Source organism: Helobdella robusta (genome assembly GCF_000326865.2).
Source record: "Helobdella robusta unplaced genomic scaffold HELROscaffold_1, whole genome shotgun sequence".
Classification (NCBI taxonomy): Eukaryota; Metazoa; Annelida; class Clitellata; order Rhynchobdellida; family Glossiphoniidae; genus Helobdella; species Helobdella robusta.
In genome coordinates this window covers 7,182,862-7,254,950 of record NW_008703570.1, presented here as the reverse complement: position 1 = coordinate 7,254,950, position 72,089 = coordinate 7,182,862, and the positions used below count along the sequence as shown (strand labels likewise).

General features: G+C 31.6%; 10 protein-coding genes across 10 annotated transcripts in view; 5 read left to right on the top strand and 5 right to left on the bottom strand.

Moving 5' to 3' along the window:
• HELRODRAFT_159158 (hypothetical protein) overlaps positions 1–1,088 on the bottom strand; it is a gene marked incomplete at both ends in the record, with an annotated part of 2,503 nt that extends 1,415 nt beyond the window's left edge. The window contains 2 exons of the mRNA XM_009011069.1: positions 1–528; positions 857–1,088. The exon at positions 1–528 is cut by the window's left edge and continues 1,415 nt beyond it. Coding sequence (XP_009009317.1) covers positions 1–528; positions 857–1,088 — 760 coding nt within the window. The remainder of the gene's footprint in view (positions 529–856) is intronic.
• A 25,052-nt stretch (positions 1,089–26,140) lies between these two features.
• On the top strand, positions 26,141–31,876 carry HELRODRAFT_105422 (hypothetical protein). Its single transcript, XM_009011068.1, has 19 exons — positions 26,141–26,319; positions 26,587–26,654; positions 26,826–26,908; positions 26,975–27,047; positions 27,159–27,241; positions 27,353–27,462; positions 27,546–27,580; positions 27,799–27,891; positions 28,418–28,486; positions 29,085–29,255; positions 29,343–29,426; positions 29,491–29,624; positions 29,837–30,014; positions 30,083–30,178; positions 30,248–30,379; positions 30,800–30,984; positions 31,046–31,232; positions 31,330–31,410; positions 31,500–31,876. Exons 1-19 carry the CDS (start codon positions 26,256–26,258, stop codon positions 31,722–31,724), a joined length of 2,151 nt encoding a protein of 716 aa, XP_009009316.1. The 5' UTR covers positions 26,141–26,255; the 3' UTR covers positions 31,725–31,876.
• Positions 31,877–32,742: 866 nt separating this feature from the next.
• HELRODRAFT_159156 (hypothetical protein) lies at positions 32,743–33,289 on the bottom strand (the record flags this gene model as incomplete). The annotated part of the gene is made up of 2 exons (XM_009011067.1): positions 32,743–33,008; positions 33,145–33,289. The coding sequence occupies 2 exons, from the start codon at positions 33,287–33,289 to the stop codon at positions 32,743–32,745; spliced, it is 411 nt and encodes a 136-aa protein (XP_009009315.1).
• Positions 33,290–34,441: 1,152 nt separating this feature from the next.
• HELRODRAFT_159155 (hypothetical protein) lies at positions 34,442–35,759 on the bottom strand (the record flags this gene model as incomplete). The annotated part of the gene is made up of 4 exons (XM_009011066.1): positions 34,442–34,461; positions 34,570–34,695; positions 34,774–35,018; positions 35,743–35,759. The coding sequence occupies 4 exons, from the start codon at positions 35,757–35,759 to the stop codon at positions 34,442–34,444; spliced, it is 408 nt and encodes a 135-aa protein (XP_009009314.1).
• Positions 35,760–36,590: 831 nt separating this feature from the next.
• HELRODRAFT_187919 (hypothetical protein) lies at positions 36,591–41,287 on the top strand (the record flags this gene model as incomplete). The annotated part of the gene is made up of 3 exons (XM_009011065.1): positions 36,591–36,602; positions 36,974–39,957; positions 40,090–41,287. The coding sequence occupies 3 exons, from the start codon at positions 36,591–36,593 to the stop codon at positions 40,430–40,432; spliced, it is 3,339 nt and encodes a 1,112-aa protein (XP_009009313.1). The 3' UTR covers positions 40,433–41,287.
• A 1,910-nt stretch (positions 41,288–43,197) lies between these two features.
• Positions 43,198–44,100, top strand: HELRODRAFT_159153 (hypothetical protein; the record flags this gene model as incomplete). The annotated part of the gene is made up of 4 exons (XM_009011064.1): positions 43,198–43,258; positions 43,481–43,602; positions 43,657–43,743; positions 43,972–44,100. 4 exons carry the CDS (start codon positions 43,198–43,200, stop codon positions 44,098–44,100), a joined length of 399 nt encoding a protein of 132 aa, XP_009009312.1.
• A 5,052-nt stretch (positions 44,101–49,152) lies between these two features.
• On the bottom strand, positions 49,153–50,132 carry HELRODRAFT_62994 (hypothetical protein; the record flags this gene model as incomplete). Its single annotated transcript, XM_009011063.1, has 3 exons — positions 49,153–49,337; positions 49,587–49,721; positions 50,036–50,132. The coding sequence occupies 3 exons, from the start codon at positions 50,130–50,132 to the stop codon at positions 49,153–49,155; spliced, it is 417 nt and encodes a 138-aa protein (XP_009009311.1).
• Positions 50,133–53,028: 2,896 nt separating this feature from the next.
• HELRODRAFT_159151 (hypothetical protein) lies at positions 53,029–58,487 on the bottom strand (the record flags this gene model as incomplete). The annotated part of the gene is made up of 7 exons (XM_009011062.1): positions 53,029–53,139; positions 53,926–54,034; positions 54,464–54,528; positions 54,755–54,813; positions 55,064–55,133; positions 55,649–55,695; positions 56,924–58,487. 7 exons carry the CDS (start codon positions 58,485–58,487, stop codon positions 53,029–53,031), a joined length of 2,025 nt encoding a protein of 674 aa, XP_009009310.1.
• Positions 58,488–60,894: 2,407 nt separating this feature from the next.
• Positions 60,895–64,386, top strand: HELRODRAFT_184835 (hypothetical protein). Its single transcript, XM_009011061.1, has 8 exons — positions 60,895–61,022; positions 61,966–62,087; positions 62,291–62,426; positions 62,534–62,688; positions 62,840–62,936; positions 63,284–63,421; positions 63,588–63,724; positions 63,936–64,386. Exons 2-8 carry the CDS (start codon positions 61,973–61,975, stop codon positions 64,139–64,141), a joined length of 984 nt encoding a protein of 327 aa, XP_009009309.1. The 5' UTR covers positions 60,895–61,022; positions 61,966–61,972; the 3' UTR covers positions 64,142–64,386.
• Positions 64,387–66,175: 1,789 nt separating this feature from the next.
• On the top strand, positions 66,176–68,775 carry HELRODRAFT_62339 (hypothetical protein; the record flags this gene model as incomplete). Its single annotated transcript, XM_009011060.1, has 3 exons — positions 66,176–66,443; positions 66,804–66,957; positions 68,619–68,775. 3 exons carry the CDS (start codon positions 66,176–66,178, stop codon positions 68,773–68,775), a joined length of 579 nt encoding a protein of 192 aa, XP_009009308.1.
• Positions 68,776–72,089: the final 3,314 nt, after the last annotated feature.

Genomic DNA, 72,089 nt, shown 5'->3' with positions numbered 1-72,089 from the left:
GCTGTTCAGGTATTGATGAATGTTTAGGTATGCTGCCCAAGACTGGACTCTCGTTTGGTGACTCAACGTGAACAAACACGTTCGTACCCCATCCAGGAAACATGGGGCTCGATGTTATGGACTGAGGTGAAGATGATTTCTGAGGAGGACAACCTTCGTGAAAGGTCCAACCACCAGATGGTGCTCTCTGCAAACCTCTACCTCCAATGTCAGAGTTCGTTGCATCTGGATGAGTTCTGCCTCCTCTGTTGTCCTGGATGTTTTTGTTGGCTGTTTGTTTTTGTTTCTTGTGAGTTGATGTCCCTTCCATCTTTTTCTTCCTACCAAGTGATTTGGACGGATCGTCGTTGTTGTTATTGTTGCTGTCGACGTTTGAGGAGGACAATCCAGTTGGGCGGATGTTGTTTCCAGAGGTCGATTTAGCGTGTTTTAATTTTGTTCTGAGAAGGAAAATAACTACAAACATCAAGCTGATCAAGCCAACCAATAATCCTATTACTCCGTAGAGGTAAGCCTTCTCGCTGTTTCCTGTTTTATGCAAAGTACAAAAAAAATTAACATAAAAAATTAAAAGTATTTAGTATTAATTTTTAAAATTTTTGAACGAAATGCAGAGGTAAAAATTTTTAATAAATATTTATTGAGAATATTTAAAAACAAACTTTTGCCAAAAAGATTTGAATGTATTTATAACACAACAAATTAATGTCAAATATAAAACAACATGTCACTCTTATCAATTTGTCACAAGAAAGCCAAACAAACCACATAAATTATCAGAACTTTCAAAATCAGATCCGTAAAATATAAAATAGAGTCCGTTAAAGTAGAAAGTATTAAATGATGATAAACAAACCTCTGAGAAAGGATAACATTTTTGATAAACTGATAAGAGAGTGAGTGAACACGTGGAAACGATTCGGATCGTCATGATTTGTAGTCAGGTTCTCATCGTGGTAAGATGTCAGGGGGTCCTTAAACTGAATAAGTGACGATGACAACGACAAAGATTTTGTTGATGTGGCAGGGAAAGATGTCGGAAGAAAAGATGACAGCGATGTCGCTATATAAAGAAGTGATGAGTTCATTTTTTGTGAAGACCCTGATATGGTGTTGATGCTCTGATTGACTCACCAGGCCGATGATGATAAATAAGGCATGTTGTTATGATGTGAAACTGTCAGGTACGCTCTCTCGATTGTTAATCATCAGGTCATCATCAAATCTTTAAAATTTTGCCAGATGATTTCTAAATGGCATACGATCATCTTTGGCAAAGCAACGCAAATATTGCAAGCTAAAAAGAATTTAAAATAAAAGTTTAAGTTATTTAACATGCCGATAGTTATTTAAAGCATATAATTATCTTTTTAAAAATGAAAAATTACTCATACAGCAGACATAATGCATAAAAGTAGAAAACAGTTGGTTAATGAGTTTGAAATATCGACACGTGATTAACATATATTTGCATTCAAACAGCTGATAGACATGATTATACGATTTCGCAAGAAACCGCATAAACATGCATTTACACACACACACACGCGCGCGCACACACGCACACGCACACATGTACATGTGCACACATATGTTCACGTACAAACGTACATACACACACATACATATATACAAGCACATATAACACATAACTTGCATAAACACATACACACACAACACCTGGCCTGCATGACCAATCCACCACCTTCCATCCAACGTTGGAGTAAAAAAAAACAACACGCACTTATTTATGCTAATGAGGATGAGTCTACTGGCTGTTGTTACGAGCTGGTTAGCGTTTTACACACACAAGCACGCACACACACATACGCACACACAAACACACCACGCACACACACATACGCACATAATTCTTTATTTATATGTTTATATATATATATATATATATATATATATATATTTACACACACACAAATACATATGATGAGTAATGTACACATAAATAAAAACACACCTAGCTTCTTGTATGTTTTTCACACAAAGTTCGACTGCTTGTTGAGAGGATTGAAACACAAATGCAAATTAATGCAAATAAATGCTTGCTACGGGTGCGCCTGTACTTACATGGAGATGAATTTATAAAACTAGAAAAAAGTGATATTTGAAATTTAAATATTTGTGAAAAAAATTTATTTTTGTGCGGTCCGTGAACGTTTTGATTTTGATGAAGTGTAACAAGTGAGGGGAATGATAGTAAATGATAAGTACTAAATTAAAACAGATTAAATTATTTTTAAAATTTTTAAAAACTGCAACCAGTAAATATGAATTAAGTATCAAATTATCATATGAAGTAATCATTTTGAAAATCGATATTAATCGATCACGTATTTTATAAACGCCAGAACCTGGACGAAGCACGTATAAACGTGATCATAATTCATATCGGTCCATTTGAACTATGGAGCCATAAATACTCAACACGCCACTGTAAGATTTTGCTGAAACATAAGAAGCAAGGACACTGAATTGCTGAAGCCATCATTGCACAATATATCTCTCAGCAACACATCTCACATAATTCACTCCAAAAATAAACAGATAAATAATTTTTAATAATTATATGTAATCTCTATGAAATTTGCGCCATCAGGTGATGCATAATGATAAGTAGAGCTGTCATTGCGATAATAATTGTTATAAAAACACACTGGGGGAAGAGAAACAAAGAGAAATTAATGACGAAAAAATAACTTTTTCCCAACTGAAAACTTGAACTAACTACTTTAAAACATGGCAGATGCATTCATTCGCTCTTTTTGAGTTATAAACGTTGTTATCAAAAATATAGTATAAAAAATACAGTAATTTTGTGGCTGTTGTTGTCAAGTAATTAAAAAATGAAGAGATCGAACTATTGTTCGTTTTTTCTTCTTCATTGTTAAGAAAAATTCAAAACAAATGTTTGTTCTGTCAATAGAATGGTTTAAGATTTGCAATCTGTTAGCAAGCTTGTGCTGGTCGAGAGATTTATTGATCTGTATTATTAATAACTAAGCAACATTAAAAACGGTAAATCATCTCTGCTTTATGCATCAACCGCTCAGATCTCAATTGTTTATTCGTTTAAAAACATTTGCGAAATTACCGATAGCGAGATTTTAAAAAATTACGATTAACAAATTAATAACACACACGTAGTAACGATACATGGTACGTAATGTAACACGCACATTTTAATACACACGTTCATTTCAACGGCTGCTACAGAAGAAATAATAAATTACTTTAATTATTTGAACCCGACCATAATAAATCATCGTCCTGTCCACCATTGAAAATATGAATGTATGTAATGTAATGTACTACTGCTACTGAATGGATGCATTTTTTTTATTCACGTTAACATTTTTTTAAATTTTAGGAATGTGAAACCTTTTTTATGACAAATACGTGATGGAAAAACAATTTTAAAATAAGATAACTTAAATTTTCTATTATATTTTGTGATCATTTATTGTTGTCGTTGTTATTATCACTATCATCATTTATTCTACTTACACTCTGTTGAACCTATACAGCAATGTTTAAGCAATAAATTAATTCAGAGAGCTACGTATTAAGTTGTCAGTACATGCGGTGCTCTGTGTGTGTTTGTGTGTGTATGGTGTGTGTGTAAGTATGTGTGTGTGTGTGTGTGTTTGCGAGTGTGTGTGATATTATATTCTATTTTAAATAACAAATTCTCGGATCAAACCAGTTATAGATTTCAAAGAACAATAGTTTATATACAATATGCATATTCTATTAATTATAGTTTATTCAATTTATTCTAAATGTTGGTATAAAAAATACCACAAAGTGATGAATGCTTGATTAAAAACAAAAGATTTTTGCATTTCTTACTTGCATTGCGTGTCTGTGTGGCATTGTTCTTATGAAGCCATGTCATGAGATTTCAAGGCTGTTTGTTTGTTTCTTTCTTTCTTTGCTCCTTTCTTGGTTTACTTGTTTGTTCGTTTGTTTGTCTGTCTGTTTTTGTTTTTATTTGTATGTATGCATGTATTCATAATTTTCTGTTTTTAGTTTTTTGTCTGTGTGTTTATGTGGTTTTACACTTGCTAGTAAAGCAGATATGTTTGGCTTTTTTGATGGTTAGCAAAAATAGAGAGAAGGAAAAATATGGAGAGAGATGGTGAAGAAAGTAAGAGAGAAAGGCGAGAGAGTCCATAAGTGATAATTGAATCCTGCAAGATGTTAAGAAGAAATGATGAGAGAAAATGAAGTTTTTTTTGCTGCGTTTGTGGGGATAATAACGTTGACGGTGATGATGATAATGATAGCAAGATGATGATAATGATGGTAATATGATGATGATATGATAAAAAGTTAGATAATTTGTGGTGATGATGATAATAAAAATGTTATTGTAAAAGGATGATAATGATGACGACGATTTTGAAATGACATTGTTGAAGACGACGGTAATGATGTTTTAATCATCAGCATTATTGGAGCTCACTTCGTAACTTTGCATATGCATATACACTACATAGCATGATGTTGTTCTAAACTCTAACGCACATATGATGATAATATGAATATCCTTTTGAAAAATACGGAAAATGATAATATCTGAAATGATCTTGATGATACTAATGGTAATGACAGTGGTGGTTTAGTTTGTAAATTATGATGCTTACAAACTCCATAAGATCTTTCAAACGTGTACTAGAAGAAGATATTTCGAACATCAGCAACAACATGGTTAACAACGATGCGAGAGATTACAACAACACGTCAAAACAGTTGCAGTAGAGATAGGAAAGAAATGAAAAATCACTTTTTTGAAAAAATAAACCATTGATTACGAGCTGTCAATCAATCTCCGTCCGACTCGTTACGAGCATCAGCCCTGTTGAGAAAGTGTAATTTTTATTGTAACTCTGACGGTTGAGCCGATGATATTTTACTTGCAAAAATTATTTTACATTCACTTTAATTTTTACTTGCATGTGAATCTTTTTACTTTACTTTTATTTATAGTATCGTAATTTATAATACTTTTGCTATTCTTACTTTCGGTGAAGTTCTTTCTACTTTTGCTTCCATTTTACTGTTACTTTTCAACTCGCCATCAGTGTACAACAATCGACAAAACTGTTCAAAATCATTTTACTTCAATTTTGCTTGTAAAGAAAATATTTTACTTTACTCTTATTTCTACTTTTCATGATCAATTTATTTGAAACTTTTATTTTTACTCAAGCAAATCAAATCATTTTACTTTTACTTACATTTGAGTGAACGTCAGATATGCTCTAGAATTTCAAAACATATTTCGAATTTGAATAAGTTAAAAATCATTTTCGTCTGAATTTTGCATTTAAAAACATAAATATCAGCAAAAATAATACATTTATATGGTAAATGGTGGTCTAAAGTAAATCACATTACTTCAAACAAATTGGTAAGAGAGGGAAACAATTTCAAATAGATAATTATGAAAAGGAGATGGAAAGATGAAAGGGTTAGGTGAGGTCAGGCTGTGGTGGAGCTGCAGCTGTTATGAAACTTTATCATTCAACTCATTAGATGGAGAAATCTGTAAAAGATTGGAGAGATGAATGGATGGAAAATGGTTATGAATGGAAGAGTGAACTTTTGAACTTTATGCTCATTAGAGGATATTTCACAATTTAATTTTTACATAATTTTATAGTAATTTCAAATGGTATTTTAAAATAAGTTTAAAAAATGTATTGTTAAAATATTTTATAATAAATTAATTTTCCTTGGGCTTTCCATGATAAAAAGCGAACATATGCAGCAAATATTCTGAAACAACTCCGCAATTGAAATTCATCGCGAATAATTTAACATAAAAATTGTTTAACGTCAATTAACATTGAAATAATAAATACAAAAAGATAATTGTTGAAAATATATAACCCAATGAAAATTACAAAGAAATCTGAAAAACATTTTTTTTTATTTTAAATGATATAATTGTTTCATTTAAGTATTCCATTTCATCAAACTTTCTCGCATTAGGCAGCCAACAGTTAACAAAATGTTTATAAAGAAGCTACACAAACTTCACAATCATCAAAAATTTATGTTTGCTCTGAACTAAGGCCCAAATAAACTGACATCTTGTAGTTATTATGGTACTGTTGCTAATTCAAGCATTTCGTCATTAGACTTTGTTTTTATAAAAATTTAATTTTTAGTTACTGCAGTTGATTAAAAACAATTTTTAGAAGCCCACCACATTTTTGTAGAATGCTAACAAAACAGATACGGAGAGGTCTGGTTACAGAATAATAATAATAATACCAATAATAATAATAATATCAATAATAATGAGAAGAACAATAGAAAAAATGTTTGTTGTCTTTACTTCCCTTACCAGGTAGGTAGGTAGGTAGCTAGGTAGGTAGGTAGGTAGGTAGGTAGGTAGGTTGGTTATTCATTCATTCTTCTGTTGAGTGATACGTTCGAGTAAAATAAGCTCTCAGCCCATTAATAAGTAATTTGATTGGTGAAATAGTACGCGATGGCGTAACATTTGAACGTGTAAATTGCCTGAATAATTAGCTTCTTATCACGTTTTCATTAACTTTTCATTATATCAGTATAGCGAGTGTTGTGATGTGGTGTAATTGCTTTAACTGCAAACAAACAAGAGTGACGTTATTATTGCGTGCATCCACACATAATGACTCAAATAATAAACATAATAATAATAAGTTAAAATAATTTCAAAATCAAATTGAAAAAGTATCCAGGGAGATTTGAAATTTTTTTTAGAACAGATTTAAACAAACAATTGGGAAGCTTTAACGATAGCACAAGGGAACAACGCAGGTAAACGGGCGATTATTTCAATAACAAAGAAGCTCTCAGTTGTGTGTATGTGCGTGTGTGCGTGTGTGTGTGTGTGTGCGTGTGTTCTTTTATGAAAATAAGATTAATGTGAAGAGTTCGAGAAGAAATAATGAATCATAATGAGTGCCATTAATTAAATTTGTAACTTGCCGTGCACTTTCCGAACACTGCTGGCAAGTTTGTAATTAAGGAATTTCCACGAAGACCAAGAAATAAACTGACGCCAATTTTGCAAAACAGATATAAATGCAAGCAGTTAAAATAACATGAACGGCTAACACAAAAAATATAAATTCATCATCTAGCATTGACGAAATTAACGTATGAACATTAAAATAAACAGAATAAACAATAAAAATTGAAATAAACATCAAAAATAACATCACCGTAAACAAAATGAATACCAGACTTATTATATTCAATAATATAATAGTGTATTGACGACGAGACCGTAAACAGTTTTAGCTTTACAAACTTTAAATACTGTGACGTTCCACGCTGATTTGCAAAGTGGTGATGTCATAAAAATCATTAATAAGAAGGAGTCCTGCAGAAATATTTCCAATCAACACAAACATTAAATCAAAACGTTAACAATAAAGAGACAAATAAATTAATAAATGAGCAGAAAATGTACAAATAAATCGATAAAAAAACAAATTAATTAATTAATTAACAAACAAATGAATGAATAAACAACTTAATGAATGTAATTTGAAACTAGCCGGGCACTTTCAGAGCACTGCTAACATGTTTGTTATTGATGATATTACATCTGATACGAGAAATGAAAAAAACTTTTATATTCAGTGTGATGGTGGAATCACGTCATCCAATTTACAAGCCTCCATTTACTCGTTAACTGTGTTTAATAATTCTCGCTTTTCCTGTTGCTATTGAACTACAGAATGTTTAAAATTGAAGTAACAGCTTATTTCTGTGCAACAGTTTTGTCACAATGTTTGAAAACATTATTTTATAGCCTATTTTTTTATAAATTCATCACAGAAATATAAAAACATCCAAATTCGTGTGAATAATCATCAAAAGCCACGCATACACGTGACGACATCTCGGCCAATAGCATTTCTAATGAATAATATTTATGTTAAGATAGTTGTGTGTAGACATTTTGCGCGTTTACTTTAAAAAGGCAAGGCGAATACAAATTTATACAAGCGTTAAAACATACTCTAAAAAACAAACCGTAACAAAACTGCAATAAGACATCCAGAATTACACAATTTGAAATTGTGAAGATGTTAGCATGAAAAGCACACTAAAACAATATAGCACGAACGGTCCACAAACAAACAACATTAATTTGAAGTGCTGTATCGGTTGTGTGTTGTTGTGCTGTGTGTGTGTGTGTGAATTAGTGTGTGGTGTGTGTGTGTGTGTGTGTGTGTGTGTGTGTGTGTGTGTGTGTGTGTGTGTGTGTATGTGTGTAGTAGAAGAGCTCTCCACATTATCATCTAGAATGTTGGCCTACCACCATAAAACTGTCCAACATGTACTCGAACGCAGTGCTGCCTGTCTGCCGGGCAACATAAAATAGATTCTGCACGTTATCATGACACTTACAATTTTACATCCCAACACTTGTACGCACGCACGCAAATATACAAATAGATGTTAGTACGAAAGTGTACCTCTACAACAGACTAGTGAACATCATGAAACTACTCATTCACACCCACACACACACGCACACGCACGCACACACACACACACATCAGTTTTCTGCATTGCCCCATCTAATTTAAAAAATATTCAAATAAAAATAGTCCCAGGTCAAAAGTCATATTTGTGAGAAAATGTAATGATACGAGAACCATGTTAAATAGATGAAAATTAAATAAAAATTGTATTTAATTTAAAATCTCAAACATGTTGTATAGAAATTAAAGTGAATTTATTTTTGAAAGTCACAATATTAACTCGACAAACAAACATGACCAGAAATAAACAAAATGTTTAACTAAAATGTTTTCTAACTTGCTCCCCAAAGTACGAACAATAAAGAAACGTGCTTATTTATCATGCACACTCATTAACATATACATTAGCGTTCCATCCATATTCATAATCATACACGTACACGCATGTGCATACAAATCGTTTCAATATATGCAATTAAATATTTGAACTACCATTTTTTTAAATAAAAGTCTCTGAGTAACGACTGCACCATATGCCTTGAATGATTTAAAAAAATTGTTTGTGATAACCATTTGAAAAAATGTTAAAAGTATATCAGCGTCCGAATGTCAACAGAAATTTCACTGAAAGAACTAGATTTTTTTGCAGTTTCGAACTTTTTCACTGATGTTTTTTGATAAAAACATGATTTTCGTGCTAAACTTACACATTTTGGTTTTATTTTTTATTGAGAAATATTAATAATATTATTATTAATTTAAATTTGTGATGTTCAAGGCCTCAGATGTAACTGTAAAGTAAATAATGGAAAGTCTTCCTTAACATGAGACACGCTTCGGCATAACGCAACAAAAACGTTCGTTCGCCAACCACAGCCAGCTGCATCTTCCTCCCTAATATAAACCTATCATCAATTCTCATCCACAATGAAACACGCACCCATGTCTAAGAAGTGCAGGCATGCATATATTAAGCGAATGAGTGAATAAATGGATGAATGAATGAATGAATAGATGAATGAATGAATGGATTAATATATGAATATATGAATAATGATAGTGAATAGTAATAATAAATGAACGACAAACAACTGTTTAGCTTGTTTAAATTAAATTAATTAATAATATTTATAAAAACGTCTAAACAAATAAACATGATTAAATTCATGTCAGGTCTCAACACTCAGACACACACACACACACACACACCCACACACACACACACACACACACACACACACACACACACACACAAGGGCGTTGAAACTTAAAACAATTGAAAGTCAGAAAAAAATATAGAAAGTGAGAGGAAAGTAGAAAGCAATTTGTGGCAACGCGTGATTTGATATCACTAATGGAAGTTTCGCCTGACGTTCAGTGAAGGTGGCAGCAGAAGAAACGCTCTCCCGATAAAATGACAAGCAACATTTCAAACGTCCTCCTAAATAATATGTCACTTCTGACGGCAATTCCTATTGAAATAATATATATGTATATTATATGTTTCAATATATTTATGACTTTCCATAGTTTCAGACAATCTTATATTATTGCTAACTTGACTAACTTGCACGTGTATGCTTTTCACTTTTTGTCGACTAACGTGTCTTCTAATATTTCAATTAACGTTTCTTTAATAAACAATTATATTAAAAACAAACAAAGAGGTTTTTTATTTTAAACAGGTTATGTGCCCAGAACGCTTAATAAACTGTTTAGAGAAAAAGTTATTTTGAAAAAAAAGAAAGAGATTGCAATTCGTGACTAAAATAACTTTTCCAACTATCGTTGAAGCAAGAACATCAATTTTTGTTTTCCTTCAAAATGGACTCAGAGCTTCAAATAAAACAGTTAAGTTGCGCAGCCGATTGGACCATTTGGAAACGTCGTGTTCGAGATTTCATGGACTACCATGAGGGCGCACTTGATGTGATTGATGGGAAGTTGTCGAAACCAGAATTACTAAAAAATCAAACAGAGCAACAGACAAAAGATTTTAAAAATAAATCAGATCTGTTTAGAAAGGCAAACAGTTATGCCAAATCAGTAATTGCGAATGCAGTCACAGAAGATACATACCAAAAGATAATGGACAAGAACACAGCGTTTGAAGTTTGGGAGGAATTAAAAAGAAATTTTGAAGCGTCAACTAAGGACCAACTGTTCCAAGTTTGTAGCAATTTTTTCAATTTCAATTGGATAGCGGATGTAGATGTATCCGGCCAAATTGCAAGATTGAAGACTTTATGGAACGAATTAAACAGTGGGCTTCAGGCATCGGGAGAAAATAAACTACCAGAGCTGCTATTAGTATGCAAAGCGATGCAGATTCTCCCAAATAGTTTCCAAAACTTCAAATCAAGTTGGCTAATGCTAGGTGAAAAAAAACAGTCGATAGATGATTTAATCACTCATCTCTGTGCTTTCGAAAGAGAGATAAAGACTTTCGACACAATCGATAAATCATCAAGGCAGAACGCCTTAGTTGTAAATGTTGAAAAGCCAAGTTTCAACAAATCAAGAAATTTCACTAAAAGGACAAAACCAGTTGGTAACTGCAACTATTGCCATAAACCTGGACACTGGGTTAAGCAATGTAGAAAGTGGGTCAGTGATGGAAGACCTTCTAAAAATTCCAAAAATGTTTCAGCGACACCAAGAAAAGCATATGATGAAACATCAAATGTAGTTTTGTGCACGTCAGCCAGTAATCAAACACTGAGAGACAACACTAAGTGGTATATTGACAATGGAGCAACAAAGCACCTAACGAACAATCCAGATAATTTAGTTACTTTTGAGAAGTTTGTCGCACCATGTACTGTTCAAGCTGCAGGAAAAGAAGTTCTTGCTGCTGTGGGTAGAGGCGAAATAAATATGCTGTCAACAGTAAATAACAAACAACAGTATATAAAACTCTCAGATGTCTGGTATCTTCCAAATATAGGTAGAAACCTGTTTTCCATATTAGCCGCACAAGATAAAAATTCAAAAAACAGCAAGTTTGAATCTTATGCAACCAAATGTCAACTCAGTATAAAGAACCGAGTGGTAGTACAAGGGACAAACTTGATTTCATTAACTCCAGATACACCGGCTGAAGTGAATATAGTCAGTGAAAATTCAATAGTGCAGCTCTACCATGAACATTTTGGTCATCAAGATAAACGTCACATAAAGAATGTTATAGAAAAGGAGTTAAACATTAAAGTTCATCTTGACAAGGATTTGTGTGAACCATGTCTCTATGGTAAAGCACATCGGTTAAAATTTGGCAAGAGAAATGCAACCAATAAACCAGGTGAACTACTATCGGCAGATGTTTGTGGTCCTTTCAGTACAGAATCATTTAATAGTAAACGATATTTTGTTGTTTTCAAAGATCATTACAGCAAAATGAGGTTCATTTCTTTTCTTAGACACAAAAATGAAGTGAAACAGGCACTACAAAATATTTTGTCTCAAGCAGCGACTCAAGGTCATAAAGTAAAAGAATTTTTGAGTGACAATGGGGGTGAGTTTGACAACGAAGAAGTTCGAAACATCCTGCGCAGCCATGGAATCACGCAAAGACTAACAGCACCATATACACCTCAACAAAATGGTGGTAGTGAACGTGAAAACAGGTCAATAGTAGAAATGGCACGCACATTGAAGTACTCAAATCCAGATTTTAGAGTTCCAGTCGCTATGTGGGCTGAGTTATGTTCAACTGCAGTATATTTACTTAATCGAACAGGCAAGTCGGCGATTGAAGATAAAAGCCCATTTGAAATTTGGACAGGTAAAAAGCCGAGAATTAACCATTTGAGAATAATTGGCTTTACATGTTTTGTTCACATACCTGATCAAAAACGTCAAAAAATGGATAAGAAAGCCATAAAAGATTACCTTGTTGGTTACGATGGTGACGAACGCTATCGTATATGGCTCAAAAATCAATATAAAATGATATTCTCAAGAGATGTAGTTTTCCAAGAAAAACCTATGAAATGTACAACATCATTTGAACATCAAACTCAAAAAGATTTTATAACAGATCCTCAAATCAATTACAAATCAGAAAATGACTCGAGTAGTAGAAATGATGATTCAAAAGAAGAAATTACAGATGACACTGAGAAGATTATAGATAATTCAGTTAAAGTTCAACTCAGAGATAGGTCAAGCTTCCAGAAACCTAAGAAGTTAGATGATTATGTGATGCAGGCTGAGACATATTTATTAGATGTACATGAACCAGATACATACGAAGAAGCCATTCAAAGCAGAGTCAGACTGAAACTCCTGTGTGGACATATGGGACTAATGTCATAAAATGTTTTGAAACAAGGGAAAGTATTGAAATAATATATATGTATATTATATATGTTTCAATATATTTATGACTTACCATAGTTTCAGACAATCGTATATTATTGCTAACTTGATTAACTTGCACGTGTACGCTTTTCGCTTTTTGTCGACTAACGTGTCTTCTAATATTTCGATTAACGTTTCTTTAATAAACAATTATATTAAAAAACAAACAAAGAAGTTTTTTATTTTAAACAATTCCTTCGCTAATTTATCGATTTATCCGCAACTATTCAAAATTTAATAACTTTTATTAACAAATTTACGAGGAAATGTTTTTTCAAAAAAGTACATTTTAAATTATTTAACTATTAATGAATTTTAAGTAATGAAAAATGTCCAAAACTCGTGGAACAAAATCATGAACTATTGTAAAAACAGAATGGAAGAGATATGCACAGCTGTTAATGAATTAACGATGTTGCTAGTTCAAAGGCGTTATAGCCGGCAGCTATTGTCTGAGTTCATGTCAAGTTATCCTTAAAGAGATGTGCAACCATAAATGCAAAACAGACATGAGATAACAATTTTTGAATTTTCACAGAATAAATTTTATTCGTCCTGATTGTTAAATGTTTGAATAATTTAGAATGTAATGATTATAATTGAGTTTAAGCACCTTGCAAAGTTTATGCACAGGAAGGCTGCTAGAACGTAGCAGAACATGATGCATGCATGTATTTGAGCACCTAAATCAACTTTATGTACGGTTAGACATTGGTTAACAACTCTTAAAGTGGTTTTTAAATTTCAGTTAGGTTACAAACTGATAACTATAAATACGTACGTTTGAACATTTTATGTTAGCAATTAGCACGTGGAATTATAATGTTCCGTGTAAAATCTGTGACGACAGATAACTTAATTTCGTAAATTATATAAGTTGTTGTAACTATAAAGTGGAGATATAAAATCAGAATATAAGATTTGAAAAGTTTCTTATCGTCTATTTGCGATAATTGAATGAGTAAAATAAAAACAATCAAATAAAACAAAAGTAAATAAAATTATTTTTTTGTAAAATTGGTAACTTTGAAAAATTAATCCCAACAAATAATAAGTTGGATCAAAATGAAAATAGTGATAGAATTATTTTGTTATGTGTTGTAACGAAACGAGTTAAATTTATTAGACATGCGATCGATCAAGCAAAAAATTCTTCGCTGTCACACATGAAGGGCAAACGTATCTCATAGAACATCATTTCAAACTGCTAAACAGTTCTCAAAGTTTCATTATGTGTCTTTCAGTTTTGGACTTTAGAACAATAAATTTAATTTTTTTACAGAAAAGGGAAAAATTTGAATAATACATAATATTTCTAAAACAATTTTGAACATCGTAACAGATGACAATGTGATGGTACATACTACATAGTCCAGATGAATTGTGGATATTACAGAGGAAGGCTCATACAGCTGAATAATGGCGGTCATTTGTCTGCCATCATTCAACTCTTAAATCTCAAGAAGCGAGGAATTAAAAGAGATTTTTTTTATCATAGTTTTTTGTTTTTGAAAAAATGTTTTTATTCTGCTTATTGCATTTGCTGGGCAACAATATGAGGACTCACACATTTAACCATAGGGTAATTGTTTTAAAAATTTTGTATTTTATACTCTGTAAAATTTAAAATCAATATTTGAAAATGTTTAAACTTGAAAAATAAATTTAATATATATTCATTTAATGGATTTAAAACTTTAAAAAAATTATCGTTAAAGCCATCTTTGCCAAAATCAAATTTGTACACATGTGTGCGTTTGTCACTGTGAGTCTGTACGCCAGAGAATATGTGGTAATAAAAAGGCAAACACAATTTCAAGCCTGGTCCAAACAAACGACACGTCGGTAATGTGATACGATGGGAGAGATGATAACTGACTGTACAACTGCATTAAGCGTTATCCCACCAGGCAATCTATATTCGTCAATGCCTTCTTATTGATTTCATTTTTATGACTGTGGACAACCAAAAACGTTGCCTATGGTAGAAAACGACATCTGATAATAAAAACGACTGCATACGTTCATACGTGCATGCTTCATCGATCCCATACTCACTCTATAACGGGATAAATATTTTTATTCACCGTAAACATCAGATGTTTTCTTTAAAAAAAACAGACTAGCACAGCAGCTACTCATGAAATATCAAGCAAGATACACCACACCCACTTATTAGGCTCAAGAACGTTCGGAGAATTTGTTCACGCCTCTTGCACTTACAAAAGGATGGAAAATACTTTTTACAGTAACAAGATTTTATTTTCAAACAAAAATAGTTCGGCATTGTTTCTTGCATTTTAATGAATTGTACATGAAATTTTATATGATGAACATTGTATAAATTCGAAATAAGCACGCATTCTATAAATCACGAAAGCAAACAAACTTAGGTGGATAGGAACTGATTCTAAGTAGATTGAACTCGTTATCGCAGACAGCACATCTCATTAAGTGCCTCAAGGTAGACGCAGATAGACAGACAGACTGACAGACAGACTGACAGGCAGGCAGGCAGGCAAATTCATGAAAGATCTCAAACAGGATTACAAGCTGAATCTTCAAAGAGATCCAACATTTCATCGCACACCTCAACAGATACGCACGTCTGTTCAACAAACACTTCAATACCTTTGCACATTCAAAACGAGTTGGAAGCAAGCTTATAAGAATTCCGCTGACAAAATTTTTTAAAATTTTAAAATCAAATGTAACAGTGAAAAATTTCACATCATATGAAATATTTTAACACAAAAATAGTGATTAGTGAATAAAAAAAACTAAATGGCTATGATGGAGTAATATCTTTTGGTGATATACCGTCAGCTCATAAAAGCTTATGTGCACATACGTGTAACGCATGTGTACAGAGACAGACGTATGTATCTTCAGTTTAAGATGCAAACTGCGGCAACCTGCATCCACCCACAATGAGAACAATGACACATTCATCACATACACTCATCCATCATTGAAAACAACCAGCTGGCAAGATACGTATGTGTGTGCGCGTGCGTGTGTTTTACGTTTGTGTATACTTGCGTTGTATGTGGATGAATGTACGTACAAGCAGTTAACGTATGTGCTGTACAGTTTGTTTTATAAATTAGAAAATTTCAGACAATTAAATCTGATAAAATTTAAATAATAAATTAAAAACGCAACGAATGATGGAAAATGGAAAAACGAAAAAGAATTTTCATTTTTACATACACCTCTGTTACATTTGCGAAAAATTGAACATAAAAAGGTAAAGTAAATGAATAAAAACAAGAAAGCCGACCTCCTCGTCCGTGGTGCATGCATTTATTCATATTCTGAACACAACGAATGAACGCAGCTGATGAAAAAATTAATTAATAAATTAATATATTTTTATATAAATTTAAAAATATATAAATATCAAAATATCCACAGAACATGCACACAGATATACAAACACACTTTTTCAACTATCATGACATTATTAAATATTTTAAACCGACATAATCACCAAAACTTAATTTCACACAAAAAACATGTGCGAGTTTGCGAGTTGAAAGTTCTCCATAGCATAAATAAAACTGAAGAAGCATGCAGGCATCAATCCATCTATTCATCACAGAGCACACATCTCCATCCCTCCATTATGCATGTTCATCAGTCAATCAGTCAAATTATTTTTTGCGCGCCCACACAGCCAGTACGTTCGCTGTGATCAGATCAGTGCTAATGAAACAACCGAATGAACATCCTGCTCTGCGCTGAAACGAGGCAGGCAGGAAATGATGCTGCGATGTGTAGCTGGCATAATAAGTTGTTTTTGTTGTTGCATGAATGTAATTGTGTGGGATAGATTGGTCAATGTGTGCATAGTTTAATACAAGTTTGTAATGAAGTTGTAATCATGTCGTTATTTATTTCATACCAGAGTTTGTAAAGTTGCATTGGCTGTCTCAAGAGTTGAAACAATTGACATTGCCAACAATTTAACGATATAATATTGAAAATAAACACGAAAACGAAATAAAATTTTTAAATATCTCTTTACGCTCAAAAAATCAAATTTTAAATGAAAGAAGAAATAAGAGCGGAAGTAAAACATTTTTTCAAGTATGAACATTAGTGCAGGATGTGAGTTGGATTGAAAATACATTCAGGAAATATATTCATTTCTTTGAAGGCTGCCGAAAATCGTTTAGTTATTTATTTCGAGTATACATCAAGCATGTTTATATATATATATATATATATATATGTGTGTGTGTGTGTGTGTGTGTGTATATGTATATATATATTCATATATATATATATATATATATATATTAATATATATATTATACAGTATTGTATGAATTCTACCAAATTGTTGGCATTAATCAATTTAAAGTTTGTCTTATCAATTTTCCTTATGCACGTGCACACGTAAACATCTTCCAGCAACATAAACAACAATGATGAACTTGGGTAACAATTCTAATTCCAATAAATTGAATAATTTCCAGAAAATTCTAATAAGGGAAATTGAAAAGACAAACTTTAAATTGATTAGTGCCAATAATTCTGTAGAATTCATACAATACTGTATACAGTACATTATATATATATATATATATATATATATATATATATATATATATATTATACAAAGAAATTGCCATTTAACATTTGCTCTATTTGAATGTTTTAGTAGGTTATCGTATATATATGTAAATGGCTTCAATTTAAGCGTATTATGATTTACTTGAGACGACGGTGTTTGAAAATTATATTTAAATTCTGAATCATCACTTGCATGTTGGATAGAAATTTTACGACAAAGTGTTTCATAATACTTCAAGAACAGAAAGCCATAATCCTGAATTCGTTTGTTTCAGTTGATGGTCTTAAAACTCCAGGCAAGTAGAAAAATACATTCGCTGATTTTTTTGAAACACTAGGAAGCCGGCGTTGCCACATTCAATTTTCTGACCATGTACCGTGAAGATTAATTAACACGCAGTTGGAAGATTTGTATCTGATAGATTTGTATCAGTGTGCGATTTCAATTTGATACGTGAAGATTTAAAAATAAAAAATTTATTAACCAAATTGTATTTCAAGCGACATATTCAATGAAAACAACAATTTTTTGTCATTTCATTCTAACTTAGGTCCGCTAATCCAATTAGTGAGTTCAAAAGATAGTGTTTTATATATTTCATTATTTGCTCAAAAAATTTGTTCATAAATTATTCTAAAAATCTCAACAGTTCAATGAGATAATAAATCAAAAACCCATCTAAGCACATCATTGTCAGTATCTTCCACAGAGCAAACAACACATGCAACATCGTGTGAGAATGAGTTGTTTCAAAATTATTGTTCACAAGCATATTATTAAAAAACTACTAAACATAATAATGATAGTAATAATGTCTGACGTTATTTTTAATTACAACTTGCTAAAGTTATTAATTATATTATTAAATGAATGTGGAGAATAAAGTAAGAATGACGAAAACAAGAACTTGTGAAGCCAGCAAGTTAATTGTTCATCTGTTTTTCTATTTGAATGAATGAGGATATCACCGTGCACAGCGCACGTTCACAAGTGCATAGTCATTTAGATGGTTGCTGTTTGTTTGTGCTATGTTATTCACGCACATGCAGTAGGTAGGTGAGATTAGTTTTATGGGTGAATAAGTTTACTAATTTAAAATTTAGTATTAAACTTTTTCTTTTTTATTTTGAGTGTATTTTCTTTAAAGGAAATAATAAAAATATTTATTTAATTCTATGAGCTATAATTAACATTTTTCATACACACACACACTTTATAATTAAAATTGCTGTTGGGATTTTACATATACACACACACAAATACACACACAAATACACACACAAACACACACACAAACACAATATTTGTATTAAAAACCAATTGAAAAGATTAACAAAGCGAGAATCCCATTACGTTGATGCTCGTTCACCGCAATCGTAATAACGGAACAACATGATGAGCGAATGTCTTTCTGAAGGATGAAATAATATTGAGGAGACCACGTGAAAGACATTAAAGTGAAATAAAGCTATCTGCGAAAGTATTATAGCGAATCCGATGAGATATTTTAAAGGATCATCAATCAAACAAACCAGACTAAAGTGTATAAATATAAACTGTATATGCTACGTTTACATATGTCGTAAAATGCCTGCCAAGCCAACCATATACGAAAACTCTTTTCTTCATAAACAAATTTGAGAGAAATAAAATCACGTTAATAAATAAACCGATAACTGAATGTTGTATACGGAATGAATCATGAAAAAACTATCAAGCCAAACCAAGTTGTTTTGTTACAGTATAACAAATTAAAAAAGTAAATTTTACGAACATTGACATGACTTTTCAAGTGCTCCTTGTTGAACGTATTCCTCAGTTAGATTCCAACCATTAGTTCTTAATTGATCAAAAAATATAAAACAATTACAACATTTACGCACTTCAAATATACGCAAACATTTAACTGAATTAGCTCAACAGCAACAACAGCCGTAAAACTGTATGGACAGATAAACGCATTAGCGAGCACACGCTGCATACATACATGATAAATGAAATATAAAAGTACTTGCATCAATAATATATAACAGCATTTGCCTCGTACAACATTACCACCATACTCTGCACATTGTTTAAGTGCGCATATATCACTCACACACATTACATATTGGAAGGAGACCATATTTTATACAGCATTGTATACAATACTGTATAAATTTATATGTATATGTAGTATATATATATATATATATATATATATATATATATATATATAATTTATAAAAACCACTGCATGTTCGGCGTTAGTTAACTTCTCATTTAACTTTTTTCGGTATTCCTATACCATCTTCGGTGTTCGAATTGATACGTTGATAGGTTGTGTATGTGGCCAGATACTCAATTATATATATATATATATATATATATATACATACATATATATACATACATTGTCTCTACTTTGCTGATTCCTTGTTTGTTCAAAGTGAATACTTAACGCTCATTTGATTAAATTTACAATCTTTAACTTTGTCCAAAATAGATAACATTTTTACATGTTTTCATTATCGATGATTCCTCTATTTCTAAATTTATTGGTACGAAGAATTCCAATTGCCCGTTGTTGAATATTAATTATCGGATGTCTTTGTTCTCTGAGTATTGATTTGGCTAGTCTTAAATTATAATGGTTGTTATTGTAATGTAAAATTTCAACATTGGGGTCAAAGATTTGTCTAGCAATTTTAGTTTTGTGTTTCTCTTTCATGTGATTCTTTATAGCGCCAGTTTGTACGTGCATCGTAAGTCTTCTCGATAGCTTATCGATAGGTCGTCGTCATACAAATATAATCGAAATTATGGCTATGATCTACTATCGATTATGGTTTACTAGTACAGATGTTTTTCATCACAAGAAATGATGTTCTTTGGTTGGAGTAGTATTATACGTAGTTTAATACTGTTGTTTTCGCTTGTTGCTTGGAAAAATCGAAAAGTTAAACAGGAAGTTAACTAACGCCGAACATGCACAATTACAAGCACAACATATCAATTAAATCAATTTGAACACCGAAAATGGTATAGGAATATCGAAAAAAGCTTTTCTGTGTTATCATGCATAAAATAAACAAAATTTTTAGTTTTGAACTAAAGAAACTTGAAAATGATTTACGATCAACCGTTAGAAAAATCGAAAAGTTAAATTGGAAGTTAACTAACGCCGAACATGCTGTGATTTTCATCAAATATATATATTTATATATGTGTGTGTGTCTGTGTGAGTGTGTGTGTGTGTATGTGTGTTTGTTTGTGTGTGTGTGTGTGTGTTTGTGTGTGTGGGCGTGTGAGTGTAAATGTGTAAATTTATATATAGATATAATATGTTAAATAAGCACATTTGTTTGTATTTTTTATTATTCTTTAAAAAATCAGAATTTGACAAACGCCGAAACTGTTACAGCATGCAAGTCAATAGTATAAAAAGATAACGAAAAATATTTAACCGAGATAAAACGTTCAAGCATGAAAAATAGGTATGGAAAATAAAATAATGTAATGATTTAAAAAGACAAATAAATAAAATAGTTATTTAATAGACCAGTTAATGATTTAGTAAGTTAAGTGATCGATAAGAAAGAACAGATGAAATTGGGTTGGTTTGTGTTGACTTTTGATTTCACCGCATGGGAGCATTTTGAAGCCTTGCAAATTTGTTGAAATTTTTAACAGCAATTGTACAATAACTTAAGATACAGGATGTTTGCATACATTAATAAATGATGCAATGATGTTGTTGTTCATCATCCTATACGTTCAGGTACAATTTGTTGTGTTGCCAAATGCTGGTATTGAATATTGAAATCTTAAAAACGGTCGAATTGCTTTTTTAACTCTAGTGAATGCTTTATCCAATTTTACATAATGTATTTTTGTTCTTTGTTGCAACCCATTATTATATATTCAAAAATATTAAAAAAATGACCGTCACGAATCCATCCATCTATTTATCCATCCATCTATCTATCCATTCATCTATCCATCCATCCATACTTACATACATAATACATCCATCCATCCATACTTACATACATAATACATCCATCCATTCATCTATCCATCCATCTACCCATCCATCCATACATCCATCGACTCATCCATCCATCGACCCATCCATCCACACATCCATACATCCATCCATCCACTCATCCATTCAATTTTTTACTTTTTTCCAAGATATATACAGTTCAATGTAACTTCATTTAAGAGATGGTGATCATACATTCAATGTATTAAATGCAAGTGAGTTTTAACTGCTAAATAAATATTAAAACAAAAGAACACATCTTGAAAACCTCAGTACACATTTTTTAGCGAACGAAATTTGAACGGACGAAATTTGAACAAACAAATTTTGGTGAAACACAACATAAACACACGTGAAAATGTATTATTTGTCACACATCACACATTTTGTGTTTGAAATCTTTTCTATTCAAACCAGGCCAATTTATATCAGTTTTCCAAAACAGTCTGGTTCGGCATGGATTTTAGAGCTTGTTTAATTCAAACAACTTTTAAAATCATTATGACTTTTTAATGTTTTCATTGATGTTAAATTTTCATTACAATCAACCTGACGCACTCAAACAAGTTTGGCTACTTCGAAAAAATTTTGTCACAATTATTTTTTTTTATTCTTTAAAAAATCAGAAATTGACAGAATCTGTTCATCACAACATGCAAGACATTCGCTGTCAATTAGTCGTTGTTGGCTGTCAGTCGTTGGATATCACATCACACATTAGTTTGTTTTAATTTCACTAACATTTCAATAGTGTCAGCCACCATTTCAAACATATTATTAAACTGAATTATGAATGACAAAGTTGAGACAGCTAATGCAGCATGTTAGTATACGTTCGTTAAGAACGATATATTATAAAAACAGCAGGTGTCAGGCGAGCGAGGAGTATGATCAAACGGTTTACATTTAACACGAATGCACCATGTTCGTTGATGTTCGCCGTTATTAATTTTTAAGTAAATAGAATTTCACTATTAAAATATTAGCGATAAATAAACAAGAAAGATTAAACTTTGCATAGTATCAGCCATAAAATTTATTTCGAAGTCATTCAATGAAGTGCTTCAATTGTACGGCTTGCTTCGTAGTCATGTTTACAGTCGTTAAATAAAACGTTTGGGAGGGAATTGGCCAAGTGCTGTTGCGTTGTTCAGCTGCCATTGTTCTTCATTGTTAGCTTCTGTTTGCTAGGGAATTTTTCATTTAAACAAGTCTGTTTCTCTTAAATAGGCGTATACATGCAGACGTGCACAGTACACAGCTTATATGCGAGTTTATTATTATTATTTTTATTATTATCAACTCTAAATCTGAATATTTCCAAAATGTATCAACAACAAACATAGCATTCACGAATATGCGCAAAATCAGGCAACAGATAAATTTTATGTAATAGAACGAGGATCTGCCTGCATTTGAAACCAGTCACTGCAACAACCTCACTAGACGTCTTAACCACTAGACTAACTTGCCGCCTGAAGTTGTAATATTTGACATTATATGGTAGATACGGAGACATAACAAAAAGTAAACAAGAGCATAGCAAAAAACCTAACATAAATCAACAAAAGTTTATTTAAATAAAAGTAATATTAAAATGAAGTGAAATAATTTAACAGTTGTTATATTCCAGACCAAATGTAGAGAGATTAAGTGTAGTTATATGGTTGTCGGGACAATTTTAGCCGAATTTGAATAAATGTACCTCGAACAATAACGTATTGTATGCTATAAAGCAAAACTAGTATTCACTCCAGTAAAATATCGACAGACATTCCACTGAAAACTGAAATTAGTCAATTTATTTTATTTTTGTTGGAATGGATGTGCACACTAACTATTTATTCTTTTGAGCAGCTTTCAGGTACAATCTACCGATATATATGTGTGTGTGCGTTGTGTGTGAATTACTGTGTGTGTAATTTGATGTGTTTAATATTTCGTTAAAGTGATAAATATGCAATAGTAAGTAATCGTTTATTGGCAATGTATTGAACGTTGCATTGAACGGCGTTAAAATTCACATTAGAAAGAACGGCGAGAACCTGAGTCACGCACGACACTTCAAAAAAAACTCTTGCTGTTTGAGGAATGCTTGAGTCACAAGTCACAGCATTCAATGTGATCATGATATTTTTCAAACACTTTGGTATAAACTTAGCAATGAAGAAATATTCGACATGCTTTCTCCCGCTAGACGGAGAAAGCGGGAGTCTTGAGGCTTGAGTCAAAAACTTGTTAATTTATTAAAAAATTCACTCTGGATGCTTCACAATTTTAAAGATTTTTCAACTTCTACTTCAAGGTTTTTGGTTTGCCCAATGTGCAAAAAAAATTAAAAATATATTACTTTTTTAATTAATTCAAATGATCATTTATTAGATTAGATAGTTGATTCAGTTTTTTGCTTTTTACAAATTGACACAGGCTCTGAGTGCAACAATTTTTATCAGATATTAATTTTGATACATCATATATTTCCAACGCAAAAAATTCGACCGACAAGCTTAAAACTTAACCTACTTGAATGTAAGAGGTTTTTAAACAGTAGTAGATATAGTCGAAATATTAAATGAAATAATTTTTGCCAGAATTCTTTTGCTGAAAATATAGATGAAACGATAATTGGTTTAAGAATTAAACATATGTTTTATTAGGCTCACACGTGCAAACAAAGCAAATAAATCAAAGACTAATTGAAACGTTGCTTTCAATAATTGAAAGAAAGTAAAGTTGAAAGTCGCATTGTTATAAATAAAATTGTCAAATTTGTTAGTTTTAAATATCCAATCAACCAATTAGTTTGTAAAGCGATTTTCACGCGATATTCAACGGCGCTCCTCAGTGAATTTTGCAAACAGATGGGTCTTGAGATTCGCTCTGAACTTCGTAAGTGATGGAGAAGTTGTCAGAGAAAGTGTTAGAGAGTTCCAGAGGAAAGGGCCAGAATAAACAAACGCAGATTTAGCAATAGAGTGTTTAACACGAAATAAAAAAAAGCGAGAACAAGAAGACGATCGTAAACCAGGCCGTTAGGTTCGATTATTATGTCTGATAAGTACTAAAAAAATAATTTAGATTGAGACTTACACATTAATGTGCAAGTTTTAAAAATTAGTCTAAAAATAGGCAGCCAATGCATGTGAACAAGACACGGAGTTACATAAAAAAAAGAACGGGGCAAGAGCAATTTGACGAGCAGCAGAGTTTATTTAAAGGATAGAGTGTAGAATCAGGAAGACCATAGTAGAGCGAGTTACAATAATCAATCCTAGATTAAACTAAAGAAGTAAAAAAAAGGTAAAGAATTGGATCGTCATGTAAAGGCAAAAGTTTTTATATTCTACGTAGATGAAAAAAAGAAATTATTGCAACACTTTTAATCTGAGAAAAAAAAACACGCTAGAATCAAAGATAAAACCTAGACTACGAAACTCGTGAGAAACATCAAGAGTTTTAGAATCAGACAAGATAATAGGAAGAATAGTAATAGAACGCTTAGATTTATTGAAACAAATTAGTTCAAATTTTGAAGAATTAAGTTTAAGACACATAGAGTCAGACCAAGCGATAATTGAAGAAAGACATAGAGATAGATTATGAAGAACACTATTGAGATTAGATGAAGGAAAAGAAGTATAAATATAAGAATTATCAGCAAATAGTTGAATGTAAAAGAAAAATTATTAATAATACAAGGTAGTTCAGTAGTATAGAGTATAAATAGAAGAGGGCCAAGGATAGAACCTTGAGGTAACCCGAAAGTAAGAATAAAGGAGTTAGAAATAGAATTATTAAAAACAACAGAATAAAAAAGATTACAGAGATGAAAAGAAAACCAAGATAGACAAGAATTAATAGTATTGAAAGAATGATCTAGCAGCCTCAAAAGTATCAAAAGCAAACGAAAAGTCAAGAGCAAGAATAAATATCGTCATAATTTGTTTGCTATCAATGTTTTTGAGGGGTTTTCATAAAATTGATTTCTTAAAAAATAATTTCTTTTCTATTTTATAACAATTATATACTTTCATTTTATTGTTTTTGCTTTTTGCAATGCTGTTTATAGAACTCCAAATTAAATTAAATTATAATATTGGCGATCATTTAAATAATCACAACTCTTAACCGAATAACGTCAATCAAGTTTAATGAGATCTTCACAAATATTGATAGCAACTCGATTTCATGTGCTTGCAAAATACTTGAAAATAATAATATACACACACACACACACACATATATATATATATATATATATATATATATAACATGCATGTATGAATAAACGTATGTATCTATATAATGAACGAACGCATACACACATAAATCTATAATAATAAATAATCCGCCAAAATGAATAGATCAAGTTTTACAGCTGTGAGTGTCTGTAGTTGTAGTAAGTAGTTGCAAGTGTAGAGCGCAACGCAACTTAAGCATTGTTTTGCAATCTCTCATCATTCAGTCAGGCAGTTAGTTTGTCATTTGTTTTGACGATCAAGCTAGTAGCAGAACAGAAGAGGTAAATAAAGCGAAAGAACGTTCGACAAAAGAATGGCCTAACCTAATATAAACCCATGTCAACATTGCTTCTTTCTATTTAACAGCTGTCAAATAATGTATTATAGCATTTAGTTGGATTGAAATAATAAACAACTTAAAATAATATTAAAATCATAACTCTGGCGTTGAAATGATCTGTAAATCTGAATTAATTTTTAATTAACTTAATCTACGATCAAATTTCAACGGTCTTATACATTTGCGTCAAATGTTTAGCGGAATAATTTTCTTCCTTGTCGTTTTCGCTGCAGGGGGCTTACAAAATGTTGCAAGTAAAGAATTGCTTGCTTTCTAACCATTAATCAATTGAGTTGGGTGTTGAAAATGATTTAAAATTAAAGTTACATGAAAATTTGCAACCTTAACTACAACAACAATACGAAACAGTTAACATATGTTTAATCAATTAATATTGAGTTGTTTGTTGACGAATCTAAGCTTTTACTTAAATTGTTAAATTTTCAACTCTACACTGTAAATGTGTTACCAACTTTTTTTTCAAGTTTAAAAATACTGAAAACTGTTTGAATTAATTTCAGTAGCTTCTCCGGACAGAGTGCTTCTGAGCTCCACCGATGGAACGCCACTCACCACCACGCTCACCGAGGTTATCTCAATATTTCTAACACCAATCCCAAATTTGTTGTTGCCAATTCTAATCCATTTAATGCCAAATCCGACATTTTAAATATCTATCTCGTTATTTCATTTTTTAAAATTAGTGAACTTTTTTTTAGATCCTATTGCATTTGAATGCCGCATATGTTTTTACCTGCAGAATGGAGGCCACGTCCAACAACTGACCATCGACCTGACCACTAGCAACAACGAAAATTTCATTTTGGACATGCTGTTGAGTGGGTAAGAACTTATATAAGATGATAATCATTTAAATGCCATTTTCCAAGTTAAACTTCATCCTTCAAGACATTCTTTCTCGTCGTCATACAAGGAAACAGTTCATGGAGAATCAGGAATTTCATATAACAACTTCAACCGGGTAAGAGTTTTTAACTTAGTTGTTAGTTCCAAAATCCGTTTTGAAAATATTTAAAATAAATGTTTTGAACATGAAAATTTATTATTTCAAAGATTAATTATGATATTACAGTCTACCATATGCTACTACACTGGGACGGTCAGAGGTCAGAGTAAATCTCACGCTGGCGTCAGCACATGCGATCAGAAGATAAGGTTATATTTCATAGTGCCCACGTGAAGTTATTTCGCAGTGTTGTATTATTTTACATTTTAACAATAACTTTTTTCCATATTAAAGTAGCGATGTCTAAAAATATTTTTCAGTGGGTTTTTTATTGTGAACGACAAAACGTTCACAATACAACCATTTCCTAACTCAAAATTCGCGGCGTCCGTTCAGGAAGCTTCCGATCCCGTCAATGATTTCGTTTGTGGTACGTCTCTGAGATTTTATGAAAAAATATTACTTCATTATTCTATTGATTATTATTTATTTATTCAATATGCTTTTATTCAGGTTCAAAGGGGTCGAGCAACACTTTAAGACAATTGGTAATGCTGCAAATTATTTTAGATTATTAAAATTTTGTATAAAAATTTAATTAAGATGTTTTATTGAGTCATTTGCGGCTGAAATAATTTTGATAGTAGTAAAAGATTTTTAGTAGTTCAAATTAAACATTGAAAAAATCAATAACATTTTTCTTCTTTTTCTTCTGGACTATCTTTTGCTCTTTGTTGTGAATCTTTTGAAATTTTTTATTATTCAGTCGAAACGATCAACTAGCCTCTCCTCATTAGTCTCACTGAGAGACAAGCGAAACAGAATCATAGAGATATACTTATCTGGTGACTACTTTTTTGTTAGTTATTTGCCATTTTGCTCATAATTCATAATTCGCCATACCCAACTGACGTGTTAGCTCATGAACCCGATGCAGTATTGGTATTCGAATCAGGTCATCAGGCAATAACATGGCGCTTCTACCATCTGAGCTAACCCGCCTACCTGGCTAATGTTAGTTAAATAAATAACACTGGCGGCTTTAAAAGCATTAAAATTAATTGTCAATAAACACTTTTAAACTTTTTTAATGAAATGAGCAATTTTTTACTATACTAGAAGAATTTTAGTAAATTTTTCGCTAAAAAAATACAATTCTCGTATTGGTTTCGATAATTTTGTTAAATGATATATAAAAAATAATTTCAATAACAATAATAAAAATGTTAGATGAGCAAAAGTTGAAAATTTACTGAATTCCTTTGATAATTTTTGTTCGACCACACAATACGTAGCACAAGTTTGCGCCATAATAATATTGCAAATATTCTATTACATAATTTTATTTAATTTTTAAAAATTGAATAAAAAATATTTTGCCAAAGTACCTAGCCCTAGGTTCAACGTCCGCTGCTTTCGAAAGAATGAGATCCATCGTTAACGCTGCCAATGCCGTTAGTCACTTTTTTGTCAATCTTCATGGATCCGTTTATAAACAAGGACATCTTCATATTTCGATTTATATAAATTTTTTTACATGACATTATTTATGTCATCATGTATCTATTAAAAAGTATATTATATCAATAATGCTTTGTGTGAAAATGTTAATAAAATTAATCGTTAAATATTGCAAGCCTTGAAATATTAAAATTGTCATAAATAGTATCAACTTTTACATTTGCACCTTTTTTTATCATTTTGACTTTCGTTATATTATGTTATATTATATATATTAATTTATGCATGTATTTGTCTGTTTAATTTTTACGTTTGCAATTCAGTTTTTCCATAATAACATTTTTCTATACATATCCACAAAAAATAGTTTTATTTAATGTAATCTATCCATTGTAAAAAAAACTGTTCTTAAGTAAATACCCCGAAACTCGATTGTTAGTTAAATATCTCTTTAAATTGTGACTTATTTACACGTATTTTAAACGTTATTCAAATAATTTGTAACCTATTTAAAATATATCTTGAATGTTGTTCAAAAAATTTGATTCATTTCAACTTGAATGTCTGTACGGCTAACACAATTTTTTGAAGTTGTACAACAGTGTGGGTATCTACATAGTGCTTGTCGGCTCTGAAGTTTGGACCTCTCCTATATTCAGAGTGGACATCGACATATCAGTAACTCTCACAAACTTCTACAATTACAAAGATACCTACCTTAACGCAAATGTTCCTAGTCACGATACTGCCGCTCTAGTTTCGTTAGTTTTTTTCATGTAATTCAATAAGTTTTGATATTTTTATTATCTATTTTTGAAATTATGATTGACTGTTAAAACATTTTACAGAGCTAACGGTTTTAGCTCTAACATAATTGGCCTAGGTTCTTTAGGTACTATGTGCAGCTCCACTGAATCAGGGGTCGTTATCAAGGTGAATATTTTAATTTGATTTATTTTATACATAAAGTATTTATGAACAATATTGCATTATATAGGACGGCGGACAGTACAATGTAGCATTTCCAGGGGCAATACTGACCCACGAAGTTGGACACGTTTTAGGACTTGTACATGATAACACTACATGCAGCTGCAGCAGTTCCGCTTGCATAATGAAGTCTTCCATAAGGTACATTCAATCTTCTTACATTCCATTTTTAGCTATTAGAAATAAATTTTAAAGCTAGAAAGGTAAAATTTATTAGTTTAAATATTAATTCGTAATATGCTAAAAGGAGTTAGCATTTTTATTCAAAAATCGTATAAGAAATTCTACTGAGCTTTATCTTCTGAATCAACATTGCCTGAGTGAAAATTTTTACATTTGAAAAAATTCCTCAGCTCGGTGAATGTTCCAACAAAATTTTCATCGTGTTCATTGAATGACCTGGCAAACAATTGGAGTAAAGGTTATGACCTTTGTTTGTGGAACATTCCAGACATCAACGCATCTACATCCTGCGGGAATGGAGTGGTGGAAGATGGAGAGACGTGTGACTGTGGAGGGCTACCTTCCGACGTAACTAATGCATTTTAATTTTTTTTACTTGACAACACTTAATTTATGACACTTGAACAACTTTCCAGATGTGCAATCCATCGTGTTGCAACGCTGCTACCTGCCAACTTTTCTCGCCCTACCAGTGCGCTTCTGGTTTTTGTTGCGATTTGTCCACTTGCAAAGTAACGATTTCATATAATATTGATGCCAATATTTATAAATAATTTTTAATTTTGTAAAACTTCACAAAGGTGTACCAGGCCAACACAGTTTGCAGAGGAGCCAGTGACACGTGCGACCTTCAAGAATTATGTGATGGTAAGTCAGCTTACTGTCCAGAGGACACGTACAAACACGATGGCACACAATGCGCTGTTGATGGAGTTAGCGATAGTTTCAAAAATTTTATTTTCTTTTTTGATTTTATTTTTTATTTTAAAAACCTTAAAATTGTTTTAACATAGGCTTATTCAGTTCAATTTTTCAGTATTAAAGATCTGAGAAACAATGTTAGGCTTATTCGTTTGTTATTATTCAATAAAATTGTTGCTGAAAAATCCTTGTCCTTCAACTTATCTTGCAACTTGATCTTGGTCTTAGGCGCCTGGTCTCGCAAGCAAGGCGCTTTTAAACATTGCATAGTACTAATGTTAATAAATTTCAGAACTTTAAAACTTTATTTAAATCATTTTAATTTTTGGTTTTAGTCTTCCTATCGAATTTTGATTTTAAATTGAATGGCTGCAACAGGTATGTTAAAATTTTTTAATGAAGTGAAAATGTAAAGTGAATTATTGTTATAGGTGACAGCTTATTGCTCAGAAGGCAGATGCAGAACTCGAGACACCCAATGTGCATTTGTGTGGGGCCTTGGCATCAAGAGCTCTCCAGATTCCTGCTACACTACTGCTAACATGAGAGGCAGTTCTATGGGCAGTTGTCGCAAAACTTTCACCTCCACTCCAACTTACTACCCATGCGCTGCTAGGTAGAAGTAATGAAATTTTAATATATTATCAGTTGTTTAGAAAATTTTTTAAATAATACAGTGACGTTCTGTGTGGCCAGCTGTTTTGTGACGTCTCTTACGAAAATGGCAATACCCAGTTGCAAGACTTATATACTGGATATTTCACAACAGCTGGAACAACATGCAAATATGCTAGTTTTAATTTTGGAACTCAGATTTCCGACCCTGGATACGTTCCCAATGGAGTGACTTGTGGGAATAACAAGGTGCAGCATTTATCATTATCAACAGCCAAAGCAAATCAACTTATTTAATAAACTCATCTTCTAAACAAATGTTATACTACAAAAAACCTCACCACAGATGTGTTACAACAACTCGTGCAGGGCTGTTTCTGACATTCTGTCTGTCACACCGTGCTCGGACAACTGCACAAGCAACGGGGTTTGTTTTATTCAGTGTTCGTCATTCTGTTGACAATCATACTTTATTTTATCTTTTTGAAACAAGTTGAATAATTTACAATCATGAAGATTTGCAACAACAAAGGAACTTGCCAATGTCTGAATGGTTTGAAATATCCGGAATGTGCTGGGAACATAATAACTATCCCAGCACCGACCACGACCACCACTTCAACTAAAAAACCTTCGAACATTAATGATGCTCACTCCTTGCACAGACCTTCAAGCTTCATCCCGATCGTTTCCTTCCACACCAGCATCGCTCTCCCGTTGATATTTCGTTACTGCCTGTGATAGCGCGTTTGCCGCCCCTTGTTTTGTTTGTTCTTCGTAACTTTGACAGATTTTCTGAAACAAATTTGAAACAATATAATTGCTATGGCTAACAGTGAATTGCAATCTACTCGATCTGGTACATCGGATTCCAAATAAAAATTATTTTGTTATTTTTTTCATAGTGTTTTCATATTTTTATATCCGTTTGAGCTGTTGAAAGATGCAAATCCTTAATGATTACTGCTCAATGATTCTGGTGCGTGATGTAACGTTCATGTTGTTAGTATATTCGAGAAATAGTTAAAGGTTAAAAAAATAATAAAAAGTAATTAATAATTATAAATAACATAAATTGTCATTAGTTATTGACAAAACATGAATCTGGACAAATGAATGCGGAATCATGTCATTCGGGATTAAATTTATGGTCGGTTCGGTGTAGTGACGTAAGTCCAGGTAAAAATCGGACCATGCTTAACTGCATTAAGTGACGTAAACCTTAATTTTCAACGACAAGGAAAATTTTTTTGTTTAAAATTTATCTATTAGCAACACACATGCTCTGATATTTTCGAAGGTTAAGTTGGAAAGTTTAGTAAAAACTGTGCAAAAAGCAATATTAAGAAAGCATTATTTAATTAATTAAAAACAAGACATTTTTTGTTATAAAGTATTTATTTATAAAACAATTCTTATTATTAAATGACACGATGGAAATGCATTTCTGTAAGGTTTCCAGGTAGCAATATTTTCAAAACTTGGATTTTAATATTTATTTGTGTATACACATTTTATGGAAGATCAAGAATCAAGAATATGTTTTCAATTTCACAATTGAAACAAAATTTTGTTACAAGAGCTTTTTGCAATATTTTATTTTCTGTTCAAATTAATTTATTTTTATTTTAACTCAAATAAAAAAAACTTGGTATGTAGAAATATTGAAAGTTTAAAATTTTGATTTAAAGTCATTATTATATTTTGGTCTGATATCAAACACATAATCATTTTCCAAAGATGCAGATAAGCCATAGCTTCAATTTCTGTCTAGAGTTTGAAACAAATTTGCATTTTTGTTTGGAGCTTGAAAAAAATTTCCATTAGCTCTGAATGAATTTGCATTTTCACTAACACTGGCGAAACGATGTTCGATAGTTCTGATGTAGATAAACAAAGATAAGCAAAGGAGGAGGAACCAGAACACTCCAAGAATTATTCCAAACTTCACACAGCGTTTGGATTTTCTTAAATTGTCGCTGGAAAGCTCACGGTTGTTTGCGAAAGCTGACACCTGAGCCTGAACTGCAATTGTATCATCATTAATATTTAAACTTCCATTCAAAAAGTTAGTTTATATTTTCTGATAAAATGTCGACTTATAAAATGAAAAATCGTTTGTTATTGATGGTATGAAATTATAAAATGTTGTGGGCCTAACTTGCATAAATGAATGCAACTCCTCCGAACACGGGACAACAAAACATCCAGACGAGCAGTGATATGATCATAGGCCTGGTGAAGCCGACTTCAAACTTCATTCTGCTATCCTTCATGTTGGAAAAATCATTTTCCTCCAAATCCATGTTTACTAACTGGTCTTCAAAATTTTAATGGAGTTTAAATTTAAAATATTTTCAAATTCAAGTCATGGTTTAATTCGGGCAATATTTACTTTACAGGACGTAACAGATGATTTTGACGTACTGGTACAATCGTTTATTTATTTAATTTTGAATAAAAAGTTTTAGACTAAAATTAAACGTAAAACATTAATATTTTTAAATTAAAATTTAAAATATCGAAAATAAAATTTTTCACCTTCAATTTTTATGATTCCGATTGACGTTCAAACATGAGAAATTTAATCAATCCAATGTTTTGCAGGCATTATTTAATAGGTTGGCAATTCAATGCAGTCATCCGTAGCCAATTATTTTTATTACAAATTTAATTGCGTTTGAAAAAGTGAAAATAGTATTAATAATTTAACGCTTTATTATTTTTTATTCTATAATTATTATTATTGTTGTTGTTGTTGTTGTACCTGTTGCATTTACAATTGCTATTGTAACAGCTATGTGTGTTATTATTGCTACTGCTGTTGTCATCTATTTATAGAATTAATGGGCCCGAAAGAAATTTCCCCGTGCAAAAAGTAAATAAAAATATATATATATAAAAAATATAATACAAAAATTAATAAAAATAAAATGAAATGAAATAAAGGTAATGGAAGGTATGGAAGGCACCGCATCATATACTCAGCGTATATGATGCGGTGCTTGCGCGTGCACATAAATAGGATACATGTGTACGTCGTGTGAAAAGGATAAACAACCTTTGTGGCGAAGATGCCTGCTTCAAATACTAATGGTTGAAGATATGAAGAACATAATAGTATAATATATTTGATAATAAGATAATATGTATGCAGTATTGTAAGTGGTTACGCATATGTCAGAGCGACAATGCTAAAGACTAAAAAAAATAAATAGAAATACCTGGCAGAATTATAATAATGTAAATAACAAGCTAATGCACCACAAGTATTTCTTATTGTATCTTAGAAAACATTTTTGAATGGTGCAGCAATTTTTTAATTTTTAAAAAAACTAAATGAAATAATAGAAGAAATAGATGTTATCGTTAGCAAAAGACGGTATTGTCCTTTTTAATATTTTACAATAGATCTCAAATGAGATCAAAATGGTGCTGGTCAGTTTGAGGTGCCTTCGTCATTCGTAGTCATATTCATCTAGAAAATGAAAATTGAAGTTTTAAAATTACCAAGTATCATTTATTAATATATAATCTTAAATAATCGGACAAACTCATAAACAATGAAGTGAGTGAACTTTCTTACTGATGATTCGTATGCCAAGCAACACCATGCCCATGTAAATACCTAACGCAGACAATATATACGAGTACGTCAGAAGAACGTTTGACCTTTCACCGAACCCATATTTGAAATTATCCTGTGCCTTTTCTTGTGCGGCGAGAACGTTAAGATAAAATTACATTCGTCATATCAACCTAGCAAAAATTGATAGAGAAAGAAACTAACTTGCAAGATAAATTGCTGGTACGCCGATACACCAGCAGCAGCAACATGAGAGTATAGAGAGGATGAATGCAAGTTTGAAACACTCGCCTTGAAGCTCTTCGTCCGAAATCTTTATATGGACAGAGTTGCTTGAGACTTTCTGCTGCGGTTGCTGATTAGGAAAGGCAGATGTTTGTTCCATAGCTTTCAATAATCCGTTTCCTCTTTTTTCTATTATCGTTAATGAGGAAATTGAACTTGTGATGCTGTGTGTTTCAATTCAAATATAATAGGTTTCATACATTTTTAATATTTTTCATATATATTATTCTATAAATATGTTATTTTTTCATTTTATAATGCAAAAGTTGCAAGATGTTTTCATAAAATTCAAAGTTAAATTTAATGACGTGTAGGCATTAAGATCTTAAAAACAAAATCAAATATTTAAAGCAGTATCGAATTAAACTGAATTTTAAGGAATGTATACATTTTTACGACCACATCCGAAACGAGATTAATTTCCACATCACAAAGAAACAACAATTTTTTTCAAGAACAGAAGATCTGCAACAATTTATAATTAGTTGTAATAATAGTTATTTTATTATTAGCCGCTATAGTCCAAGCAGAATTCATTGTACACTTTTGTAAAAAAAAAATGAAAGAAAGAAAAATCAAATTAAATATAAATCAAGCTTTTGATTAAAGATAGCCGAGAAGCGTGCTGAACACTCTTTAAACAAGGACTCCAAAAAACAGATTGCGAGATTTAGTGTAAAAAATTCTTCAAAGCATAAAATTAATAAGATGATGAAAGCGATAATAATATTTATAACTATTGAGAGAACAATTATTAAAATGATGAATATGATTGAAGATGATAATTATTCGGAAATAAAGATAATGATGGTAAAGAGGAGGAGGAGGAAGAGGAGGATGACAATGGAAACGAAAAAAGAACTGTCGATAATAATGTGTTCGCCTAACTAGACGTAAATGGTCATCGTGGAGTAAAAAGTTAATTTATAAATTGATTTATAAAACTAAGCGGAAATGGAAAATTCGAAATACGTTGGCGTTGGCAGCTGTGAATTCCCAATAAGTTTCAATAAAACTAGCTTAATTAAAGTTAATTTAAATAGGTAGGTTATATGACCAATTTTCATTAATGACCATAGTCAATCCATGTTGGACATAGTCTTTACAATCATCTTATACTTTTTTGCTCTTCACTATGCACAAGTAGAACCTCTAATCCTAACCTCTACATATCATTGCTATATTTAAACATTCGTTTTACAAAGGCTGGACTATCCCCACCACACGGCGTGTATCTACACACACACGGACGCACAGAAAGACAGTAATCGATCTAAGCCGTTGCCTAACTGCACGATCTACCTCTATAAACTGAGCTAACTCTCCGACCAAATATTCAAGTAATAACTGATTAATTTCTTGCTGGTTATCTTGTTATAATATCTAATTTCTTTTTTAAAAAATTGGTTGTAGGAACATATATGAATATTCTTCGACATCATTTGTTTATATAGGTGAAATGTATTATAAATTGTCTTACTTACTGAAATATTTTAACCTGACTATATTGGTTGCTAAATGTAAACAGAAAACATATGTTACTTTTGTGTTGAGATGAAAGTGCAGATGTCTGATTGTTGAAAGTTGGGAAAGTTAGGTTTGGTGATAATTTATTTATAAATCAATAGTTTTATTCATTTAATTATAAAAATTTATTTAATTTATGATTCATTAGAAATAATTAATTAATTACTGAATTTATTTATTTAGCCATGAGATCATAAAAAAGTTGCCAGATGGTCCAGGGAGTTGGTATGCATGTCGCATGTGATATGAGAACAGATTTTATGTTGTATATTATTGTAATTCAGTTGTGTCGCATTGTTTCTCTGGGTCTCTGTTCTCAACACAAGTCTCCAATCATTCAACAAACTCTCTCAAAAAACATCTGCCAATTAAAATCTGCAACACGGATTAGTTGATGAAAAAGAAGTGCTGTTGTTAAGCAGGTAGTAACAAAGGTTTCAAATTCAATTTATTCAGTTTCAATTTTAAAAGTCCTTAGAAACAAATAACTTGACATAATTACATAACTTAATTATTTAGTTGATTCATTGTAAAAAGTTTTCCATCAGCTAAATTTTTAATTATTTATTTGGAATATTTTTTGAATATTTAGTTAATTTTTGTCTTCAGATTGACAATGCCATCAGATTCGAAAAATAAAAAACCAAGTGAGAATAAATACAAAAGCAGTGATAGGCAGTTGAATGTGAATGAAAGAACATGTGCAAATTTTAATGGAGATTTAAAAAAAGCAAATAAAAGTAGAAACACTGATGAAGAAAATAAAGTTGAGGAAGAAAATGATGAGGTAAATTTAAAATGCGCCAGGAGCAGGGAAAGTGATAGCGGTAGTGACAGTTCTTCTGAAGATTCACAAGATGAAACCAACGAGGATGAAGGTGATGGAAGTGATGATGAAAGAATTGATGATGAGAATGATGAAAACACGACAGCTACCAGCAAAAGATGTGGTGGAACTCTTCAGAGTCCAATTAAATGTCTCAACAAGATTTGCAACTCAGGACGTAATAATGCTAACAATAATGAAGACTACATTGTTGAAAATGGTGACCACTATACCAAAGTTTCAAACAAGGAACATAAACTCAGTAATTATGGAAATAAGAAAAATGTTCTTCACAAAAATTTTGCAAATATAAACCCTGTAAAAGTTAAAAAGTACGAAGGAAAAATTAAATCTAAAATGAACACAAAATTTCTTCAAAAACTCAAGAAACAAAAGAAAAAGCACAAAAAGAGAAAAAAGAAGTCTAAAAGACATTCAAAAAAGATTTCTCGTGAAATTGTGAAAGCCAAACTTTGTAGAACTTGTCTTAAAAGTTTGATGAAATCACTGACCAAGCACAAAAGAAAACGTTATGCTTCAACTTCATCATTATCTTCCTCATCTTCATATACTTCTTCATCATCAGAATCATCATCAGAATCAAGCTCATCGTTATCATCATCATTTCGCAAAAAGTTTACAAACAAAAAATACAAAAGCAGTCTTCATTCTAAACAAAACTTCAAGTCTGATAAAGCGTATGATAAATATTCCCAAAACACTAAGAATAATCAACTGAACAAGGGTATGGAATTGATGTACCACGCCTCTGACGAGCATGCTGCATACTCCATGCTGGACTTTACTCTACCAGTTGACACAAATACCTTTGAAGAAAATAACTCAATTCTGTCGCTATCTCACTCGCCATCCAACCACATGGATTTCACAAACACCAATTATTGTGGGAAAGAATTAGATTGCAGCGAGGTATTGAAGGATGGTGTCGTCTGTGACGTGAATGAACATGGCAGTAGCCAAAACGAACCACTTAGCAGCTGCCTACCCCGAAATATAGATCTCAATAATGATAGCCAAACGATCAGCGCTATTGAATATCTAAATAACTTTTGTGCTGCAAAAAAGGACATTGAAACTAATGACAGTATGCTAGCAAAACAAAAGTCATCTCATGAAAAAAATCATTCAAAAGGCTCTCCTACATTGGAATGTAGCGACACGTTTGTTGGCTTTCATGCTGAACCTAATGCTTTTAGCCAGCAACAAAGCTTATGCGATGATCTTTTAATGAACTCGATATATTTAGGCAGGTGCGACGCCGCTGATGATTCTGCGAAATCGGCGGACTTACTTTCTAATGTTAATGATATTCAAAACACTGAAAATAATGTAGACATCATTGAAATGAATTATCAAGTGCAAACAACAAACAAAATGGCTAATGTTGAGCAACATTTAACGAAAGGTAATGATTGCGGTAAGGATGTTAGTTCAGTTGATGTTGTTGAAAAGGACGAAGACAGTATTTCTAGAATTATCAACTCCGATTTTTCCAACAACGACAACCTAAAAGATTGGACTTACGAATATTTTGAGACCCCGAACGATCATTTCGCCAAATATATTTTTTCTCCTGAGTCAGAATTGAATGAAAACAACGTTAAAGGAAGCCCGTTACCTTCTTGTTTGGCAACAACTGGAACGAAACAAAAAGAGAACTTAGACGTAATAAAACCTGTCTCGTCTTCATCAAGTCAATCTAGTCAATCAATACAAACAACTTCTGATTCGACTCTCGGTATAAATGCATCAGCGTCTCTTCAAACAAATGTTGTTTCATCTTTACCTTCTGATGAATTAATACCAAAAAATCTTATCAAAATTTCTTTTAATCGTCCTGTTTCTAAATTTAAAGAATTGAATCCACTGACAAAAAATTTAGATGATGCGCCTGAAAATATTGGCTTGAAAAGTTCGTCAAAGCCTCCGGATAATATTTTAAATGAACAACCTAGGAAACATAATTCCAATAAACTAAATGTTTTAGAGAAACTCTCAGAAACAACATCTAAAGAACAAAACTGCAAGAAAGAGTTAACTGATAAACTAGCGACGGAACACGAAAATAATAACAAATTGTATGCTTCTGTGAAACCGATCAACATTGTTAAAACGTCGCCGGCTTCCACACTTTCTTTAGCTGAGTCAACAAAAACAAAATCGAACGCCAAGCACGCTAGTGGAAATGAAAAACCCTCAACCAGTGACTGCAAAAGCTACAATTCAAAAAAAGTTTCCAGTGAGCAGAAAAGCTCATCTGATCGGTCTCGTTCGCTAGAGAAATCTCGCAGACGTCGCTCGACATCCAGATCACGTGATAGATATCACCACCGAGTTGACAAGCGTTACAAAGATGCTTCCAAACCAAGTAATCAGTATTTAAAACGAATAAACAAAAATTACGACGATGATGATAGTAGCGATGATGACAGCAGACGAGAAAAAAAACTCAAATACAAGAAAGGAGACATCTCAAGATATTCTAAACGTAATTACGATGATAGTCGATACGACAAAGGCTATTATTCAACCTCAAGGAAGAAGGAAGAGAAATTTGAAAATAGTAAAAAATATGATAAAAGTGAACGAAGCACTTCCCCAAAAAAATCTTCAACCTCGTCCCACTGTGTTCAGATGGCTTCGTCCTCACCACCACCATCGTCCCTCAGTCGCGTTCAGTACAACCATCATGAGCATCACAAATACAAATACGATAAACAACCCATGAGGTTTGCTGGGCTTATTTTTGCATCTTGATATTATTTCTGTAATATATATTATAATAACATGTTTTATTATATAAAATTTTGCCGTTCAAGGTCAATTTGACTTTCATATTCGATGTGTTCTTAATTTTTCAGACCATATCCACACTATCGACATTACCCACCTTCAGTACGCATGCCCCCTTACCTCATGCCGCCCACTTCCTTCCCACCCTTCATGCCACCAATCTTACCGCCTCATCCTGCTGCTCCGTGGTCCTCGGTTGCAGATTACCATCAGCGACCACCACCACACCAGATGTTTTTACAACCTGGCAGTCAACCGGCTCAAATTTATTACGAGTATCAAATACAGACTGCCGTTAATGATGAGAACGATACAGCTCTTAATATTAATAGCAGTATTGGGCAAACCACGAACGACGATGGTAAAGAAAATATGAATGTCGACGAATGCAAAGAAGTAGAAAAAAAATAATTCATTGAACTTCATGAATGTTCATGAGCTGTTGTTCATCTTCTTTTTCATAATAATAGATTAATATATTGTTATCAGGGTCGAAAGAGTGTTGTGCACAACAAATGGTATGCGATGTAAAAATCTTAAATTGCTTTTACGTTTATATCCTCGGACATTTCCTTCAGTTTATTTAATTTTTTTGTTTTATATTTTCAAAAAATTGCATAAATACTACAATCTTATCAATAATATATCCACGCATAAAATTGTTGGGTCGTTTTAATAACGATTTGAGGTGTTCAATTTAATTTTAACGTGCGTGCCCTACTCATCAGCTGTTGGTGATGAAAATATAGTTGTGAATTTCAAGTTTCAAACAATTTGTTCAATTTAAATAACATTTGTAAGATTAAATCATTAAAATTTGTACGTTGTAATAATAATTAACATTTTCATATTTAAACGTTATAATAAGTCCTGAAGCACTAATTTAGCCAATAACTTCACCTCTCAATGTTTTTATGAATAGTTTTTTTGAAAGGTCGACAACGAGTTAGCATATTAGCGAAGGAAACTGTGTTCAAAAAATTACGTAATCCATAGAAAATATTCAATTGTGTTGTATTTTTTATTCGTCCACGCGTTCTGCTTACTACTCATTTTTAATCATTCATGATAGTGGCAAGAAGATAATTTCAATAAAAACGTTTAGGGCTAACTACTTCAACTTAGTTTATCAGCATTTATATTGATATTGGTTTTGAAAAATGGTTTTGGTTCAATTTGTTCTATAAGACTTGGTTTCAAATATTTTTTTATTTATTTTTAGTGCCCACTAAACGTTTTCAATAAATAAAATTTTAATTTGCCTTAGCGTGTTTTAAAAATTATTGCATTACACGTACACAAGTTTGCAGCTAAATCCTCGCATCTTCGTCTGCGATGCATTTGTTGAATTTGTTCTTCTCTACGAACATTCACTTAATTCATGGTCGTTCAGACATGAATTTTTGTCTTCCAAAATGAGTGATGATTCTAACAAAAAGAAAAAAAATTCCATTTACATTTCTGCTTTTTGAACCAACCAATTCTTATTGCGTTACTTTTACGCCAACCTCTTGGATGAATAAAATATAGACATTTTACTGACTGAGTAACCCAAACAGATGACGATCTGTTTAATAAATTTGATCAGGTCAGTAGATTAATAATTTCGAACGTTTGCATGGATGAGCTGAAGAATTATTTTACAAATTAGCTGTCGGGTACCTGAGAGGAAACATCTTCCAATTAAGAAATTAAATATTCACCAAACTTTCAAAAAAACACCCAACCGCATGTCATCTGCTTAATATCTGTTTTTTGATTACACACAAATGATTATAAGAATCGAACCTGCTAATTAGAAATGAAATGACCTAAGAATCCATTCTTGTGGCATGCTGTTGTGATTGATAAGTTAACAAATCAACATTAGACTAAACCATATGGAATTCTACACAAATATGACTAAATGGTATTGTTCAAATTTTGTTTACGAACAGTAAAATGAATAAAGACAATTCCATTTACAAAATGACTTTCATTCACAATTGAGTCGTATTATTTTTTTTAGAGCTAAAATATGTTTTATTAGAAAAAAAAACTTAAACATGCAAATAAAATTTTTATTCCACAAAAATATTGTCGGGCGGACCGTTGTTACATTACTAAGCCATTCAAAAAAAATGTACACTGAAAAAAAAAACAAGCAAGTTAATGTGGCCATAAAGCTGGTAAACGAATAAAATCAAGTGAAGATTTAAAAAAAAAACACAAGATTTTTCATATATCATAATATGATAAAACGAAATTGTTCAAGCGCAGATACATCAGTCATCAATTTTGATTAGCCAGTACAAGGCAAGTAATAAAAACATGAAAACATTCAACTACTTCTTGCAAATTCGCAAATCAAAATTAACAAATTATATTTCAACAACATAAAAACGATGTTCATCCAGTTATAAAATCGTACTAAAATGTTTAATAAAAACTAACAAATTTGAGTTTATTTCATCTGGGAAGAAACGGAATAAAATTAAGACACGTAATAAAACGTTGGGTATACAGGTTCAGACACACGATTTTTAATTTGCATAGAATTGATATATCACAGCAAGTCAAAATACAAATAAATAATAAAAATAATTTTACAATAAAAAAAAACATATAAAATAATATTTATTAAAGGATTAAAATATAATACCTCTATTACATTATTAAGCTATAAACACTAAACATTTAAAGTAAAACAAGCAGTATAAATGTAAGATTCCAATGAAATGAAGACTTATAAACTTTAATAATTTAATCGTTTTAAGATGCTAGCAACACTTGTATTCCTTGAATAGTTGACTGAAAATAAAAAAGGCCCCGATGAAACAACAGAAATATATTATAAAAACTCCTCATTATCTTGGCGGCTGCATGTTAGTCCATTAAACTGGCCAATTAGGTGAACATCGCAAAAATAGCCGTGCACACGGACGTCTGTCTTACTTACACGCATATGAACTCCTACGTACATAAACGTACACACACCACATACAAACTCTCCCTCTCTCTCTCACACACACATGCAAAAAAACAAACACACACACATATATTTTATGTTCTAGCATAAAATTTTAGTAACACGATCAAAAAGAAACGTAAAAATAGAACAATACATAAAGGCACTGTACAACATACAGTGTATATTAAAAAATTATACCTCACACGTAAATACAGACGCACATAACATGGAATCTATGCAAGAATCTACATTTCAGTCCGTAGACATGGGTACATTCCTGCAAACAAGTTGGTGCAATGAGACAGCGCTGTTCATCGGTCTTTGTTATTTGTTTATTAAAAAAGTTAGGAGATGTTTATCAAAATATCTGTTACACAGAATCAAATTAGTTTGTTCGACACAATGACGTGAAAAAATATCTGGAAATTATCCACAATAAAGGCCTTTCGAAGAGGTTAAAATGGCATTTTATTGCTTCATAAACTTGGCAAACAACTTGGAAACTGCAGAAATCTTAGTGCCGTCATTGGCGTTTGATGTGTCTGTCGTTGTTGTGGTTAATGTTTTTGCTGATGTTATGGCTGTTGTTCTGACTGACGTTGCAGATGAGGTCGTTGATGAGACCGGAGAAGTAGCGGCTTGTGTTGAGGATGTTGTTTGCGCTTCGTCACTCTGTTGAATATAGAAGACGGAAGCTGATGAAGACTGCACCGATGAGGAGGAGTTTGATGATTTCATTGACGATGAAATCTTCGGGGACTGCATCAAAAAAGTTAATAACACAAAATGAAAAAAAATGCAAGTGCACAATGTACATACATGAACGTTGGAATTTTAAAAAGTATATGTGCTTCAATATTTGCGCTTAATAACATAAATATCTAAAAACTATGCCAATGACACACTTTAAAATAAATTAATTTCGGAAAAGTAACTAACTATTTTTGACTGAACAACCAGTAAACAATACATAAATAATAAATTGAAAACCTTTTTGAAGCTTTGTTTGAATGGCTTGCTGCCGGGAGAAGTGGGTCCTAGCAAGGTTTCTTCTGGAGTTGAACACAGGGAAAGGTCTGACAGCGATCGAGACTTTCGATTGTTTGTGCAGAACATGTCGAAGCACTGATGTCCAAATTGAATGTCAAAATTATGCAAACCAACATGCAGCATTCGTATATATAATTATGAATTAGCCAATTAGTGATTGAATGATGAACATTTCAGTTGATCAGTTGTTTCTTAGCTAGCAGACACAAGTGGATATGGATGAAACTTAGGAGATGAAAATGAAAAGTCTTAAAATGTAAGAGGACAAAATTGGTTTTCCTCAGGAAGATATGACTAAAAAAAACAAAAGCGAAAATTTTATTAACAATAAAAACTCATGGAGGAAACGATTCAAGAGTTAATTAACGAGACAATACTAAATCAGATACAAATGCCAATCAGTCATATTCAATTATTTCAATCTATTTACTTTACAAATAAAGAGCCTCTGAAATTAAAAATAATGAAAACATGGAGCATAGGAGCATTAAGTAAATTAACAACGCTTATTAAACTATTATGTTACGTTATGCTACGTTATACTGTAAATATTCATGTGTAAGAAATTTTGAGAGAAAACTGTGTCTGAGAAGTTTAACAGAATACACGAACAATATTTTTATCTGATGGTAGTTGAAAACAAAGACAATTGAAAATTAAAATTAAACAACTGAACAGATTTTGGCTTGAATTAAGAGAATGGATAAACACAAAACACTCGCATAAAAATGACAACTATTGACATTTTCGGTAAATTAGCTTTGCTACTGAAGTAAGTTCTTAAGTTATCAAATAAAAATATATCTAAAATAAATTTTTTAATAAATTTAAAGGCATGTGCAAGTAGAAACGTTGCTAACAGCAAAGAAACTTACCTGTGCATGCAAAAGAATGGAAAGCCATTTGTATAGCTCGATGAGATTATTGCAACAAATGCTGTGGCCGAAGAATCCGCTGTATCAATGCAAATACTTTCGTTCAATAACGTTCAAGATATCAGTGACAACAAAATTAAAAACTTAATAAAACTGCAAGAATTAAACATGCATGAGGTGAATTATCACATCGCAGCAATCCGCAAGACTTACTTGACAAGAGGGGAGTTGGCCTGGTAGAAAGAGAAGCTATACCTGTTTCAAGTATTCAAAATTATAACAAAAAACACCATCTAATAATTCAGAAAAAAACATTAAATTTAATTAAAAGAAAATTTCAAATTAATTAATCAAGAAAGTACAGTCTTATAATTAATTTTAAAATAACTCCGTTTCTATAGAAAAAAAGGAATAACGAAGAACACGACATTTCAAGAATATGAATGCGCCTAGAAATACAATCATTCAAAATGACAAGCATAGCACAAAATACACAATAACTAACGTTTCTACAATATGAAATTTATGAAAAGTTTCTACAATAACAAATTCCACAATATAAAATTCATTAAACTTTTATTCTGAATAATTTAAACTCGCAACACAAAACATGCAGGCAAGAAAAAGAAGAAGAAGTTACCAACACTGTTGGAGGACTTCTCTTCTTTTGAACACCAAAGAAAATTTTGATGTCTTCAATCTTCCAGCTGTTTAGCGTGGTGGACGACTGGAGGTGAATAAATTATGTGGAAAATAAATCATGGAATGTATTAAAATTAATTTAAGGATTGGCATTGAACAAGGTGGTGAAGATATGACGTAGAAAGGGACACAACTGAATGAAGCATGCAACAACAGATACACAATGATGTTATGAGGAAGAATTCGAGATGACAATACATCATCACCACACCTTCGCATCTTTCCTGTAAGCCAGGTTGTACTTTGCAAATTCAAAATAATATTTTTTGAAAGATTTCTTGCAGGCATATCTCAATTCAGAATACATGGACATACGTGAATCCATCTGTCGACAAAATAGTTTGGAAATTGTCATTGCTTGAAATAATTAAATTAAATAAAAAAGTTCAAGATGGAAGAATTGAATAAATCTGAGTTTTAATTTAAAAGTCAAGTCTTCAATCATCATCGTATAACACAATCATTACAAAAGAAACTCACAAATTTATGAAGGTTGACAATACGATCAGTCTGTTTGTATTGAATCCTGTTGCCAACACAGAACTCTGGGGGCCAGTCTCTGTACTGCAGCATTGTGCTCATCACCAACTCGTTTTTGTACATAATGCGTTCTGTTTATCACATGCGAATTTTTTAAAACAATATCACTAGAGAAAACTTGAAGTTATAGCAACAAAATGTTAATAAGTTCGTCTAAACAAAAAATGCAATTGTAATGTAATTGTTAAAAAATGTTTTATGAAAACGACACCAATCAATCAGTCGGTTAATCAATCAGTCGGTTAATCAATCAATCGGTTAATCAATCAATCAGTCAATCAATCAACCAACCAACCAATCAATCTATCTATAAAGCATGATGTGAAAATACTATCATCTCGGCGTAAGTTTGTTGTCCTGACTCACCATTATCATACAAGGAACAATCACAAAACTAAGTTTATTTCAACGAGTGTTGACAACTCTAAACGAACAAAAAATTGAAACTGACCCAACTCTCCGTCACAAACAACTTCAAAGAGGACCCACTGGTCAGCATCTGTAAGCATGTACTTGACTGACAACCTCTCCATCAAGTCTCCCACCGTCGTCTTCGAAGTTAGCTGAATGAAATTAAACCATCCATCTATATCATCCATCAGCCCAATGTAATGACTTGGAAATCTTTTAAAAGTGCCAAAAATGTGGAAAGATCAACAATTCGCAGCATATATCTTCGCAAATAAACAGATAACAATCCTAAATTCGATCGCAATGTAGTTTAAAGGAACAGATCATCGCCACTTACACTATGAAACGCGCAATTATAATTTTCTTATTAGTACGAAAGTTATTTTAAGATAAGAAGAGCGAACTAACTTGAAGAGTTTAAAATATTGCATGAATAAATTAATTAATAAACAAGTGCTCTAACGTTGAATGTTGTTGTTTCGCCTTTATCAACCGGTCCAACGACAACACTAATCAGCATGGACCCTACCTGTTCTGACTGCTGGAACCAGTGCAAACAAATTATGCCATCATCAAAATATACTTGCAAACAAACTATATGGTTGTAGACTTTTTGCAAAACAAGTTATATATGATGAAAAATATTTTTTCAGACAAATTATATATAGATAAAAATATATTTGTAAACAAATAACATAAAAATAATGTCACGGTCTTGGTTGTTGTCATGTTAAAATTTTATGACAAACAGCACCATAATCCTCATCATCAACATTTCAAAACATCACTCTTATCACCACCATCATAGACATTTGGAGATTAACGTAAAATCATTGAGTATAGTATTAAACTAAATGACTAACATCATTGAAATTAAAGTTGGTCTTATTCAAGAGATTCATTTTCCGTAAGGCTTCCTTTATCTTATCATCTTCCTTCTTCTCCTCAGCCTTCACCTGCAAAGCATGTGATGAGTAACTACAATCAATGGTAGGTATGATAATGTTTTAATTCTTTCAAAACCCGATAGTTTAGTTAATTTATTATATAACTGGTCAAAATTTCGTGACACTGACTCTATAACTATTGTCTTCTATGCATTTCAAATAAAAATATCACATTTTACGTTTGGATGCATTTTTCTTTCACTCCCACAATACTTAGTTTCCAAAATGATCAGAATTTTCAGCGGCATTCAGTCGTTTTACAAGAAAGATTCACATACAAAACGCGACAAAGTTGAAAGAATTGAAAAAAGTAGTCAATTCAACAACTCCTAAAACGGAATAAGTTGAGGAACATTCCACCAATCAATGGTGAATTGAAGAACTATCACCTCGGGCATCGTTGCCACCATTCAAATTATGACACGCCCAACTTGAAAAGACGTAGTACAAAACTTACAAACTGAATTCAGAACAGTCATCACAAATTCCCTCTCAACTCTTCTCTACCTCACTCTTTTTTTTATAAAAAGGTTTCCTTTTTATTGGCCGTTATCAATTTACATCAGAATGTAACTAACCACCTTTTATTATTTACATGCAAGTATTGTAAAATAGAAAAACAGATGCGTCAGTATTTAAAAATAACGTCCCAATATTCTACTAATCAACGATGTAGATGCTGCATTCGTGTTCAATACACTACCAATTTGCTCACTATAATATATCGCTAGCCTGCTTCCAAGTCGCTAATCTATTGCGGGGACCCAGAGAAACACTATAAGATAAGAGTTAAATAACATCAGATAATAATAAAAATTATGATTGGGTGAAACGTCCAATTCAGGTGCGTCAGTCACCGAAAAAAGAATACAAAATGAATGCTCACGTCAAATAGCCAGGAATAATTATCAATGAATTCCTTGACAACGTTAATCTCGATAGCTGTTGACTGGTAACTTGCATCTTGATATTCTAAGGCCTGGTCAATCAAACAGAATATAAAATTAATATTATTTTACTATATTTATAATTGTGTAGTTTAATGAACGGACCAATCACTATGTTTTTAATCAGTTTACTTGCATGCAACAAGTCAAATTAAAATAAAACTGGAAAGCAATTATAAACAGTTTCATTAACTTTAATTACAAAAATAAGATGAATAAAACATCAAATCCATACTTTTTCCATAAAAAAATTCAACCAGGGGTGCTATGTATGTATGTACTGTACTTACCCTTTCAACTCCAAGCAGTATGGGACCAAAAATAGATGCAATGTTCACTGGTCCCATCTTGTTTGAATCACTCAGCTTGGCAATTCTGTCAAAAATTAATGACAGAAAAGGCTTGCTACCGTGAGATATTTTTTAATTGTCCTAAGCACCATATTTTGTTTCGCTTATGAGATACTTTTTGAAAAAGCGCATACTGCACAGTACACTCATAACAGTATAATACATTATTGTGTGAAATTCAAAGTAAATTTGAAAACAAATAAATAAATGATTGTATAAATAAATAAATAATTATTAGTTTGACTTTTTGGTTTAATTTTTCGAATCAGATCAAACAAAAAAATTCAAGTTTTCATTGATGAAAAAATGTGCTTAAGTAAAATTATTTTAAATAGCTGCTGACATTTTTTATAGTTTTTTCAAGAAAAACACAATTTTATCATAGCAAATAATATTTGACGGTTATAGATGAAGCGTGTAACCAATAAATGTACTAACTCAGTGAGATGGTTGATAATAAACTTGATGGTTGCATAGTTGATGAGGGGCAGTGAGTTCAATATTTCTTTGAACAGTATCAAGCGCTGATTCTTATCCTTTATGGCTATCATAAAATGGTTAGCAAGTAAAAATAATAAAAACAAGAAAAAGACATACAAAAGTGATTATTGGTGAATTCATTATTTTTAATATGATTATTTTTATTGAAAAATGATGGAATTAATTTCACAAACAAAATAACATTGAAATTTACAGTAAAAACATGACAAATGAAAAAACTTTTAGAAATGTTATCAGCAAAACACAGACAAATAATCAGTCTCATTTCATTTATCATGAAGGTCATACATACTTTGAGCTTCAATCCAGGCAGGATGGAATCCACTCGTGAACAGTGGTTCATCCAGCTGCCTCAAGTACCTCTTCAGACAGTTTGTGACCTCGTGAACTTGAAAGTCGGACTGGTTGATGGTCACAGAACGCACATCTAATGTTTATTGCTTCTCATTAAACGTCAGGTCATTATTGAATAACTTGAATGAAGCTAACTGCAGATGCCGTTTTATATATATTTTTGATATTGTTGATCTATCAACATCAATACTAATACATCATATCTGGCAATCAGAAAAAAATGTCTTGTCATTCAACAGGCTGTAAGCGTCAAAGTAAAAAGCGATAATAAAAATACATTAATTTTACTTTTATTACAGAAAAAAATAATTTCAGAAGTGTAGTCGGAACAATTAATTCATATTGCCTAAATCGTGTAATATAAATTAGTTTGTACATAGAAAAAACCTTCCGATAAGATTTCCAGCAGTTTTGAGACTTTGGAGTTCTGCCCACTCAGTCTGTATACTCCTTCAGTCTCCATGCCTGACAAATGAACAATCATTAATTATAAGATACACATACACTTGAAATGTCTCAAATCAACTATAAGCAATAATAATTTACAACAAATTAACAGTGTGTCGACAAAAAATAATAATTTTAACAAGGCTTTATAATAAAAATTTGTAAAAGTTGTATGCATGATAAGTTGTATATTAATTCAACCGATGAGAAAATCGAACAAACCAAATGCTGAAACAAAAAGGATGCATTTATCTATGACCACTGGAATATTATCAGCATTCATGAACTGCTTGTGAAGATTTGAAATGTCAAAGCTCTGTGTAACCAAAATAAAATCCGCTACATTAAAATAATTATAATCATAATAATATATAAACTATATTATATAATATAGTTTTATTATTTATATAATAATCATATAATATAACTATATTATTATTATTATTTGCTGTGAGAAAGAAGTCATAAGACGTCTAAAATGTAAAATATTCACTACTTGCATAATGATTTTGTACCTTCAATGTGTTATTTAAAACTTTAAGCCAAGACGCTGTCTCCTGTTTCGTATGACCCTGCAGCAACAACCTGTTGTTCATTTATACAAATCAACATTACAATAAACAATTTGTGCGAACTACATACAGCCACATCACAGCAGCCACATTACAGTAACAACAAAAACAACAGCATCAACACTCCCAAGGTCAATAAATCGCTGGGTATCACATTATCTGAACGGTCGTTCCGCCACAACAGAATTCAGACAACAGGACTCCAAACAACGCATGATACGCACCAGTGTTGTCCTCTTCGCTGTTCAACTTTCATGTCTCCAAAGCCTCTGTTCCTCCGCCAGACATCAAAATAATCTCATATGCAGATGACTTCACCGTCTACACAACAGGGCCGGATGCAAATGTCTTGACCCAGCGCCTCCATGACTACCTGGCGAAGCTATACAACTTCGTAAGTCATCGCAGTTTAGCATTATTTGCCACCAAATCTACGATAGCCCTCTTCACATCACACGCATCTCAATAGCCCTTTCATCTTCAAAGTTAAATTCAATAACAAATTTCTTCCACTTGAATATAATCCAAAAATTCTGGACCTCACATTATCATATTAGCACTTTGGCAGTTTCCAAGGCTACAAAACGCAACAATATCCTAAAAGCGCTCAGTGAAACCACCTTCGGCTAGGACAAAAGCACCCTGCTACAAACTTACAAGGCCATCGGCCGTTCGATAATAGAGTATGCCAGCCCTGTTTGATCTTCACTGGAGTCCGATTCCTGCTTCAATAGATTACAACGCACACATTGGCATGCTGCCACGGGTGATAACCGGTTGCCACAACGTAGCATCGCAACAGCATCTACTCTCAGAATGCCAGATGCTCTCCGTAAGGCAGCACACAAATCTCCTCTCATCTCAATTCCTCCTGCAGTGCCACAATCCAGATCACCCCTGCCACACCATTACCGCTCGGGTCACTGCAACCTACTTAACCACTTTAGGGCTAGAATCGACACTAGATTCTCCAATAAATGCCCTCTCTGCCAACATCATCCGGATGATGTTTCTCGTCTATTTAGTTGCCCCACCAACCCGACACACCTTAACGACAATGGGTCTCTGGCATAACCCAATGGCAGTGGCGAACTGGCACTTTCCACATCTGAATCTTCAGGCAGATGTCTAAAGCAGGGCACCACCTCCAACAACAGCAATATGAATTTAAAAAAAAGCAAAGTAGTAAAACTAAGATAAATCTAAAGACCTATTTGCTGTCTAGAATCTAGTATTAAGTAAAAAGCAGAACATTTCAAAATTAACAAGCAATAACAAACTAAAAAAAACTAATACAATGGGAAGCCCGTTAAAACATACTCACTTCACGCCGTAGAGTTCAATCAGAATTGGATCACCCCGTTCATAAGCCATTTTGCAGCTTTCTCCATCAGTCAAATATTCTAAAAATATTAAAGAAAGACCATCTCAATGAAAGCAACTTTGATCAGAACAAATAGATATTGCAAAACAGCCTTCAACATTAAATTGAACAAGCACTATGAATCACATCACATCTTATATACCAACTTAAGTTTTTCACTTTTCGGAGATCAAACTGTTCAAATCGCTCTTCCTGTTAAAAACAAAAGAAGTGATGCTATCATCATTCCATGATCATCACAAGATGTACTGAATGAATTCGAAATAATTTCCAAGTATGACACTCACCTGACTGTTGCAGTAGATGGTACATCCACACACCTGCACCCAAGTCATGTGCCATTCATCCTAACAGTAATATTGTCAAACAAATATAAATCAATAATAAATACTTGAATGTAGCATCCCCATTAAAAATTTTTACGAAAAAATAATCATTCGCTTAAATTAATTGTCAGAATTCCCATTTGAAATAAAAATAATACGAACTATGATATCATAATGTGAAACAAATAATTTGTTGATAATGAAGCTATAGACAGCAATCTTATACAATGTAAATAAAAAACTGACAAAAAAACTAATCCTGTCATACAGTGAGACTTCATTTTTTGCATGGTATTATTACAACTTAGAACTAGTAGCCAACCAAGTGATAACATTGTTTGTCAACCACTGCCAGTTATTTGAAACTATTAATTCTATGAATTCTATAATTAAATAACGGCTTAACATGTCCAGTCCAGTCAAATGAATACAGTAAATTGATGATAAAGCTATTTTCCTATTCAGTTTCAACGAACTAATTCTTTTTCAAGCGTAATTTGTTTCCAAGCAAAAACACAATTTTTTTTATTTTTTGAAAAAATCAGAATTCTGGAGACTTAGAATCTTTTGCAACGTGCAGACAATATTATGAAATGAGACATTTAAAAGCAATAACCACAACTACTAAAAAAAGTTTGTAACAAAAAATTTTCAAGAACAGTCGAAACTAACAGAGGTAAGCAGAGTTTTGAGATAAACATTCCCCCCCTTGTCGAATGGAATGATGTTGTGCAGTTCATCACTTCTTACAAATGCTATACTCTGTTTTGCGGGGTCAAATTTGTCAAATAAATATTGTATCACATGACTAAGCGAAATTTTAACTGATTTCGATTGATGCTGAATATTACAATACGGATGTTAATGATCACGGAGATGATCTGGTTGTTTGTGAATGTTCTTTTTCATAAGGATGATCTCTTTTACCTCTCTACAATTTTAATAAACATTATAAACCCTTAAATTGATAAAAATTATATTTTATATTTGTCTAATCAAATTTTTCGTCATGAAACTAAACAGCATAAACAAAATAGAAATAAACGTAAAACAAAGAAAATGTTAAATGAAAATATATAGATGTTTGTAAAATAATGAATGGTGGAAAATATATGAAAAGGAAAGTTGATAAATTGAAGTAACATAAATTGCAAGAAATTTTTCAAAACAACGTTTAAGTTGAAAACAATAATAAACCTGATGTAGAGCATTTTTATCTTTAATTTTATAAAAATGAAATCCTAACTTTAACTAACGTGAAAAAAATTAACTAGGTAAACAGTTATAAATATAAACAAAAATAAATGCCCAATCTCATCACCATCCATAATTAAGGATTGTTTTAATAAATCCTAAACATGATTTGTAAACAAACAAATGTGCAAATGATTATCTTTTAATGTAATCAATCCTCCCATATACAAAGCACATGTTAAAAAAAAGCAGCAGACATAACAATGGCAGACGAGTGTGTGTTGCGCACATTTAGTCAGTATATACAACACTGACGGCTTGTTCAAAATATAAAATAGCAGCAACAGAAATTACTTTTGATATATTTATAATCCACTGTTCCTTCTGGTCATCATCTTCAGCCATCAAGATGAGTGGGATGTCATTAGATTTGAAGAATATCTCAAATGTGTGTTGCATAGGTCTTTGGTGAAATAAATAAAATCATTGGAATATATCATCACTATCAATTGTTAGGAATTGGTGCTTGGTGCAAACATTTATTTATTATCGACTTTTACTTAGCTTAATAATATATAAATTATTTCACCAATAAACATGTTAACAAAAAAATAATCATACAGCTAAGAGCTCAAAAACAAAATATAATCAAAGATGTTTTTGTAAGTTTATACCATTTATTTATGCAAATGGTAATGTAACAACGTGTGCAAAAATAAAACAAAACAAATAACCAGTCAGAAAATAAAAGTTCACGTTAATGACAACAAACAAAGCTTTCCAAGATGACAACAACACTATGCGGAAAACCGCGTGCACACTGACACAACGTATTGTAATTTGTAGAACTCTTTAACAAAAAATAATAATGTGAGAGTTGAGAGGTACTCACAAGTAATCCGCTCTGGCCGTAATGCTCGTTATTTTTATCAAAGCTATTGATTCGGTTGGACCTTTCTGATGTAAATGTTTTTAAAGATATTTCTAAGGAAGTCCAAAAATTATTTAAAAAATTATAATATCTCTAATGGTGCAGAAAAAGCAAAAAAATGTCATTCATAACAAAAATAACAGTTTCAAAACTTCTTAGATTGCGTACAGAAACAACACAAAAGAATATGAAGATAAGAAAGTTTCAGTTTTTAACACTGATGCCAATTTTTAAGGAAAAAAACAAAATTACTCTGTCTGCATCAGAATAGATCAAACTGTTACAATCCAGTAGGAAATGCTTCCTGGAGCCTGTGAATAAAACCAAAATATAATAAAACAGTTCGTGATAGATATAAAGCAAGTCACATTCAATGCACGTCATTGCCACATAGCAAACCAATGACTCAATTGATGATTCAACCATTCACGTATAAAGTTTTAAATGCCAAATACATTTGGTTTGTTAGCAACAAATTTTTATTCAAGTTTACGTATTTCGTTTCACAGCCTGTTCATGCATAAAAAAATATTACGAAATTGAGAAATTTATAGGAGGTACTTGATTTCAAATTGTGTTCAACTTTCATAAGTATTCCTCGAAATTTTGAATTGAATTTTACATCCTGATCCTAGTTAAGAAATTTTGAATTTATATGAATAAACATTCGTTGTGAAAAAAATTACTTTCGTATCATCTTGTAAAATGACGAAATGGAATGGTTTATTATGTGTTATAAGAAAATAAATTAGAAAAACAAAACATGGGTGTCGAATAATATTATTAATAACATCAAATTACTTGAACACACAAAACTAATATGAAAAATTTAGCTTGGAAAAAATGGTTTAACACAAATAAAATGTATTTAAAAGTTTTTAATCTCAGTGTATGTAACTCAGGTAACAAAAATAAACGATTTTTTTTACAAAATTCAAATAATCATTTGAAATTTAAATAAACTGAAAAAGTTATGCTCAATTAATTAGAAGAAAATAAGAATTAATATATAATTATAACTGGTAATTTCGTGGATATATTCAATCAATTTAAATGTTTATGTTATTGTTAACAACTGAGTAGGTATTATAAACTAATTAACATCAGCTTGATTTCAAATGACCAATGAGAATTATCCTGACAAACCTTTATTTTCACCAATGATGGTGGGCTGACCTTCTTAACTTTTGTATCTGTTTTGGTATTGGTTAACAATTTATTGTATCAGTGATCTGAATAAAAAACGTGTCTTTCAGAAAATAGAGCATTAAAATCAGAAAAAATTCAGATAATTAAAATCAATGATGATTCAGTAAGATACACAGGACTAGAATTTATTTTTTAAAATAAGTGCAATTAAGTAATTAACAAATGAATTACCTTCTACCTGAAAATAAAAGTTATCAAAATAAAATGAAACCATCCATAGAAAGGGCATCAATTAAGAAAACAGATGGCAGAGAAATAAAAATTTTGCCTCAGAGCTGACTGAGTAAGCACTGAATATATTACTAACCAGCAGTCGACATCCATATCAGATAATTACATAATTGCTATCAGTAGTAGTAGTAAGTAAGCAGCTAACTAGATAGATAGAGAGATTGATGATGAAAACCAACTAGTTATAACAATATAAAAATTTTTATTCAAATCAGTGAATGTGCAAAAGGTATTTTATATGTTAAACAAAGATCAGATTAAAGATTCAAATTTTAAAAAATAACTCAAAATAATTTTGATTGATGACAAAAATGTTGTAAGGTATAATGATTGAGAGAATGATATAAACCAGTTGCAAAATTATTGCGATTTGTGGGTTTAGATTCATATTTTTTATCATCTAGAACCACTTCATAAGTAAATGATTGGATGAGTGAATGAATAAAAGAAACTGGTAAGTGGCCTGCTGATGTTACAAGTTGCTTTGGCAAAAAAATACATCACATACATTGTTTTATGGAATCCAGATGATAATGTTTAAACTAAAACAAGTCAAAACATCAAATTTATAAAAATCTCAAATGGTAAATACATTTAACAGCAGTTCAGTCCTATATAAGAAAAGATATTAACTATACTTATTATAAAAAAGTCATGCAAACATTAAGTAAACAAACTGATTTAAATCATCTTTCTTAAAAAACTAGCAATGAGATATTGAGAAATGTCTTTCAAAATGTAAAAGGTGAAAATGTAAATAATATAGAATAGAGAATAGATACATATATAAACGTATTACACATAAAGATATACATCCATACACACACACAAAAACACACACAAACACACACACACACACACACACACATATATATATATATATATATATATATATACTAAACCATTCTGATATATAAAATATACAAAAGTTTATAAACATAATGTGTACACAATTAATCCAACAAAAGAATTCCAAATAACCTGCTCTAGACACTTTTGCTGAAGTCTTTGCCATAGAAAAGGGTGATGACGTTAATGAGGGTGATGGTAGTGGTGGCGGTGACGATAATGATGAGGGTGGTGGTGACGATAATGATGATGGCGGTTGCTGCAATTTTGGTGTATCACAGGAAGTATCATCCTGAACTTTAATGACCCTTAACAATTTTGTCCTCGGCACTGTGGGAGGCGGAGGTGAGGTTGAAGATGTTAGAGATGGGTGCTTCAATTTTAAAACATTTATATCTGGCTTTAGAGCTTTATCAGGAAGAATAGGATAAATAGGTTTCATGCGTGATGGTGGGTAGTCCGAGTTGGAAATGTCAGGGGCGTTCTTTTTTGTAGACTCCGGTCGGGGTGGAATGATTGGAACATGTTCGATGGAATCTGAATTTGGAAAGATAAGAGGTGGAGGAGGAAAAGAGGGTGGTGGAATGGAATATATTGAATTTCGATCATCGATGAAAGAGTAATCAATCAGCAGATCGTTGGGTCTCAAAAGACTATCTTCGGTGACTTTTTCCTCATTTGTTGCATTGCTATCATTTGAGGATCTCTCACAACCATTCGTAATATTTTCTAAGAAAGTCCAATCTGAATCTTTAAAAATAAGATTTGTCATTGTAGAAAGATCAGATTCCTTAGCTGTCAACTGCTCTGTTGATGATTGACTTGATGTTTCTTGATCCAACAAGCCATCAATAACCTCGCAACCACCAGCTGTTTCATTTTCATACACTTCTATCCTATTCAATTCTATCCCCTTATTCAAACATGAATCTTTCACTTTATTTTGATCACCAGAAATGGCAAAAATATTATCTTCTAATAAACTATCTGATGCAATCCTAGGGCAAGCGATCGGTTTTGGTTTGGCCTGATTGTTCTCAGGAGAATCCTGATCAGTGAAGATATTTTCCAAAAAAACTGTCTCTTCATTAGAATATGGACGAACTACATTCACCTGTTGTTTTAAACTTGATTCATTGAATGCACCATTCACATGATTTAGAAAGGTCATAGAAAAGTCCTGAGATTGATTTGTATGAGGTGCATCAGATTTTTTATCACAAAGCAATGTATCGCCGACGTTTAAAGTAGAAATGAATGTTGACTGAGTAGAAAGTTTCCTCGGAGCTGGTACAGGTGTTTTGTGAGATATTCTTCCATTCATACTATCAAATTCATATTCAAAATCAGTAAATGCAGATTTCAATGGTGAAAATTCAGATGTTCTAGCAGTCGACGCGACTCTTTCCAAATTACCATACACAGCAGTTTTATAAATATCCAGACTTTCATTTTCATAATTTTCGATATCTTTTTTTACAGCAACATGGCTGCTGCCTAGCAGGAGTTTCAAGCATGTTAAGTTGGCAACGATTCGTTTGATGTCATCGGGTGAGGTAATATTAAGGTTCACCAGGTCTCTTTCAGTCATATCAATGCACTGACCAACCATGTCATAACCACCGGTGAGAAAATTTTTTTCATATTTTTCCAGCATTAGACTCTTCAGCCACTCTATTACTGTAACTCCTGACATGTTTGATTCAATTCCAGAGTTCGATTGTTGAACTTCATGAACAAAAACACATTCAATCACTCGACACTGTCTGTTTTAATTCAATTGTTTTTTACTCTATTGAATATTAAATTATTTGACATATATAAAAACATTTAGACTTTGAAGACAAGCTGAGTAGGTAATTATGAATTATTCTAGTGTTATTAAGTGATGTGAATTATGGCTACAACTATCAATTGGTTGTATATAACTTTTCATCATTGTGCTGGTTGTATTTTTATTTCTGCTTTATTATATTTTTAATTAAAACAAATTAAATTGAAATTAAATTAAAAATTAAAACATGAATTTTATAACATTAATAAATGAAATTAAAACAACTTCCCCAATGTTAATTGTTAATTAAACAAACAGATAAATTTTAAGACGAATTAATTAAATTAATTTAATATTTAAAATTTAATGAACAATTTTTCTTTCAAATAATAATAATTCAATTACAATTTTTATATTTCATAGTAACATTTTTTAAAATATTAATCACAATTCATAACCTGACTGTAAGCAAGATATTAATAAATTATTAAATATATAATTTTTATAAATAATAAAATTAAAAACAAATAGTTTAGTAATTAATTAGGTAGTGGTAGTTATGAGTGTTCATGTTTTTGTTTACCAATCATACATTTTTAATTTTTTAATATAGTCAGATTCACGGTCAAAAAATGATATATTCGTATTGATATTCAAAATACCATACACTAATAAACACAGATGAGACAACAAAAGAAAAGTGACACAGGCTAATGCGCTAATCTAATTAAATTTAAAAATAAGTCCAAAAAGATACATACCACAGATTGACAGTGACTCACTAATACTTATTAATTATTATATTAATAATTAATACTTATTAATAATACTAAACCATCCTAATTTTTTGTTTTTCAATTCCATTAAAGATTAATTAAATTATGTAAATAAATAACAGTAAATAAACTATAAAAAAACAAAAGTTGATCGGGAAGTTTGTGAAATAAACCAATCAGTTATCATAAGCATCGGTAAAATGCATAGCCGTTGAAATTCCTTTGTTGATCGTACTCAAAATATTCAAGTATTCAAGTACTTAGATTGAACTTAATAGTACTCGATAATCAATCAATCAACCAATCAATCAACCAATCAATCAATCAATCAATCAATCAATCAATCAATCAATCAATCAATCAATCAATCAATCAATCAATCAATCAATCAATCAATCAATCAATCAATCAATCAATCAATCAATCAATCAATCAATCAATCAATCAATCAATCAATCAATCAATCAATCAATCAATCAATCAATCAATCAATCAATCAATCAATCAATCAATCAATCAATCAATCAATCAATCAATCAATCAATCAATCAATCATTCAATCATTCATTCATTCATTCATTCATTCATTTAATCAATTAATCAGTTAATCAATCAATCAGTTAATCAGTTAATCAATCAATCAAATAACCAATTAGTTTTTAATGCGCCATTTCAACGTCGCTCAACAGCGCTTGACGGTGGACGGATAACGGTGAGGAACTACATGTACATAATGTGATGCCTAATTAAATATTTGGCATCCCATTCACCTCCACACTTAACATAGCACCTCATATCAATCACATCATCACAAAAGGCGTTCAAACATTTCATGCACTCAAAACACTCCGCTCACATGGTCTCAGAGGCATCAAATTATTCAACATCACTGAATCACTCGTAGTCTCACGCATCAAATATACGTGAAATACATCAAATATAAATATAGCTCCCTCCTGGTCTGGTTTTGCTATACAACAACAACTTCTGCAAATACAATCTTTCATCAAAAAACTAATCCGCTTCAACTATCTACCTGCATCAAATCCTACCGTCACTCAGATATTCAACACACTCGATTCAAGACTGTTCAAGAAAGTAGAAAATAACAGCAACCACGTCATCCATCCTCTCCTATACTACTACAACACACAACCTTCGTCAGGGCAAACATAACTATCAAATCGCCACCCAATCTACATATCAGGAAAAGACTTTCATCACAAGACACCTCAAACATATTAACACTCAATAAAACTTTATCATTCACACAACTAGTTTTTATTTATCGATCAACTAACCCACTAAGTCATCATCTAGTCTATTAATTTGCGTTTTTATGCCATTAATTCATTTTATTGTCAATTTCTTTTCTTTTTTTATTTTACTATTATTATTTATTGTTTATTTTATTTATTTTTTGTTTAATTTTGTACTACTTACTGCCTTGCATGCTGTAAGTTTCTGCGTCTGTCAGATCCTGATATTTAAAGAATAATAAAAAAAAATAATTTAAGAATTTTTTGTATCCGCCCAGCTCCTATTTAAGCCAACGTCTTTTCACTAAGGAATGTTTACAAATTGCTTAAGGTTTTATTTTTTTTAACTGTTTAATTTTTTATTTATTGTTAAGCTGTTCATTTAATTAAGATTTTGTTAGGACCTCATTTCAATCAATAATGTTAGTGGACTTAAATTTTTCCAATTTTTTAATTTTTTTTCTTTTAGTGTCTGTATTGTAGGACTGGTTGAATTGATTTGATATTGATTTGATTGAATATTTGATGATTTTGTTAGCATTTTTTTAAAAGCATTGCGATACGTAAATTGTGAATTTACTTGAACGTGCTCTCGATTTTATTAACGTCGTGTGAACTACTAATAAATCTTAATACTTTGGTTTGGGAGAAAGCTGTCCAAACTCCATAACAGTTGGAAAATTGAAACAAAACTCAGAACCCAAATATTATAAAAAAAATTAATATATTTATTTATATTTAATGTATTTGATGAAATATACATATTTTTATTTTATACGCATGCTCAAATACATATTGTGTTTCTTTGTTTAATATTATAATTTTAATCTTTAATTAATGTGAATACTTAATGATTAATCCTTAATAGTCATTAATTAGTTATTATTATGATCTTCAACTTTGTGCACACGCAAACATTTAGCTGATAAACAGATATATCCAGTTTTATGTGCAATAAAAAAGTAGGTATTACCAGTAAGCAGCTCAATAACTAACTTTTTTATGTTATTATATCAGAATCAAAATAGATAGAAGATACTCAAACTGCAAAATTTAATTTCAATTTTTGAAATCGGGAATACCAAAGTTCATATAATACTATACTATATTATATTATATTATATTATAAAAAAGTATAAAATGAACTGAATTAACCAGGGTTTTTTAATAATTTTGTTTTGGCTTTTAAAGCAACTGAATAATGCAATGTTCATTTTTGACCAAGGTACAAAACAAATAGATAGTTATTTATTATTAATTAATCAATGTTGTGTGGGCTTACTTAATTCATTTTTAATAATTATTTTTGTTTTTATTTTCATAGGTATTAATAAAAATAATTGTTATTCAACTTTGCTTTTGCAGTAATACCATGACATCTATGAGACAAAATCCTCTGACATGCAGTGGTCACACGAGACCTGTCGTACATTTGTCCTTCAGTCGTATCACACCTGACGGCTACTTTGTCATCAGCGCCAGCAAGGGTTAGCATCTTTTTTTTGACCATTCAATTTTTTGCTTGTAGTTTTTCATTTTTGATTAATTATAATATTAATTTATTTCAATTTAAAAGTTTAATCTAGCAATCACTATTGAGGTTTATCTATTCAAGCATTAAAATAACCTCCAAATGACATTCAATAAGGTTAAATCATTTTGATTAATTTGACTGAATTTTTTACGAAAGATGCTAAGCCAATGTTGCGTCAGGGTGAAACTGGAGATTGGATTGGTACATTTGAAGGGCACAAGGGGGCTGTGTGGGCTGCCACATTAAACTATGAAGCTTCGAAAGCTGCTACTGGCTCAGCGGATTTTACTGCGTAATTCAAACATTTTTTTCAACTTTTGTTTTGAATAAATTCACAATTATTTCAAATATTTTCATAAAGTATTTTAGATATTATTTCTTGTTGATAATGAATTGCAGAAAAGTGTGGAATGCGGTGACAGGTGAGGAGGTCCAGTCATTTGCTCACAAGCATATTGTCAAATGCGTCGATTTTTCTCCTGACAGCAATTATTTGTTAACTGGCAGCAATGAAAAACTTCTTCGCATTTATGACTTAAACAAACCCAGTGAAAGTATGTATTTTGAATCTTTAAATCTTTATAATGTTCTTTTAAAGCCTCAGCTGACTGCTATAGAAATATGTGAAAACGATTGTTAATATTTTCTATGTTTTAACTTTTCAATTTAATTTCTCAAAATTTCTGTTATTCATTGGATTTCTAGGTCCAGAAGTTATAAATGGTCACACATCAAATTTGAAGTGTTGTTTGTGGTTGGATGACAGAACCATCATAAGTGCTGCAGAGGACAAAACTATCAAGTAATAATACATCATTTTCCTTTTAAAAAGATTTCTAGTATTTGAATAATCATTTTTTAATTTTAATGAATGGCTTGAGAGGAGATGAGTAATGGAAGACTGAGCCTTATTGCATCATCTGTTGATAAGTTTTTGAAATGTTAAGGTTTTAGAGAATGTTTCTTTCAAACAAGTTTTATACAAGAAATTAAATGTCATTTTGTATAATGAATATTTTCAATTCTTAACCAGTTTTGTTTGAATTTTTTTCATTGATTCAGATGTTTTTTAGTCATAAAATTAAATAAACTCTAGAATTAACTAAATTATTGCATTAATGTAAAGATTTAACAATTTATTTTTAAAAGATTGTGGGATGTACACAACAAAAGTGAAATACAAAGCCTGGAGTTGAAGTCAGCTGCTAATGATCTGGAAATTTCAGTTGATGGTCAGATTCTCACAGTGGCTTACAGCAACAAAGTGGCTTTCCATAATGCAAGAAGGTTTTTTCAATGTTTCATAATCTTGATTCTCAGATTACGTTTTTTTAATTTTTGAACTAAAATTATTAATCACATTTCTTTTTATTATAATTTATTACATTGTGAGTTTTCAAACAATTTGTTATTTCTGGTTAATTTAAATTTTATGTAATATTGTACTTTTCAGTTTTGAAGTATTAAAGGAGTTTGAGGTTGGCAGTCCAATAAATTCAGCTTCTCTCCATCCAACGAGAAATGTTTTTGTTTGTGGTGGAGATGATTTCAAGATGTACAAATGTGATTATGAAAGTGGCAGTGAATTAGGTTTGTTTTTTCTCACATTCATTTCAGAATATTATAACTAGTAATTAATTTAATGGTTGTGATGGACTGCTTGCTGTCTTTTAATTTTATCCATTTGCTTTTATTATAATTTCAAATAGTTGATGTTGTTAAAGTTGGTCATCTCTCATTTCTTTCTGATAGGGAACTGGAATATGTTTCAATAACTTTTACTTGACTTTTTCATTTTTAGAATCTTTTAAAGGGCATTTTGGTTCAGTTCATTGCGTACGGTTTTCACCAGATGGCGAATTATACGCCAGTGGTAGTGAAGATGGAACCCTGAGATTGTGGCAGACAATTGTTGGAAAAACTTACGGCTTGTGGAAATGCATGCAGTCAGATGATGTTTCACCAAGTTTAACGTGTGACAACGCTATCAAAGTTGATTGTTGTTGATCTTGATCAGACAATCAGTATTTTTGTTTTTCTGAAAATGGTATCAAAATTTTTTTTTGTCAAAATTGGAATTCTGTTTTATTTAAGAATAAATTACCGCCAAGGCTAAGGAAATTTACTTATTTGCAACTTGTGGTTATTTCTGTCTGAATCGAATTAGATAAAATTGTTTATTCAGTCACTTTGTTACTAATTTGTTGTCATTTGTAATATAATGCAAAAAATAAACTGAATTTCAGAAATTTTTTTAACTAATTGATTTATAACACGATAAAACTTGTATTTCAGGTATTCTTTTCTTATCCTTTACAAGGAGAGATAACTCAAAATTCTTTCTTCTTACCCGCCACATAATTAAAAAATTATCTTTATTCCGGTCAACAGGACTTTTTAAATTTCATATGCGTCTTCATTTGGACTTAATGGCTAAATTAAAATAAAACTATTTAAAACAGTGAGCTTAATGGCTTGTTGCGACACTTTGAAATCATGATTTACTCGGCTAATCCTAGAATCAATCAAGTGTTGAACTACATTTCAGGTTAATTCCTTAAAAGTGCAGTAAAGAAAACCTTAGAAACGTTTCAGATAAGGGTTGTCCACGAAGAATGTCACGTTTTTTGCGTTTTTTGACTTTCTTTTTCTCCTGTCAAACTGTCACAAATTTTTGAACTCCAACGTCATAACTCACCATGTAATATAATACCAACTACACAAATGTTTAACCCGACTTAGAATCTGAAGTTGCCAATAAAGTTTTCGTCGAGCTCACTCAATTGAAACAGCGGTTCTAAAAATGGTCTAAGATATTTTTGTAGCTGCTGATATGGGAAATGTGACAAAACTCGCTGTTAATGATGTTTGCGCGCATTTGATACGGTGGACCATTTTGTCTTGCTGAAACGATTGTCGGCTTCGTGTGGTATTACGATTGACGCAATAATCTGGTTTCAGTCATACGTGGCTGCTGATAGAACTCAAGTAGCCGATGTATGTATAAACGGCTCGGATACTGGTACTTAAGAATTAATTTGTGCTGCTCCGCTTGGTTTGGTTTGGCCCATTGCTGTACATACTATACACAGCGGACATCGTCAACGTTATAGAATCGACAGGTATCCGCCGCTATTTATATTCCGATGACATCCAACTGTATGTATCTGGGTCAACAAACTCATTTCATCATATGTCCACAGTTGTTACAAATGCAATGGGCCTATAATTCAAAAAGCAAATCAAGGAATCGCTAAACAGCAAAGCGTTTTGGCATGTTTATGGCGGGATATGAGGTCATGTAGTCATGTATTTCGGGGAATCTTCCATTACGAACTTCACACAAACTATGTAATAACGCAAGCGTATCCAAGTCCAAATGAAAAGGATGTTTAGTTTAATTTTGTAGCGCAAATCAATACCATTGAGTATAACAATTCAATGGAATTTGTATCGTGTTGTAAAACAAAATCTTCAAAATGAAGCGCTTGAATGTTACTTATTGAAAGAAACTTAATGCTATCAAAAGCGAATTCGTGGTCTGAATGAGCGTATTGTTGTGATGAATCCACGGTTGCAAAGTTATGTGATTGATTGTTTTTTTTTTAAACGGGCGTGATTTAATTAATGGCGGTAGGGATTTAAAGATTTGTATTTTTGAGAATAATTTTTCTATTTACTCTATTAATGTTTTTGTATGATCTCCCGCGACCATGACTCATCCAAACTTTCAATTTTTTTTATAAGTTACAAGTTACATATTTATTTTTACTTTTCTTTTAAAAAATAAAATAAAAAGTTAAATTAAATTATAAAAAAATAAAAGTCTCATTTTTAATAAATTAAGCCAGCTAGTTCTTAACTCTTAGAATTTAGAATAGGTCTTATTCTTAGACCTAGAATAAGATAAATAAGTAAGAGTTACTTATTAATTTTAAAGTTTTAAACAAATGTTTTTTAAGTTAGTAGTAGACAAGTACTAAAGTAGAAAAACTCTGTCACATTTGTTCATCACTCAATTTGATTCAGTACTAATAAAAAATGCCGTTAGTTAAGCGATCGATAGAGCCGTCTGCCATAAGTCATGGAGCAATTGGATCAGATGTGAGGAATGAGCTAGAATGCGTTTCTAACAACACGTTGTCTAAGATCATCAAACAACTTGGTTCATTGAGCAAGCAGTCGGAAGATCTCTTTGCTGAATTGTACGTTGAAACTTGTACACTGGCAAATAGAACGACTAATTTAGGCAGAAGAATTGATGGTCTGAAGCAAAAAATTTGCCAGTTGAATCCTATTGTTGAAGAAGGTATGAAAATAATTTATATTATATTATAGTATTAATAATTAATGTATTATTTTGAAATTATTCTTATCATAGTTATTGTTATATTTAAATATAAAAAATTATGAATGCCTTGATTGTATAAATTTTAATATACATATGTTAGATTATGAATAAATTATAATATACATATGTTAGATTTAACTTTAAAAATACGCCCTCAGCCTTAAAGCTTGAATAAGTAATGGTGAGGTTTTTAAGTTTTGAGAAATAATAGAAAATAAAAGTTTTTAAAAATTTGCTTGCCTATAATATATTACTTAACATAAGATCTAATGATATAATGCTAATTAATAATTTATATAAAACTTTACTTTATTCTAGTTTCTCTGCAAGAAATTAATCAACGCAAGCCATTTAAAAGTGTCATGTGTCGAGACCAACAGATCATGCTCAGATCAACTCGTCCCCACTCAATTGCTGAAGTCTACAAGATGTGTGAAATGCCTCCAGCACTCAATAAATTGGATGTCTTCAGGTCAATATTTATTACATATATTAATTTATCTAGCTCAAAATTTTGAAATTTGAATAAATAAGAGGCTTCATTGTAGAGGATGTTAAGAAAAACATGGTTAAAATGATTGGATCATTCAGAAAGAAAGATTGAAGACTTTAGTAAAAATTTGCACAATCTTTTAAATTGGATAAAAAAAGATTTGTGGGTTGAAAAAGAATCATAAATAACTACAAAACAAGGAGGATTGGATGGAGCTGATAATTTGAAGACATTGTGAGCAGACACATGAAAAAGTGGAAAGAGAATCCGCTACATGTTTGACCAGAGAGCCTCTGTGTTTGCATTCACCTTGGATAAGGAGTTTGGTTCAAATGATTTAGAGGATGATTTATTCATACTGTACATACATTTGATTTTAAATATTCAATACTGTATAAAACTTATTTAACTATTAACCATTTTTAAATCTTGCAAACTACAAAAACAAAATGCAATCTACAATTAACTTTATGCATTTTACTGGTGACTTTTTAAATTGATTTTAACAAAATACATGCCAATCTTATCTTGTTTGGATTTCATTTGATTTGTAGTTGGGGTGGGATGCTTGCTGTGTAGTGTTTTGCTGTAGATGTAGTGTTATATGTATGGATTTTATAGTTTATAAATTTTGAAGCATTTTATTTATTTATGTTTTATATTTTTAGTTTATATAATCTATGAAATTTAATCTCATGGCTGTATAAAAACAAATTTGAAAATTTCATTGTTAAAAATTGTTGGTTAAAAGTTTTTATAATGATGCAAATTGATTAATGTTATTAAAGGACAATGTTTGGATGAACTGAAAAACCATTTTAGATGATGCATGATCATTCTTAGAAATGAATAAGGGAATGATTGAGTGAGTGAATGAATGAGTGAACGAATGACAATCATCAAAAAAAGATGCTGGTAGTTTGTTGGTTACTGTGTAGTACATCCTTTGAGTCATGTTTGCTTTATAACATTTAATTACATTTTTTGCTGAACAAGTGTATGCCTGTATGTGCAATAGTAAGAAAAAGAACAAAGGTTTCAGCTCAACTACACATTTAAATTCACATTGTACTTGATTTGAAATATGTATATGCATCTTACATCTATGTACTAGCAAATAATTCTCACTCATATATCTATATATATTGTGTGTTTGTATTTATTATACATGTAGATGATTTAATGGATATACAATATGGAAAAAGATTGTTGTAGATGCAATATATACGGTGGCAAATTTTGTCTGAGATATCTATGGCTTAGTGTTCATTAAGCTTGTGTTGAGGATGTCGATTCATCTTCCTAATAAGAACAACAAACTCAGCTTTAAAAACTTTTGATGGCTGGGGCAGAGAGGTCTCCATTAAACTAGGTACACAATGACAATGGTAGCTCATCGTTGTTTCAATGGTGGAGAACCAAAATATCTACGAGAAGTTTTTTGTATTAAGATAAAAGTGGGGGGTGTAGGATTTGTTTTGTGGGCAGCTTGATCAAAATTGATGATGATGAAAATTATAAGATGATTCAAAACTTATACAAAGAAATGAACATTTGACTTTGACTGTTGGCTTTTTTGTAATTTAATCATTCTGTTAGATGATGTTGTTAGAATTTGCTTATCATTTTTATCTTTCCAGAGAGGATGGCATGGACAGTTTGAAGTTCTATACCAATCCGGAGTACTTTGCCGAACTTTGGTTTGCTGAAATGAAGGCCGCTCAGCACCAGCAGAAAAAAATTAAACAGAAGCACAGTCAACTGGTTGGTAGATTTTTATCTCCCATCCATTTATAATATTTTCATCGTCCTCTTCACACATTGTTTATATTTTCAGTTGCAACTATTAATTTCATTTAACATTTTAAAAAATTCAATCTTCATTCACTAAAAATATATTAATATGGCTTGCTTGTAATTGTTGACAGAATTGTATTAGTAATTTTTTCTATAACAGAGTGATCTGATGTTTTTACACTTCATTTTGTTCTTGTTTAAATTTTATTACAATTTCCTCATATTATTTCAATTTTTTTCATCTTAAGATTTATTTTTACATTTATTTAGGTAATTGCTAACAGAATTTAATGGATTGCCATCAATTTTAAATTTGACAGCCTTAGTTAGGCAATTTGATGTTTGCATTGTTGTTATTTATTTACAACTGATATGATACTAGTTATGCTGTTAGTATAATGCTTGATACTAACATGCAACCTAACTAACATAATTAGAGATCAAAGTGTAACAATGCACTTAGGGTTATGATGGGAGCAAAATGATGTTAGGTCAGCACTTATTGTTAAATTTTATTAATGAATTTTCAGGCAACAAACCAGAAGCCAAAAACAGTGCGAACACCAAAGAACAAATTGGATGAATTCAAGGAATTAAGACATGGGCCTGAATTTGTTGAAAGACCGAAACGACAACTGCAGAACATTCAGCGGCATGAACAACAACAACAGCAACAGATCATTAACTACAACGACAGCATGAATCACATACAGAAAAATCATGAAACACCTTTCAACCCAGCAAGGAAACCTTCAGATAAGCAGAAGAAACCTCTCATCTTACACCCCCAGCCATTGAATGAAATGAGTAGCACACCAAATGATGGTCTAAGATATGAATCTAGTGAATTTAACAAAGACATCAATGAGATCAATGCCATCAACCAATTTGAACACGTATGTTACCGTACATGAGTCAACATTATTTCTGTTTATTATCATTTTTATGTTGATATAGTAAAAAAATAAGATGTATAAAATTTGAGGTGCAAGTTTGCCTTAATTACAGTTTATTTCATCCTATTTCTACAAATTATTTTGCTTTTTGCTATTGAAGACCATTTAAATATCTTAAATAACATTAACTTTGTAGAGATAGATTATTTTGTTGATAGAAGCACCTGTGAATTATGCTAGTTGCAAAACTGTTTTGCTGATCAAATAGGATATTTATACGTTGTAGGCCATAAGTTGGTTCGTTATTTGTGTTCTTATTGAAATGTTTGTTAATTTTAATGGTGTCCAGTTGTAATCTATTGAGAAGTTTTGGAGATCATGACGCTGAATGAAACTTGAGATGGATAGACTATTTTATCATTAGACACAAATGCTGTACTGACAGAATTGATGGAAAATTTCAATTGAAAATAATCTTCCAACTAATTTTCTATTTGTTCATTTTACATGTCAAAGGTTCAACATGAAAAGATGCGCATGGCTGATTGTCGATCAAATTCTGTCTCTCAGATAGCAGCAAGTCGTCCTTCAGCTCCTCCTCCGGCTCCACCCAGTTCTGCGACACTCAAGAAACAGTCTTCCATCAGCCAAACTGCCATTAACAACAACAATGCCAACAACTTTAACGTGGTTCAACAGTACCAACAAATGCAGCAGCAAACTTCTGTTACGTCTCCATCTGATCAGGAGTATTTAAAGGATGTGTACACACCACAGCAACCGACTGACTTCATCCCATCAACTCCTACGTCAGCATCAATAATTTCGTCATACAAACGTTCAGAGCTTCCCCCACCACCCAGCCCACCGTCACAAGATCAGTCATTCGACTTCCACAAATTACTAAGCCCCACTGCTATGCCCCCACCGCCAGCCTTCCTAACATCCAACCAACAGCCTCATCAGGACAGTGACAGTTCTCTTCTCCCACCTCCTCCTCCTTTGCCTGACTCCTTGCTCACAAAAATGTTGCCATTTCCAAATACTAGTAGCGTTAACGCAGCTGAAAATAAAGACGAATCTGGTAACGAAATAAACATTCAGTCCTTGAAAATAGCAAACTCCCATCTTCAGCAACCTGACGAGGAATTAGTGAATTCCAGTTCGACGACGACAACTGAAATGAATGTGGATGGTCTTGTGACAGCTTCAACCGACAGTCAAAATGATGCAGAGGCAAAAGTTGGGGACAAAGGTCCAATAGTGCGAGACACCAGGTCTGATCTGTTGTCTGCTATTCGAGAAGGTTGGTTTTCATGTTCTATTTATTATTTGTTCTGGCTTCAAATCTTTCTGCTTTGTTTTTTTGAATGCTTCTTTTTTTAGTTGTTTTATTTCAGTTTATTAACAACAACTTAATTATTTATACTTTGTTAAATATGATCAACTATTAAACATCACAGGCATTCAGCTGCGTAAAGTGGAAGAGAACAGGTTGAAGTGTGAACAGAAGCACACAAAGAAGGGCGGGGCACTGGATGTTCAGTCCATCATGGAGGCGGCGTTTGAGATGAGAAGGAAAGTGATGGAGAATGCGGATGATGATGAAGATGATGAGGAGAATAACTGGAGTGATTAATTTTGTGTATACATAATTTTCGAACGCTGTTGTTTGTGTTTGTGTGTGTGTGAAGTATACTTAGGGATGAAATGTGTTGTGTGCTTGTATACATGTTTGTTTGCCAGGTGCTATTAAATTCATTATCATATTTTCAGTCAGTGTCATCATGATTATTATGAATAGTTTCAGTTTTGTATCTACATCGTTTTAAATATACTAAACCTTTTACCTTGGTAGTTAAATTATCTTTACTTTCTGGCAGAAAAATGTATTTTTGACTGTTTTTTTAGTTTTGTTTTTTACTGTTTTTTGTGTGTTCATTTTTTATTAATGCTTCTATTGTAAATTTGTTATTGTAATGTTAAATTTAAATTTATACTTCTTGTAAAATAGTTATAAATGAATTTGAGGTCAGCATGGGAATTCTTGCAGATTCATCGAGTTAGAATTCCATGTGGCCAGTTTTTAACATTATCAACGTTTATCTAAGGGCCGTTTAGTTAAAATTATGGTTGGTCTGTAGCATATATTGTGTACAGTGTATAATAGGAATGAATCTAATGACATTTATCTACAAATATTAAACCCATCTAAATGATTGCTAGAGTTTGAACTTGTTCAACTTAGTTGACTGAAAGAAATTTCATTCACTCTAATTCATTATTTTGCGCTAGTAGGTGCACATCATTATGTTTAGCATGTTGCATACTAACTACTTTTATATAAGAATATCATTATTTAATTTGTATTACGTCGTGCCTTATTATATAATGTTCTAGCATGTTTCAATCTAACGT

Excerpts from the sequence above, each read along its gene's own strand:
- HELRODRAFT_105422 (XM_009011068.1), top strand. The coding sequence starts at position 26,256 with ATGTTTAGCGGAATAATTTTCTTCCTTGTCGTTTTCGCTGCAGGGGGC. Across the intron at positions 26,655-26,825 it reads TCACCACCACGCTCACCGAG|AATGGAGGCCACGTCCAACA; the intron begins GTTATCTCAATA and ends TTTTACCTGCAG. Across the intron at positions 29,625-29,836 it reads ATAATGAAGTCTTCCATAAG|CTCGGTGAATGTTCCAACAA; the intron begins GTACATTCAATC and ends AAAATTCCTCAG.
- HELRODRAFT_184835 (XM_009011061.1), top strand. The coding sequence starts at position 61,973 with ATGACATCTATGAGACAAAATCCTCTGACATGCAGTGGTCACACGAGA. Across the intron at positions 62,088-62,290 it reads TGTCATCAGCGCCAGCAAGG|ATGCTAAGCCAATGTTGCGT; the intron begins GTTAGCATCTTT and ends TTTTTACGAAAG. Across the intron at positions 62,937-63,283 it reads GCAGAGGACAAAACTATCAA|ATTGTGGGATGTACACAACA; the intron begins GTAATAATACAT and ends TATTTTTAAAAG.